This window comes from Somniosus microcephalus, unplaced genomic scaffold (assembly GCF_052327205.1).
Source record: "Somniosus microcephalus isolate GS21.2 unplaced genomic scaffold, FLI_Smic_1.0 unresolved_chr5, whole genome shotgun sequence".
Classification (NCBI taxonomy): Eukaryota; Metazoa; Chordata; class Chondrichthyes; order Squaliformes; family Somniosidae; genus Somniosus; species Somniosus microcephalus.
The window spans coordinates 15,625,797-15,697,885 of NW_028225183.1; the positions used below are offsets into that span (position 1 = coordinate 15,625,797).

General features: G+C 42.8%; 1 pseudogene; it reads left to right on the top strand.

Annotated features, from left to right (window-relative positions):
• The first annotated feature begins 11,825 nt into the window (after positions 1 to 11,825).
• On the top strand, positions 11,826 to 40,530 carry LOC147087625 (uncharacterized; annotated as a pseudogene).
• Positions 40,531 to 72,089: the final 31,559 nt, after the last annotated feature.

Here is a 72,089-nt window from a genome sequence, read left to right on the forward strand (position 1 = left end):
GAGCACTGTATAAAAAGCTTTACTCTGTATCTAACTCGTATTGTACCAAACATGGAGTTTTTGATGGAGCAGTGTATAAAACGTTTCAGCTGTATCAAATCCGTACTGTCCGAAACTGAGGAGTGTTTCATGGAGCAGTGTATAAAGTGCTTTACTCTGCATCTAACCCGTTTTGTACAAAACCGGGGAGTGTTTAATGGAGCAGTGTATAAGGAGCGTTACTCTGCATCCAACCCGTATTGTACCATATCGAGGAGATTTTGATGGAGCAGTGTACAAAGAGCTTTACTCTTGCTCTAACCCGTATTGTATCAAAACGAGGAGTGTTAGATGGAGCTGTGAATAAGGCGCTTTACTCTGTATCAAACCCGTATTGCACCAAACCGAGGAGTATTTTATTGAGAAGTGTATAAAGAGCTTCACACTGTATCAATCCCGTGTTGTACCAAACCGAGGAGTGTTTGATGGAGCAGTGTATAAAGCGCTTCATTCTGCATCTAAGACGTATTTTATCAAACCGAGGAGTGTTTGATGGCGCAGTGTAAAAAGCGCTATACTCTGTATCAAACTCGTATTGTACCAAACTGGGGAGTGTTTGATGGAGAAATGTACGAAGAGCTTTATTCTGTATCTAACCCGTATTTAACCAAACAGAGGAGTGTTTGATGCAGCAGTCTATAAAGAGCTTTATCCTGTAACTAACCCGTATTTTACCAAACCGCGGATATTTTGACGGAGCCATTATAAGGAGCTTTACTCTGTACAACCTACGTATTGTACTAAATCGAGGAGTGTTTGATGGAGCAGTGCATAAAGAGCTATATTATGTAGCTAACCCGTTTTGGATCAAAACGAGGATTGATTGATGGAGCAGTGCATAAAGAGATTTACTCTGTTACACACCCGTATTGTACCAAACCGAGGAGTGCTTGATGGAGCAGTGTATAAGGAGCGTTACTCTTTACCTATCCCGTATGTTACCAAAGCGAGGAGTGCTTGATGGAGCATTGTATAAAGAGCTTTATTCTGTATCTGACCCGTATTTTACCAAACAGTGGAGTGTTTGATGGAGCAGTGTATAAAGTGCTTTACCCTGTATCAAACACGTATTGTACCAAAACGAGGAGTATTTGATGGAGCAGTGTATAAAGCGCTTTACTCTGTATCAATCCCGTATTGTTCCAAACTGAGCAGGTTTTGATGGAGCAGTGTATTAAGAATTTTACTCTGTATCTAACCGGTATTGTACCAAACCAAGGATTGTTTGATGGAGCAGTGAATAAAGCGATTTACTCTGTATTTTACGCTTATTGTACAAAACCGAAGAGTGTTTGATGGAACAATGTATAAAGCGCTTTACTCTGTATCTAACCCGTATTGCACCAAACCGGTGATTGATTGACGGAGCAGTTTACAGAGAGATTTACTCTGCATCAAACCTGTATTGTACCAAATGGAGAAGTGTTTAATGGTGCCATGTATAAAGAGCTTTACTCTGTATCTAACCTGTATTGTACCAACCGAGGAGTGTTTGATGGAGCAGTGTATAAGGGGCTTTACTCTGTATCTAAACTGTATTATACAAAACAGTGTTGTGTTTGATGGAGCAGTGTATAAAGCGCTTTACTCTGTATCAATCCCGTATTGTACCAAGCCGAGGAGGCTTTGATGGAGCAGTGTATAAAGAACTTTACTCTGTAACTAACCGGTATTGTACCAAACCAAGGAGTGTTTGATGTAACAGCCCATAAAGAGCTTTACTCTGTATCAAACCCGTATTACACCAAACCAAGGAATTATTGATTGATAAGTGTATAATGAGCTTTACTCTGTATCAAACCCGTTTTGTACCATACCAAGGAGTGTTTGATGGAGCTGTGTACAAAGAGCATTACTCTTTATCAATCCCGTATTATACCAAACAGAGGTGTGTTTGATGGAGCAGTGTATAAAGCGCTTTACTCTGTATCAACCCCGTACTGTACCAAGCCGAGGTGTTCTTGATGCAGCAGTCTAAAGAGTGATTCATTCTGCGTCTAACACGTATTTTACCAAACCGAGGATTGTTTGATGGAGCAGTGTATAAAGAACTTTACTCTGTATCTAACACGTATTTTCCAAACCGAGGAGTGTTTGCCGTGCATAAAGAGCTTTACTCTGTACAAACCCCGTATTGTTCCAAATCGAGAAGTGTTTGAAGGAGCAGTGCAGAAACAGCTTTACTCTGTATCTAACCTGTTTTGTACTAAACCGAGGAGTGTTTGATGGAGCAGTGTATAATGAGCTTTACTCTGTATCAAACCCATGTTGTACCAAACCGAGGAGTGTTTAATGGTACAGTGTATAAAGAGCTTTACTCTGTATCAAACACGTATTGTACCAAACCGAAGAGTCTTTGATGGAGCAGTGTATAAAGAGCTTTACTCTGTATCTAACCCGAATTTTACCAAACCGAGGAGTGTTTGATGGAGCAGTGTATAAGGTGCTTCACTCTGTATCTAACCGGAATTGAACCAAAACGAGGTTTGTTTGATGTAGCAGTGTATAAAGCGATTTACTCCGTATCTAACCCGTATTTACAAACCAGAGGAGTGTTTGATGGGCAGTGTTTAAAGAGCTTTACTCTGTATCTCACCCGTACTGTACGAATCCGAGGAGCGTTTGATGCGACAGTTTATAAAGTGCTTTACTCTGTATCAAACCCTTATTGTACCAAACCGAGGAGGCTTTGATGGAGCAGTGTATAAAGAGCTTTACTCTGTATCTAACCTGTATTGTACCAAACAGAGGAGTGTTTGATGGAGCAGTCTATAAAGAGCTTTACTCAGTATCTAACCCGTATTGCACCAAACCGAGGAATGTTTGATGGAGCAGTGTATAAGGAGCTTTACTCTGTATCAAACCCGTTTTGTACCTTACCGACGAGTGTTTGATGGAGATGTTTGCAAAGCGTTTTACTCTTTATCAATCCCGTATTATACAAAACAGAGGTGTGTTTGATGGAGCAGTGTATAAAGCGCTTTACTCTGTATTTAACGCTTATTATACAAAACCGCGGAGTGTTTGATGGAACAGTGTATAAAGCGCTTTACTCTGTATCTAACCCGTATTATACCAAACCGGGGAGTGATTGATGGAGCAGTTTATAAAGAGATTTACTCTGCATCAAACCCGCATTGTACCAAATGGTGAAGGTTTTGATGGTGCAGTGTATAAAGAGTTTTGCTCTGTATCTAACCCGTATTGTACCAAACCGAGGAGTGTTTGATGGAGCAGTCTATAAAGAGCTTTACTCTATATCAACCCGTATTATACAAAACAGAGGTGTGTTTGAAGGAGCCGTGTATAAAGCGTTTACTCGGTATCAATTCCGTATTGCACCAAACCGAGGAGGCTGTGATGGAGCAGTGTATAAAGATCTTTACTCTGTATCTAACCCGTATTGCACCAAACCGAGGAATGTTTGATGGAGCAGTGTATAAGGAGCTTCACTCTGCATCAAACCCGTTTAGTACCATACCGAGGAGTGTTGGTGGAGCTGTGTACAAAGAGCTTTACTCTGTATCAATCCCGTATTATACCAAACAGAGGTGTGTTTGATGGAGCAGTGTATGAAGCGCTTTACTCTGTATCAATCCCATATTGTACCAAGCCGAGGTGTGCTTGAGGGGCAAGTATAAAAAGTGCTTCATTCTGCGTCTAAACACGTATTTTACCAAACCGAGGAGTGTTTGGCGTGCATGAAGAGCTTTATTCTGTAGAAACCCCGTATTGTTCCAAATCGAGAAGTGTTTGAATGAGCAGTGCACAAACAGATTTACTCTGTATCTAGCCAGTTATGGACTAAACCGAGGAGTGTTTGATGGAGCAGTGTATAAAGAGCTTTACTCTGTATCAAACCCTTATTGCACCAAACCGAAGAGCCTTTGATGGAGCTGTGTATAAAGAGCTTTACTTTGTATCTAACCGAAATTGTACCAAAGCAAGGAATGTTTGATGGAGCAGTTTATATGGAGCTCTACGCTGCATCAAACCCGTTTTGTACCATAACGAGGAGCGTTTGATGGAGCTGCGTACAAAGAGCTTTACTCTGTATCATTCCCGTATTATACCAAACAGAGGTGTGTTTGATGGAGCAGTGTATAAAGCACTTTACTCTGTATCAAACCCGTATTGTACTAAGCCGAGGTGTGCTTGATGGACCAGTCTAATGAGTGCTTCATTCTGCGTCTAACACGTATTTTACCAAACCGAGGAGTGTTTGATGGAGAAGTGTATAAAGAGCTTTACTCTGTATCTAACACGTTTTATCCAAACCGTGGAGTGTTTGCCGTGTATAAAGAGCTTTACTCTGTACAAGCCCCGTATTTTTCCAAATCGAGAAGTGATCGAAGGAGCAGTGCACATACAGCTTTACTCTGTATCTAACCAGATTTGGGCTAAACCGAGGAGTGTTTGATGGAGCAGTGTATAATGTGCGTTACTCTGTATCAAACCCGTATTGTACCAAACCGAGGAGTGTTTAATGGGTCAGTGTATGAAGAGCTTTACTCTGTATCAAACCCTTATTGTCCCAAACTGAAGAGTCTTTGATGGAGCAGTGTATAAAGAGCTTTACTCTGTATCTAACTCGTATTGTACCAAACCGAGGAGTGTATGATGGAGCAGTGTATCAAGTGCTTCACTCTGTATCTAACAGGTATTGTAACAAACCGAGGATTGTTTGATGTAGCTGCTTATAAAGCGATTTACTCTGTATCTAACACGTATTCTACCAAGCCGAAGAGTGCTGGATGGAACAGTGTATACAGAGATTTACTCTGTATCTAACCAGTATTTACCAACCAGAGGAGAGTTTGATGGAGCAGTGTATAAAGAGATTTATTGTGTATCTAACCCATTTTGGACCAAACAGAGCATTGTTTGATGGAGCAGTGTATAAAGAGCTTTACGCTGTATCAAACCCGTATTGTACCAAACCGAGGATTGTTTGATTGAGCAGTGTATAAAGCGCTTTACTCTGTATCTATCCCGTATTGTACCAAACCTAGAAGTGTTTGATGGAGCAGTATATAAAGAGATTTACTCTGTACCTAACCCGTATTTTACCAAGCATGGAGTGCTTGATGGAGCAGTATGTAAAGAGCTTTACTCTGTATCAAACCCGTATTGTACCAAACCAAGGAGTGTTTGATGGAACAATGAATCCAGAGCATTATTCTGTATCCATCCCGTATTTACGAACCAGAGTAGTGTTTGATTGAGCAATGCATAAAGACCTTCACAATGTATCAAACCCATATTGTACCAAACAGACGAGTGTTTGATGGAGCAGTGTATAAAGTGTTTACTCTGTATTAAAAACATTTTGATAAATACCGAGGAGTGTTTGATGGAACTGTGCATACAGAGCTTTACTCTGTATCAAACCCGTATTGTACCAAACCGAGGACTGTTTGATGGAGCATTTTTTAAAGAGCTTTACTCTGTATCTAACCCGTATTTTACCAACCAGAGGAGTGTTTGTAGGAGAAGTGTATAAAGAGCTTTACTCTGTATCTAACCCGTGTTATACCAAACCGAGGAGTGTTTGATGGAGCCGTGTATAAAGAGCTTTAGTCTGTATCTAACGCATTTTGGACTAAAACGAGGATTGTTTGATGGAGCAGTGTATAAAGAGCTTTGCTCTGTATCAAACCCATATATTAAGAAACCGAGGAGTGGTTGATGGAGCAGTGTATAAAGTGCTTTACTCTGAATCTAACCCGTATTGTAACAAACCGAGGAGTGTTTGATGGAGCAGTGTATAAAGAGCTTTACTCTGTTTCTAATCGGTATTGTACCAAACCGAGGATTGTTTGATGGGGCAGTGTATAAAGAGATTTACTCCATATCTGATGCTTTTCCTACCAAACCGGGGAGTGTTTGTTGGAACAGTGTATACAAAGCTTTACTCTGTATCAACCCGTATTGTACCAAATGGAGGAGTGTTTCCTGCAGCAGTGTATAAAACGCTTTACTTTGTATCAAACCCGTTTTGTTCCAAATGGAAAACTCTTTGATGGTGCCGTGTATACAGAGTGTATGAAGCTTTACTCTGTATCTAACCCTTATTTTACCAACCAGAGAAGTGTTTGATGGAGCAGTGTATAAAGAGCTTTACTCTGTATCTAACCCGTATTGTATCAAACCGGGGAGTGTTTGATTGAGCAGTGTATAAAGTGCTTTACACTGTATCTAACTCGTATTGTACCAAACATGGGTGCTTGATGGCGCAATGTATAAATGATTTGTTCTGTATCTAACACTTATGTTACCAACAAGAGGAGTGTTTGATGGAGTAGTGTGTAAAGAGCTTCACTCTGTATCAAACCCGTATTGTACCAAACCGAGGAGTTTTTGATGGAGCAGTGTATAAAGAGCTTCACTCTGTATCTAACACATATTGTAGAGAACGGAGGAGTGTTTGATGGAGCAGTGTATAAAGCTCTTTACACTGTATCAAACACGTTTTGTACCAAACCGAGGAGTGTTTGATGGAGCAGTGTTTAAATTGCTTTACTCTGTATCCAACCCATATTTTAGAGAACGGAGGAATGTTTGAGGGAGCAGTGTATAAAGCGCTTTACGCTGTATCAAACCCGTTTTTTACCAAACCGAGGAGTGTTTGATGGAGCAGTGTATAAAGAGCTTTACTCTGTATCTGACCCATATTGAACCAAACCGAGGAGTGTTTGATGAAGCAGCGTATAAAATGTAATACTCTGTATCTAACGCGGTATGGACCAATCCGAGGAATGTTGGAAGCAGCAGTGTATAAAATGCTTTTCTTTGTATCTAACCCATATTGTACCAAACTGACGAGTGTTTGATGGAGCAGTGTATAAAGAGCTTTACTCTGTACAAACCACGTATTGTACCAAACCGAGGAGTGTTTGACGGAGCAGTTTATAAATTGCTTTACTCTGTATCGAACCCATAATGTTCCAAATGGAGAAATCTTTTATGGTGCCGTGTATACAGAGTGTATGAAGTTTTGCTCTGTATCTAACCCTTATTTTACCAACCGGAGGTGTGATTGATGGAGCAGTGTATAAAACGCTTTACTCTCTATCGAACCAGTATTGTACCAAACCAAGGATTGTTTGATGGAGCAATGTATAAAGTGCTTTACTCTGTTCTATCCCCTATTGTACCAAACCTAGGAGTGTTTGATGGAGCAGTGTATAAAGTGGTTTATTCTGTATCAAACCCATGTTGTACCAAACCGAGGAGTGTTAGATGGAGCAGTGTATAAAGTGCTTTAATCTGTATCAAAACCGTATTATAGCAAACCGAGGAGTGTTTGATGGAGCAGTGTATAAAGAACTTTACTCTCTAGCATACCCGTATTGTACAAAATCGTGGAGTGTTTGCTGGAGCAGTGTATAAAGAGCTTTACTTTGTATCTAACCTGTATTGTAACAAACCGAGGAGTGTTTGATGAAGCAGTGTATAACGCGCTTTACTCTGTATCTAACGCGGTATGGACCAATCTGATGGGTGTTAGATGGAGCAGTGTATAAAGATCTTTACTCAGTATCTAACGTGGTATGGACCAATCCGAGGAGTGTTTGATGGAGCAGTGTATAAAGATCTTTACTCAGTATCTAACGTGGTATGGACCAATCCGATGGGTGTTAGATGGAGCAGTGTATAAAGAGCTTTACTCAGTATCTAACGCGGTATGGACCAATCCGAGGTGTGTTTGATGGAGCAGTGTTTAAAGAGCTTTACTCTTTACAACCACGTATTGTACCAAACCGAGGAATGTTAGATGGAGCAGTTTATACAGAGCTTTACTGTGTATCAAACCCGTACTGTACCAAACCGAGGAGAGTTTGACGGAGCAGTTTATAAACTGCTTTACTCTGTATCTAACCCGTATCGTAACAAGCAAAGGAGTGTTTGATGGAGCAGTGTATAAAAAGCTTTACTCTGTATCTAACAAGTATTGTACCAAACCAAAGATTGTTTGATGGAGCAGTGTATAAAGAGCTTTACTCTCAATCAAACCCGTATTATACTAAACCAATGAGTGTTTGATAGAGCAGTTTATAATGTGCTTTATTCTGTATCTAACTGGTATTGTACCAAACCGAGGATTGTTTAACGGAGCAGTGTATAAAGCGATTTACTCTGTATCTAAATTGTATTGTACCAAATCAAGGAATGTTTGATGGAACAGTGTATCAAGAGCTTTACTCTGTATCAAACCCGTATTTTAGCAAATGGAGGAATGTTTGATGGAGCAGTGTATAAAGCGCTTTACTCTGTATCTAATCTGTATTGTAACAAACCTGTGCATGTTTGATGGAGCAGTTTATAAAGAGCTTTACTCTGTACCTAAGTCGTGCTACACTTTCCCTTCGAGGTTTAAATTAGACATTTTTGCGAATGCTTCAATTTGGCTCCAACCAGTGCTGTAACTCCCCTGGGAGTGCTTAATTGGCAGTATAGATAGCGCTGTACTCTGCATTTGACGTATGTTTTTTCTAACCACAACTGTACTTTTCCTCATACTATTTGATGTGAGTGTTTGATTGGACATTGTAGAGGACGTTTAACTCTGTATCTGACGCATGTTGCACCTGCACTGGGAATATCTCATGGGACAATGTAGAGGGAGCTTTACTCTGTATGTAACCCATGCTATGTCTGCCCTGGGAGTGTTTGATGGGAAAGTGCAGTGAGAGATTTCCTCTTTAGCTGATGCATGCTTTATCTAACACTTACCGTATCTAAACTGATGGTAGTTGATGTGAGTGTTTGATGGGAGATTGCAGAGTGTGTTCTGCTCTGTTTCTGAGCAGTGCCATTCCTGCCCTGGAAATGTTCAATGAGATATTGTAGAGATAGGTTTATTTGTATCTCACCCGTGCTGTACTTGCCCTATGTGTGTTTGATGGGACAGTGAAGATGGAGGTTAACTTTGTAATTAAATCGTGCTTTACCTGCCCTGGGAGTGTTTGATGGGAGATTGTAGAGGGAGGTTTGCTTTGTATCTAACCCGTGCTGTACCTACCTTATGTCTGTTTGATGGGACAGTGTAGAGTGTGGTTTCCTTTATTTCTAACCCGTGCTGTACCTGCCCTATGTGAGTGTGATGGGACAGTGTAGAGGGACCTTTACTCTGTATCTAACCATTGTGGTATCTGCCCTGTGTGTGTTTGATGCGACAGTGATACTCTGTGTCAAACACATACTTTACCTAAAATAAAAACAAAACATTCTGGAGAAACTCAGCAGGTCAGACAGCATCTGTGAAGAGAGAAACAGAGTTAACGTTTCAGGTCGATGACATTTCTTCATAACTGGAATAAAGCAGGAAATGGAACAGTTGTTTAAGCAAGTGAAGATGCTGGGAAAGGGGGGAGGGGATGAAAGAACAAAAGGGAAGGTCTGTGAAAGATGGAAGGCAGAAGACATAAAGAGACATTAAGAGATATTCAAGGCGAAATGAGATGGTAATGGATCAGGTTAAGAAATAAAGGATTGCTCTAGACGAAGTGTAATTTGTGCTGTCAGTTTGAGAGACAGTTGCCATGTGGGGGAGAAGAAACAAACACACAGTCAAAAAGTGTGGCTAAAATATATATATATATATACAAATGTGTGTGTGTGTTATGGGCCGAGGATATGATCTGAAATTGTTGGACTCTATTTTGCGTCCGGAAGGCTAAACATTCCTAAATCGAAAGATGAGGTGCTGTTCATCGAGATAACGCTGAGCTTCCATGGAGCAGTGCAAGAGGCAGAGGACGGTGTGCTCTGAGTGGGAGTGGAGCGGTGAAATAAAAATGACAGGCGACCAGATGCTCGGGGTCCCATTTATGGACTGAACGGAGGTGTTCCACAAAGCCGTCTTCCAATCTGCGTTTGGTTGCCCCAATGCATCTTGAGCAGCGAATACAGTATACTTAATTGTGAGAAGTACAAGTAAATCGCTGTTGCACCTGGAAAGGGGGTTTGGGGCCATGGACAGTGGGAAGAGGGGAAGTCTAAGGGCATTTGTTGCATCTCCTGTGCTTGCATGCTAAGGTGCCGGGGAAAGGGGAAGTAGTGTTGTGGTGATGCCAGATTGGACAAGGTTTTCGCAGATGGAGCGGTCCCTGCGGAATGCTGAAAGGGCAGTTAAGGTGAAGATGCATTTGGTGGTGGGATCACGCTGGACGGGGTGGAAATGTCGGAGGATGACCCATTGAAAGTGGAGGCTGGTGGGGTTATAGGTGAAGACAAGGGGAACTCTGTCGTGGTTCTGGGAGGGAGGGGATGGGGTGAGGGTAGAAATGCGGGAGATAGAAAGGACACGGTCAAGGGCCATGTCAACCACGGTAGAGGGGAATCCTCAGTTGAGGAAAAAGGAAAACATATCAGACGCTTTCCTCGACTCCTCTTTCTCCATCTCTGGGGATAGGTTATTTACAAATATTCAGAAGCCCACTGACTGCCACAACTACCTGGACTACAGTTCCTATCAGCCCGCATTCTATAAGGGCTATATTCCATTTTCGCAATTTGTCCGTCTTCGCCACATCTGCTCTGACAATGCCACCTTCCATACCACTGGTTGTGGTTGGAGTCATACCTGGCATAAAGGTAGATGGTTGTGGTGGTTGGAGATCAATCATCACAGCCCCAGGACATCCCTGCAGGAGATCCTCAGAACAGTCTCCTAGGCCCCAAAATGTTTAGTTACTTCATCAATGACCTCCCCTCAATCATAAGCTCAGCATTGGGGAAGTTCGTTGATAATTACACAGTGTTCAGCTCCTTTTGCCTCTCCTCAGATAATGATGCATTCCATGCCCACACGCAACAAGTCCTGGACGACATTTAGGCTTGGCCTGATAAGTGGAAGTAACTTTCGCACCACACAAGTGAGAGGCAATGACTATCTCCAACTAGATAAAGCTTAGCAAATGCCCCATGCCATTTAACGGCATTACCATCACTGAATACACCACCATCAATATGCTGGGGTTCAGCATTGACCAGAAACTTGACTAAGCATCAACATAGACATAGAAACACAGAAGATAGGAGCAGGAGTAGGCCATTCGGCCCTTCGAGCCTGCTCCACCATTCAATGTGATCATGGCTAATCATCCAAATTCAGTACCCTGTCCCTGCCTTTTCCCCATATTCCTTGATCCCTTCAGCCTCAAGAAACATATCCAACTCTTTCTTGAATATATTTAATGAACTGGCCTCCACCGCCCTCTGTGGCAGAGAATTCCACAGGTTCACCACTCTCTGGGTGAAGAAATTCCTCCTCATTTCAGTCCTAAATGGCTTACCCCTTATCCTTAGACTATGACCCCTGGTTCTGGACTCCCCGGCCATCAGAAACATCCTTCCTGCATCTAGTCTGTCCAGAACTGACAGAATTTTATAGGTTTCGATGAGATCCCCTCTCAATCTTCTAAACTCCAGTGAGCCCAATCGACTCAATCACTTCTCATACGTCATTCCTGCCATCTCAAAGTGTATAAACTTTGAAGTTAGAAGTAACATTGGGAGTGCGTGAAGATAAGCCATTGCAGGATATTGTGTGGCTCAGTCTGCAGAGGTAAGAGCGGAACCAGGCGTGGGCAGTTCCAGACAGCTGGAAAATGAAGGGGAGGCCTGGGCAGCCGAGTCAGAGACGGGGAGAATGAAGAGGGGTAGTGCACCATGGTCACAGACACAGAGGATATAATTTGTGACTTCGATAACGGCCGCTTCAAGTGTTTTGCAAAGGAAGAAATTTGATTGGACAGATTTAGACAGGGGATTGCGGGAAAATGGACACGAATTTGAGAGGCGACAATATGTTCACGTATTTTGAAAAGAATATGATGATAGAGATGGGACGGTAAATTGCAAAATTCAGAGGGGTCATAAGTGCATTTGTCAGGAGGGCGTGATGGTGGCAGATGTGAAAGGGAGGGGGACAGCAGAGAGAAACTTTCACAATGTCAGATAGCATGGGGCAGTTTAGTGGAATGGGGTTAAGGCAGCAGGAAGTGGTATTCGTGGACAACATGAGCTTACACGATTGGTAATAGTGGAATTAGTGGGAATACAGTAAGTGTTTAATTAAATTACAGGGCAACTAAAGTGAGGGGAATGCAACAAGTCTTTAATTAAAATAGAATAATGGAGATTTTAGGGGAATACAACAATTGCTTATTATTATAAGTAAATAACGGGAACTATAGGGAAACGCAGTAAATGTTTATTTAGATATAGAGAACAGGGTAATTTTGAGGAATGCAGTATTAATTTAATTAGGAATAGACTAAAGGTGAGTTTACAGGAACACAGTAACTGTTAAATTAGAGATAGTGACCAATGTAATTCAGGGGAACAAAGTAACTGCTTCATTAGAAATAGAGTAGATGGGAATTTAGGGGAACACAGTAACTGTATAAGTAGAAACTGCGGCCCGTGGAACACAATAGCAATGTATGTAGAAGTAAGTGACAGGGAAAACAGCAACAGTTTAATAACAAAATGAGGTCAGGGGAATGTCTGGAAAACGCAGTGACTGTACTGAGTAATGGAGAATTAAGGGAACATGGAAACTGTTAAATTAGGAAGAGGGGGCAGGAGAATCACAACCATATGGGAATGAATTTGACACGGCAATGAAATGGTTAACCTATTCAGGCCTTTGCTCTCTATTTTGCCTGTTGATATTAAATGATGAGGTTGATTACACATCACCTTCTCACGATTGTGGCTGGGTGCAGATGAATCGCTGACTGATAGGAATAACATCCCTGCTTGCTGCCTGACTCGTGACTTAAATACTGTTGGCCGCCTGAGTCCAGTTAAATGAAAATGTGCCAATTACACAGAACAGCCCGCAATTCACCACCACTTCATTCAGAAGCTAGATGCCCGCCGGATTGGCAGAACCCTTCTGCCCTTTCTGGCGATCCATCAAAAGATCGGCGGTCTGGAGTGGTTTCTTTAGAAACTCCCCCTGAATGGTCACAATGTTTCGAGTAGTGACCAAGCTAGCAAATACATTCTTCTCATTGTTCAGCACGGGCAACGTCAGAACAATCTCCAAGAGCAAGTTATCTATTAACTATCTTATCTAAACTTTCCTCAATTTAATAACAGATAATTGGATTGTGCATTGACAACAGACTTCTATATTTTGGCGAGTGGTGCCCAGGGGATTTAAGATAAAATGGACAGAAGCAGACGGATTCCATTAGCTGAGAGATCAAGAACTAACGACCATAGATAAAAGAAATGTCAGAGAGAGTTAAGTGGGTTTTGGAAAAAACTCGTTACACAGAGAGTTCTGAGACTGGGGATTTCACGGATGCAGGGATTATATCAATATTCAATATCAAATTCGTTAGTTGGTTGAACAAGAAGTGATAGAAGGTATGTTGAGTCGGGCGGGTAATCAGAGTGGAACAATTTGCTCAGGTGGAGTGTAAAAACCGACAAGGACTGGTTGGGTTCCAAAATTATGATGGCCTGTTGAAATTTGCAGTAAATATCTGTGAACAAAGATGTCTAATGTCACATTGACGAGTGAAATTCCTACTGTCTCCATCATCAGACACTAATCAGGGGACAGGCGCCCCGTGCTATTGGTCCAGGAGACAATGGTGGCAGCGTCTGATGGGGAGACGAGCGCCTGCAACCTTTACACCGAGGTAACAGAATTACAAATAACCACCATTGCAACACATTGTTTCTACCTTAAAGGAAACTTTAACTACTAATTAAAGTGGGGCGTCTCATTCCAGTACCTGGTGTGAGGCAGTTAACGCTGACGCCCACGCGCTCTACTCCACTGCTGAAGGTCAATCTTGACCGTTCACTTTGAATCTTGAGCGGGAAGGGCGCTGATTTACGGGGATCGATTATGTTTAAACGGGAAAGCAGCAGACATCAACCACACGGCACAAAGTGGAGGAAATATTTTGTGATATCAGTTCCTGCTCACAACAACAATCCATCTCTTTATTAACAGAAAGACGGCCATTCTAAAATGGAACAGGGCCTGTAAGTTAAATCTAGTTTGAACAGGAAGCTTTGGTTTATTTTTACATTGATTTAAACAGAACAATCCATTTTCATCGAAGTAGAACTGAGCTCCAGTTTGGTCAGCAAGGTAAGCTTTAATTTTTCATTTTTAAACTAAATTCCGAATGAATGTCCAAGGAGATTTCAACACGTTCTTTAGCTCTTCCCTGAATTTTGTTTGAGTAATTGCATAAATGCATGTGTTTGTGCAGGAACTCAAATAAAGGAGCATATATCCGGTTTCTGTGGCAATGTAGGCAGGGGATGTAAAATCGCCTCGGTAATGCGCGGTGTTTGTCAGTTTGGTAGTTAAATAACTTACGACAGCTGTCAGCCACAACACAATAAAACTGCCCGAGACACTTAACAGTAAAATAATGGATTTCCTTCGGCTCTCCATCTCGGGATCGCTCGGATTCTCACTGCTGTGACCCCGGAGTCCGCTGCGGGCTCTACTGGCCACTAAAATACGCCGCACTGTCAAACCATTAAACACAAATATCAATGCGAAAGGAATCCATGAAATTAAAATACTTTGTAACCAGATGTATGCTTCACCTGCAGGCGATATAAAAAAGGTCACACTGTGGCGGCAACCCCAGGGAACGTTGTTAGTTATTCGCTCAGCTTCATATGCAAACCAAAAGGGGATGTTCTCTAAACAGATCAGGACAGAGACCGTTGTTATAACCGCGGCCGCAGTTCTCACTGTGCAATACTTTGTTTTAAAGCTCTGAAAACATATAGCTACAAATCGGTCAATTGTGAAGGTGACGGTAAACCACACAGACATACACACGGTAGCGGGATTCAAACACATAATTAACTTACAAACGGCAGTGTAGTTCAGGAATGAATATGGAAAGTGATAAGTTAAAGTTTGGTACACTATTACATGTAAGATAATGACAAGTAGATCTGCTGTTGCCATGGCCACCATGTACACAGAGATACATTTGGAAAGGCCGCAGTTTCCTCTGTAGAGTATAACGATTGTCAAAAGGTTCGCTGTGAGAAAAAGGGACAAGAGGTCAGTAAGGGGGGTCAATCAGATAGATCTCACAGGTTATTGTGTGGGAAATGTTCGGATCTGTCCCTGCTTAGATTCATAGACACTGATTATTTCTTTATAAAATACGCGATCTTTGGACAATTTCCTTAAAAGAAATAAAACATTGAACACTGGCGATAGACGGACTGAATGTCGGCTTTTCCAGAATCTTACTGTCAGGCATCGTCAGCTATTAAATATAATTTACAAACAATTACTGGAATGATATGAATTCAAATAATACATTCAGCTGAGGCACAAACATTGGATGTAGGTCAAAACTCTGCACTTTTTCTATTTCTAATCACCTCGAGGGAGCTGCTCGGTAACAGAGCTGGAGCAGCGAAGGTTTATTGCAGCCGAGCGGAGGGCAGCCGCTCCCTGAGCGGCAACTATAGCTCAAAATGTCTTTCACCGTCCTCAGATGGGAGAAGGTGGATGCAGTGCGAGTAATTATCAATCTAAGTAGATAACGAACAACGGTACAGATTAACTGATTACCATGGACCACATGGAACACATTCTGTAGTGAGCTATACACTATTAGAGGGGCCTCGTCCTCCCGCAGTCCAGGCACGAACTTTGAGCTCCCGGTTCCCACGATCTTCCGACCAGAACAACACCTCAGTGGCCGCGCAGACTGATACGATTCCGGCTGATATTCACCAACTGATCCCAGTGGATAAATGACTCTGCAACGAAGACACGCTCGGAATTTGTTACACTGACACTGAGATATTCAACAGCTATTAGGCAACAGGATAGATTGACTCACCTGGAGCCCCAAATGCTGCGAGAATAGGATAGTAAATGTTCTTTATCTGTACCATTGTTGGCCGTTCCATTGTTGTAGTATTTGCGAATTCTGTGCAGCTTCACGGCACCGAATGGAGTTGAATTGAGATCCGTAAATGCTCCTCTCTTTATACAAGAATCGCTGCCCCAGTGAGAAAATCATATTACCCCATAATTGGCGTTAGTTACAGTCACTTAACAAACATGAGGCGATTTTCCGCTTCAGTGCGCCCAGGCTGTCACTGGGGAAATTGAAGAGCTCAGTCCATGAAAATTCGTCCATTAAAATCAATGAACGTAAAGTAATACTAAAGGTAATGTGCTTTGCGCATGCCCCACAGACCGTGAAGGAAACAGCTCTCCCGGACTCTGCATTAGGACCCTTCAGCCTCATATTAATTCGTTGAAACCTACACACATACATTCCATAATTTAAATTTGTTATGTACTGAAATAATAAACACCAAGGACTCGGCTCTAACATTACCGACGAAGATCCTACATTAACGGAAAGAGTAATTACCATATTCTAACATTCATGATGGTGAATCTACTCTTACATTACTGGTGGTGCCTCGACACTAGCATTACTGGTGGTGACTCTACTCTAACATTACTGGTGGTGACCCTACTCTAACATTACTGGTGGTGAATCTATTCTAACATTAATGGTGCTGCCTCTACTCTAACATTACTGGTGGTGAACCTACTCTAACATTACTGGTGGTGAATCTACTCTAACATTAATGGTGCTGCCTCTACACTAACAATACTGGTGGTGAAACTATACTAGCATTACTGGCGGAGATCCTAATCTAACAATATTGGTGGTGATCTTAGCCTAACATTACTGGTGGAGAACCTACGCTAACATTAAAGGTGGTGACTACACTAACATTATTGGTAGTGAAACTACTCTAACCTAACATTAACAAAGTGATGACTGTACATTAACATTAATGGTTTTGAATTTAGACAAACATTAGTGGTGGATACCCGACGCTAACATTAGTGGTGGCGACACTACTCTAAGATTACTGATGTTGACACTACTCTATCGTGACTAGTGGCGACTCTACACTAACATTACTGTTGATGGCCCTACAATAAAATTACTGGTGGTGAACCTACGCTAACATTATTGGTGGTGAACCTATTCCAACACTAATGGTGATGACCCAACTCTAACATTATTCATGTTGCGCCTAATATAACTTTACTGGTGTTGATGTACACTAATAGTCATGGTCGTGACCCTGCTGTAACATTAATGGTGGTGTCTAACATTACTGGTGGTGTTCCTGCTCTGACATTAGTGCTGGTGACTCTGCTCTAACATTAATGACGATAAATCTGATGTAACGTTACTGGTTGTGAACATGCCATAACATTACTCATTGTGACACTATTCAAACATTATTGGGGGCGAACCTAATCTAACATTACTAATGGTGACCCTAATCAAAAATTATTGGTGGTGAATCTACTCTAACATAACTGGTGGTGACCCTACTCTAATATTAATAAAGTGATGATGTTACGCTAACATTACTATTAGAGAAACTATTCTAACATTACTGGTGATGAAACTACTCTAACATTACTGGTGATGAACCTACTCTAACATTACTGGTGATGAACCTACACTAACATTACTGTTGGTGACTCTACTCTATCAATACAGGTGGTGACTCTACTCTTACATAACTGGTGGTGACCCTACTCTAACAATACTGGTGGTGACTCTAATCTATCATTACTGATGGTGACAATATTCTAACATTGTTGGTAATGATTCTGCGCAAGCATTACTGGTGGCATCTCTAATGTACCATTACTGGTGGAGACCCTACTCTAACATTGTTGGTAATTATCCTGCGCAACCATTACTGGTGGTGACATTAATCTAACATTACTGGTGTTAACCCTAACATCAGTAGTGGTGATCCGACAAGAAACCAACTGGTGCTGACTCTACCATAACATTATTAGTGGTGCACCTGATATAATATTACTGGTGCCCACATTATTACAACATCACTCGTGGTGACTCCACAATCATATCATTGATGGTGAATCTCCACTAACTTTACTGGTGGTGGAACTATTCTAAAATTATTGGTGCTGAAATTAATCTAACATTACTGGTAGTCACTCTAATCTAAATTTACTGGTGGTGGAATTACACTTATATTATTGGTGGTGACCCTACTATAACATTACTGTTGTTGATCCTACTCTAACATTACTGGTGGTGACTCTACTATAACATTACTCTTAGTGACCCTAATGTAACAATACTGGTGGTGACCTTATTCTGACATTAATGGTGGTGACCCTACTCTAACATTACTGGTGGTGACACTACTCAAACATTGCAGGTGGCGACGCTACCCTAACATTACTGGTGGTGACGCTAATCTAACGTTACTGGTGGTGACTCTACACTAACATTACTGGTTGTGACTCTAATCTAACAGTATTGGTGGTGATTTTACTCAACCATTATTGGTGTTGACACTATGCTAGCATTAGAGGTGAAGACTCCTCACTTACATTACTGGTGGTGACTCTACACTAACATTAGAGGTGGTGACTCTACTCTAACATTACAAGTTGAGGCTCTACTCTAACATTAATTGTGGTGAATCTGCTCTAACATTACTAGTGGTGACCCTGCTCTAACATTACTGGTGGTGGCCCTACTATAACATTACTGGTGGTGACTCTACTCTAACATTACTGGTGATGAAACTACTCCAACATTACAGGTGGTTAATCTACTCTAACATTGCTGGTGGTGAAACTACACTACTATTAAAAGTGATGACTCTACTCCAAAATTACTAGTGGTGATTCTACTCTAACATTACCGCTGGTGAATCTACTCTAACAAGACTGGTGGTGATTCTACTCTAACATTTCGAGTGCTGAATCTACTCGAACATTACAGATGGAGCCTACTTTTACATTTTGGCGTTGACCCTACACTGTCATAACTGGGGGTGACCCGACTGTAACATTATTGATGGGGACTCTACTCTATCATCACTGTTGGTGACCCTACTCTAGCATTACTCATGGTGATTCTACACTCACATTACTGGTGATGACAGTACTCTTACATTACTAGTGGTGACTCTACTCTTGCATCAATGGTGGTGACCCTGCTCTAACATTAATGGTGGTGACTCTACTCTAACATTACAGCTTGCGACTCTACTCTAACATTACTGTTGGTGAATCTACTCTAACATTACTGTTGGTGACTCTACTCTACTCTAACACCACTGTTGGTGACACTACACCACCATTACTGGTTTTGACCCTACTCTATCTTTACTGGTGGTGACTCTACTGTAACATTACTGGTGGTGAATGTACTCTAACATTACTGGTGGTGACTCTACTCTAACATTACAAGTGGAGGCTCTATTCTAACATTAATGGTGGTGAATCTGCTCTAACCTTACTGCTGGTGACCCTACTCGAACATTACTAGTGGAGACCCTGCTCTAACATTACTGGTGGTGACACTACTCAATCATTACAGCTGTTTACCCTACCATAACATCCCTGGTGGTGACGCTACTCTATCATTACTGCTGGTGAACCGACTCTTAAAGTACTAGTGGTGAGTCTAATCTACCATTACTGGTGGTGACACGACTCTAACATTAATGTTGATGACTCACCTGTATCATCACTGGTGGTGACTCTAATTTAGCAGTACTAGTGGTGACTCTACTCTAACACTACTGGTGGTGCCCCTAGTCTAACATTACTGGTGGTGACCCTACTATAACCTTACTGGTGAGGACCCAACTCTAACATTACTGCTGGTGATTCTACTCTAACATGACTGGTGGTGAATCTACTCTAACATTACTAGTGGAGACTATACAGTAACTTCACAGATGGAGACTCTACTCTAGCGTTACTGGTGGTGCTTCTAATCTAGCAAAACTTGAGGTGACCCTGCACTAATGTTACTGTTGGTGACCCTAATCTAACGTTACTGGTGGTGACTCAACTCTAACATTAATGGTAGTGACCCTACTCTAACATTACTGGTGAGGACTCCACTCTAACATTACTGCTGGTGACTGTACACTATCATCACTGGTGGTGACACTACTCTAACATTACTGGTGGTGACGCTACTACAACATTAAAGATGGAGACTCTACGCTAACATTACTGATTTTGACCCTACTCCATCATTACTGGCCATGACTCTACTATAACAATATTTGTGGCGACTCAGCTCTAACATTACTTGTAGTGACTCTACTCTAACAATACCGGTGGTGACTCTACTATAACATTACTACTGGTGACTTCACTCTAACATTACTGGTGGTGACTCTTCTCTAACATTACAGGCGGAAGCTCTACTCTAACATTACTGCTGATGAAACTACCCTAACATCACCGGTTGTGACTTTACTCTCTTATTATTGATGGTGACTGTACTCAAACATTACTGGTGTTGACTCTACTCCAGCATGACTGGTGCTGACTCTACACTAACATTCCTGGTGGTGACACTACTCTAATATTACTGGTGGTGACTCTAATCTAACTTTACAGGTGGTGACTCGACTATAACATCACTGGTGGTGGCTCTACTCTATAAGTCCTAGTGTTGACTCTACTCTAACATTACTGGTGGTGACTCTACTATAACACAACTGGTGGCGATTCTACTCTAACTTTACTGGTTGTGACACTACTCTAACATTTCTGTTGGTGACCCTGGTATAACATTATTGTTATTGACCATACTCTAACATTACTGGTGGTGCCTCTACTATAAAATTATTGGTGGTGATTCTACGCTAACATTACTGGTGTTGACCCTACTCTAACAATACTAGTGGAGATTCAACTATATCATTAAGAGTGGTGACTCCAGTCTAACATTACTGATGGTGATACTACTCAATCGTTACAGGTGGTGACCCTAACCTAACATGACTGCTGGTGACGCCACTCTATCATTACTGGTGTTGACTCTACTCTAACATCACTGGTGGTGAATCTACTCTAACAGTACTAGTGGTGACTTTACTCTAACATTACTGGTGGTGATTCTACTTTTCGATTACTGGTGGTGATTCTACTCTAACATTACTGGTGGTGAATCTACTTTAACATTACTAGTGGTGACTCCACTCTATCATTACAGGTGGTGACTCTAATCTAACATTACTGGTGGTGACCCTACAATAACATTACAGGTGGTGACTCTATTCTAACACTACTGGTGGTGACTGTACACTAACGTTACAGGTTTTGACTCTACACTCACTTTACTGGAGCTGACTCTACTGTAGGAATACTGGTTTGAATCTAATGTAACATTACAGGTTGTGAATCTATTTTAAAATTACAGTTTGGGAATCTACACTAACATTACTGGTGGTGGCTCTACACTAACATTAATGGCGTTGACCCTATGCTAACACAACTGGTGGTGACTCTAATCTGGCACCACTTGTTGTGAGCCTACTCTAACTTTACTGGTGGTGAATCAACTCTAACATTACGGATGGGGACGCTACTCTAACATTACTGGTGGTGAATCTACTCTAATATTGCTGGTGTTGAACCTACGCTAACACAAATGGTGGTGACTCTACTCTAACATCACTGATTATGATCCTACTCCAACATTACTGCTGGTGAATCTACTCTAACATTAGGATGGGGAGGCGACTCTATCATTACTAGTGGTGACTCTACTCTAATATTACTGGTGTTGACCCGAAGCTATCACAACTGCTGGTGACTCTACTCTAACATCCATGGTTGTGATGCTACTCTAACATTACTGGTGGTGAATCTACTCTAACAATACGGATGGGGACGCTACTCTATCATTACTGGTGGTGATCTACTGTAACATTAGAGGTGGTGACCCTAGTGGAACATTACCGGTGTGGACCCGACTCTATTATTAATTATGGTGAACCTACTCTACCATTACTGGGGGTGACTCTACGCTAACGTTACAGTTGGTGACTCTACATTAACGTTACTGATGCAGAATCTACGCTAACATCACTGCTGGTGATTCTACAACATCATTACAGGTGGAAACTCTACTCTAACATTACTGTTTGGGACTCTACTCTAACATTACTGCTGTTGAATCTACTCTAACATGACTGTTGGATACCCTAATCTAATAGTACAGGTGTTGAATCTACACTAAAATTACTGCTTTTGACCCTGCCCTAACATTACTGGTGGTGACTCTACTCTAACAATACTGGTGGTGACTCAACTCTTACATTACTGGTGGTGACTCTTCTCTATCATTACAGGTGGAGACTCTACTCTAACATTAATGCTGGTGACTCTATTCTAACATTGCTGGTGGTGACTCTACTCTAACATTACTGCTGGTGACTCGACTCTAACATTACTGGTGGTGATTCTACCCTAACATTACAGGTAGAAGCTCTGCTCTAACATTACTGGTGTTGAAGCTAGCGGAGCATCACCGCTGGTGACCTTACTCTAATATTACTGATTTACTCTAATATTACTGATGGTGACTGTACTCAAATATTACAGGTGGTGACTCTATTCTAGCATCACTGTTGTTGCCCCTGCACTAATATTACTGGTGGTGACTCTACAACAACATTACTGGTGGTGACATTACTCTAACATTACTGGTGGTGACCCTACAGTAAAATTAATGGTGGTGACCCTAATGTAACATTACTGGTGATGACTCTACTCTAACATTACTGCTGCTGACTCAACTCTGACATTACTGGTGGTGACTCTACTCTAGCTTTACTTGTGGTGATTCTACTATAACTTTGCATGTGTTGACTATACTGTAACATTAATGGTGGTGACCGTACTCTTGCATTACTAGTAGTGACTGTACACTAACATCACTGGTGGTGATCCTACTCTAACATTTCACATGGTGACCAACTCTACCAATACTGACGGGGACCACATTTCTGGTGGTGACACTACTCTAACGTTAATAGTGATGAATCCCCACTATCATTACAGGTGGTGACTGCACTCTAACATTACAGGTGTTGATTCTACACTAACTTAACTGGACGTGACTCTACTGTAATAATACTGCTTTGAACCTAATCTAACATTATAGGTGGTGACTGTTTTAAAATTACAGTTTGGGACTTTACTCTAACATTACAGTTGGCGATTCTACTCTATCAGTACTGGTGGAGACACGACGCTAACACTGCTGATGGTAACTCTATTCTAACATCACTGGTTGTGATCCTACTCTAACATTACTGGTGGTGACGCTACACTAACATTACTAATGGAGACTCTACTCTAACATCACTGGTGGTGATCCTACTCTAGCATTACTGGTTGTGACCCTAATCTAACATTAGAGGTGGAGAGTCTACTCTAACATTGCTGGTGGTGATTCTACACTAACATTAAAGGTAGCAGCTCTACTCTAACATTACTGGTGAATACACTAGCCGAACATCACCGCTGGTGTCCTTACTCTAAAAATACTGATGATGACTGTACTCAAACATTACAGGTATTGACACTAGCATCACTGGTGTTGCCCCTGCACAATACGACTGGTGGCACACTGCTCTAATATTAATGGTGGTGACTCAACTCTAACTGTAAAAGTGTTGACTCTAATCTAATATTACTGGTGGTGGCCCCACTCCAACATTACAGGTGGTGAATCTACTGTAGCATTACTGGTGATGACCCTAATTTAACATTACTGGTGGTGAATGTACTCTAACATTACAGGTTTGGATTCTACATAGCTTTACTGGAGGTGACTTTACTCTAATATTATTGGTTATGACCCTACTCTAACATTACTGGTGGTGACTCTACTAAATCTTTAAAGGTGGTGAATCTATAGTAACATTACTGGTGGTGAACCTTTTCTAACATTAGAGGTAGGGACTCTAATCTAACATTACAGATGGTGGCCTTACTCTAGCAGTACAGGTGGTGACTGTACATTAACATAACTGGAGCTGCCTCTATTGTAACATTCCTGGTTTTGACCCTACTCTAATATTACTGGTGGGGACTAAACTCTAACATTACTGGTGGTGATTCTACTGTAACATTACTGATGGCGACCCTACTCTAACAGTACTGGTGATGAATCTACTCTATCATTACTGGTTGGGAATCTACTCTAACATTACAGGTGCTGATTCTACTGCAAAATTACTGGTGGTGCCTCTAATCTAACATTACAGGGGGAGACTCTACTTTATCATTACTGGTTGTGACAGTACTCAAACATTACTGGTGGTGACTCAACTCTAGCATGACTGGTGGTGCTTTCTCTCTAACATTACTGGTGGGGAGTCGACACTAACATTACTGGTGGTGACCCTACACTAACAATACAGGTGGTGAATCTACTATAACATTAATGGTGGTGACCCTACTCTAACATTACTGGTGGTGACCTTAACATATCATTACTGGTGGTGACTCTACCCTAACGTTACTGGTGTTGACTCTACTCTTGCTTTACTGGTGGTGATCTACTCTAACAATACTGCTGGTGACTGTACTCTAACTTTACTGGAAGTGACTACACTGTAACATTACTTCTGGTGAACCTACACAACATTTCAAATGGTTTCCCTACTCTAACATTACTGGTGTTGACTCTACCCTAACATATCTGGTGGAGGCTCTACTCTAGCTTTACTGCTGGTGATTCTAATCTAACATTACTGGTGGTGTTTCCACTCTAACTATACTGGTGGTGACTATACTGTTACATTACTGATGGTGACCCTACCCTATCATTAATAGTGGTGACTCTACTCAAACGTCACTGGTGGTGATCCTACTCTAACATGTCAGATGGTGCCGCTACTCTAACATTACTGACGGGGACAATACTATAACATTACTGATGGTGAAACTACTCTAACGTTATTGGTGGTGACTCCACTCTATCATTATAGGCGGTGACTCTAATCTAACATTTCTGGTGGTGACTGTACTCTAACATTACAGGTTTTCATTCTACACTAACTTAACTGGACGTGACTCTAATGTAGGATTACTGGTTTGAACCTAATCTAACATTACAGGTGGTGACTGAATTCTAATATTACAGTTTGGGACTCTACACTAACATTACTGGTGGTGACTGTAATCTAACATGACTGGTGGTGACGCCACTCTAACAATTCAGGTGGAGACTCTACTCTAACATTACTCTTGGTGACTCTACTCTAACAGGACGGGTGGTGACGCTACGCTAACACTACTGGTTGTGAACCTGCCTAAATATTACTGGTGGTGACTGTAATGTAACATTTGTGGTGGTGACTCTATTCTAACATTACTGGTGGTGAAACTACTCTACCATTGTCGGTGGTTAAGCTGCTCAAACATTACAGGTGGTGCCTCTACTCTAGCATTACTGGTGTTGACTCTACTATAATATTACTGGTGGTGACTCTAATCTAACATTACTGGTGGTGACATTACGCTAACTAGTCTGATGGTGACTCGGCATTAACATTAAAGGTGGAGACACGATTCTATCGTTACTTGTGGTGAAATTACTCTAACATTACTGGTGGTGACCCTATGCTAACATTACTGGTGGTGACCTACTCTAAGATTACTGGGGGTAATCCTATTCTTACTTCACTGGTGGTGAATCTACTCTAAACGTACTAGTGGTGTCTCTGCTCTAACATTACTGGTGTTGACCCTAATCTAACATTAGTGGTGGTGATTCTTCTCTAACATTACTGGTGGTGCCAGTATTATATGGTTACTGGTTGTGATTCTACTCTAACATTACTGGTGATAACCCTAATCTAACATTACTGCTGGAGATTCTACCCTAACATTAATAGTGGTGACTCTAGTCCTTACTGATGGTGACGCTAACCAAACATTACTGAAGCTGACCCTGCTCTAACATCACTAGTGGTGAATATTCTCTAACAGTACTAGTGGTGACTCTATTTTAACAGTATTGGCGTTGACTCTACTCTAGCATTACTGGTGGTGACTCTACTATAACATTACTGATGGTGATACTAGTCTAACATTACTGGTGGTGAAGCTACTCTAACATTACTGCTGGGGACGCTACTCTAACATTACTGGTGGTGACTCTACTCTAACATTACTGGTGGTGACCCTACACAAAGATTACTGGTGGTGACCCTTTCCTAACATTACTGGTCCTGACCCTACTCTAAGATTGCAGTTTGTGAACCTACTATAAGATTACTGGTGGTGATACTACTCTAACATTACTGGTGGTGACGCTACTCTAACATTACTGCAGGTGACCCTACACTAACATTACTGAGGATGAACCTACTCTAACATTACTGGTGGTGACTTTGCTCTAATCTTACTGCTGGTGACCCTACTCTTAAATTACTGGTGGTGACCCTGCACAAACATTACTGGTGGTGACACTTTTCTCACATTACTGGTCGTGAGCCTACTCTAAGATTGCAGGTTGTGAACCTACTCTAATATTACTGGTGGCGGCTCTACTCTAACAACACTGGGGGGATAACTCATCTAACATTACATGTTGTGACCTTACTCTAACATTACTGGAGGGGAATGTACTCTAACATGACTGGTGGTGTCCCTACTCTAATATTAATAATGTGGTGATATTACGCTGATATTACTAATAGATAAACTATTCTAACGTTTCTAGTGATGAACCAACTCTAACGTTACAGGTGGTGACTCTACACTTACCTTACTGGTGGTGACGCTACTCTAACAATACTGGGGTGAGTCTAATCTAACTATCTAACATTACTGATGGTGACCCTATTCTAACATTGTTGGTAATGATTCTGCCAAAACTTTAATGGTGGTGGTCCTAACATCACTGATGGTTATCCGACTCAAACACTACTGGTGCTAACACTTCCATAGCATGATTAGGGGTGCAACTGAAATAACATTAATCGTGGCCACACTACTACAACATCACTGGTGGTGACTACACACAAACATCACTGATGGTGAATCTACACTAACTTTACTGGTGGTGGAACTACTCAAATATTATTGGTGCTGCTACTACTCTAACATTACTGGTAGTGACTCTACTCTAACATTACTGGTGGTGATTCTACTTTAAACTTTCTGGTGGTGAATCTACTAAAACTTTACTGATGGTGACTCTACACTAACAATACTGGTGGTGACTCTATACTAACATTACTGTTTGGGACTCTACCCTAACATTACAGGTGGTGACCATATTCTAACATTACAGGTGGTGACTCTACACTAACATAACTGGAGCTGCTTCTATTGTAACATTACTGGTTTTGACCCTACTCTAACATTACTGGTGTTGACTCTTCTCTATCATTAATTGTGGTGACACAACTTTAACATTGGGGTGGTGTCTCTACACTAACATTACTGGTGGGGACCCTACTCTAACATTACTGGTGGTGATTCTACTCTAACATTACTGGTGGTGAATCTATTCTAACATTACCCGTGTTGAATCTACTCTAACATTACTGGTGGTGACTGTACTCTATCATTATTGGTGGTGACAGGTCTCAAACATTACTGCTGGTGACTCTACTCTTGCATCACTGGTGGTGACCCTACTATAATTATCCTGGTGGTGACACTGCTCTAACGCAACTGGTGCTGACTCTAGTCTAACATTACTGGTGGTGATTCTAAGCTAACAACACCGGTGGTGACCCTAAACTAACTTTATTGGTGGTGATCCTACTCCAACAGTACAGGTGGGGACTCTACCCATCATTACTGGTGATGAATCTACGCTATCATTACTGGTTGGGACTCTACTCTAACATTACAGGTGACTACTCTATTCTAATATTACTGGTGGTGATTCTACTCTAACATTACTGGTCGTGACTCTACTCGAACATTACTGATGGTGACTCAACTCTAACATTACTGGTGGAGACTCTACTCTAGCTTTACTGGTGGTGACTCTATTCTAACATTACTGATGGTGACCCTACGCTAACACTACTGGTGGTGACTCTACTCTAACAAAACTGGTGGTATTCCTACTCCAACATTACTGGTGATGACTCTACTCTAACAACACTGGTGGTGATCCTACTCTAACATTATTGGTGATGACTCAATTCTAACATTACAATAGGTGACTCGACCTTACCATTACTGGTGGTGACCCTACACTAACATCACTGGTGTTGACCCAGATATATTATTAGTGAAGTTGTCCCTACTCAAACATTACTGGTGCTGACTCTACTCTAGCATTACTGATGATGACCCTACTCTAATATTAATGGGGATGACTCTAATCTAGAAACATAACATAAAAGATAGGAGCAGGAGTAGGCCATTCGGCCCCTCGAGCCTTCTCCACCATTCGATGAGATCATGGCTGATCATCCAAACTAAGTACCCCGTACCTGCCTTCTCCCCATATCCCTGGATACCTTTAGCTCTAAGAAATATACCTAACTCCTTCTTGAATATATTTAAAGAATTTCCCTCAACCGCCTTCTGTGGTAGAGAATTCAACAGGTTCACCACTCTCTAGGTGAAGAAATTCTACCTCATCTCTGTCCTAAATGGCTTACCCCTTATACTTAGACTAAGACCCCTGGTTCTGTACTCTCCAACCATCGGGAACATTCTACATGCATCTAGTTTGTCCAGACCTGCCAGAATTTTATAAGTTTCGATGAGATCCCCTCTCATTCTTCTAAACTCCAGCGAGTATAAGCCCAATCGACCCAACCTGTCCTCATACGTCATTCGTGCCATCCCAGGTATCAGCCTGGTGAATCTTCGCTGCACTCCTTCCATGGCAAGAACATTCTTCCTCAGATAAGGCGACCAAAACTGCAATCAGTACTCAAGGTATGGTCTCACCAAGGCCCTGTACAACTGCAGCAGGGCATCCTTGCTCCTGTACTCAAAGCCTTTCGCTATGAAGGCCAACATACCATTTCACCACCTGCTGCACCTGCATAGAGTCGTAGAGTCATAGAGTTATACAGCACAGAAAGAGGCCCTTCGGCCCATCGTGTCTGCGCCGTCCATCAATCCCTGTCCAGTCTAATCCCATTTTCCAGCATTTGGTCCATAGCCTTGTATGCAGTGGCATTTCAAGTGCTCATCCAAATGCTTCTTGAATGTTGTGAGGATTCCTGCTTCTACCACCCTTTCAGGCAGTGAGTTCCACATTCCAACCACCCTCTGGGTGAAAAAGTTCCTCCTCAAATCCCCTGCAAATCTCCTGCCCCTTACCCTGAATCTATGCCCCCTTGTTATTGACCCCCCTACTAAGGGGAAAAGTTCCTCTTTATCTACCCTATCTATGCCCCTCATCATTTTGTACACCTCAAACAGGACCCCCTCAGCCTTCTTTGCTCCAAGGAAAACAACCCCAGCCTGTTTAGTCTTTCTTCATAGCTGAGGCGCTCCATCCCAGGTAACATCCTGGTGAATCTTCTCTGCACCCTCTCCAAAGCAATCACATCCTTCCTATAGTGAGGCGACCAGAACTGCACACAGTACTCCAGCTGTGGCCTCACCAGCGTTTTGTACAGCTCCATCATATCCTGCCTGCTCTTATATTCTATGCCTCGGCTAATGAAGGCAAGTATCCCATATGCCTTTTTAACCACCTTATCTACCTGTTCCGCTGACTTCAGGGATCTATGTACATGTACACCAAGGTCCCTCTGACCCTCTGTACTTCCTAGGGTCCTACCACTCATTGTGTATTCCCTTGCCTTATTTGTCCGTCCAAAATGCATCACCTCGCACTTTTCAGGGTTAAATTCCATTTGCCACTTTTCCGCCCATCTGACCAACCCGTTTATATCGTCCTGCAGCCTGAGGCTTTCCTCCTCGCAATTTACCACCCCACCAATTTTCGTGTCATCCGCGAACTTACTGATCATACCTTTTACATTCTCATCCAAATTATTTATGTAGATCACAAACAGCAAGGGACCCAGCACCGATCCCTGAGGTACCCCACTGGACACAGGCTTCCAGTCACAAAAGCAACTTTCGACCATCACCCTCTGCCTCCTGCCACTCAGCCAGTTTTGGATCCAACGCGCCAAGATACCCTGGATCCCATGGGCTCTTACCTTCTTGACCAGTCTCCTATGCTAGACTTTGTCAAAAGCTTTGCTGAAGTCCATGTAAACCACATCCACAGCATTTCCCTCATCCACTCACCTAGTCATCCCCTCGAAATATTCAATCAGATTTGTCAGACATGATTTACCCTTGACAAAGCCATGCTGACTATCCCCGATTAATCCTTGCCTCTCCAAGTGGAGACTAATTTTGACCCTCAGAAGTTTTTCCAATAATTTCTCTACCACAGATGTTCGGCTCACTGGCCTGTAATTCCCTGGTTTATCCCTGCTACCCTTCTTGTATAATGGTACTACGTTAGCTGTTCTCCAGTCCTCTGGTACATCCCCTGTGGCCAGAGAGGTTCTGAAAATTTGTGTCAGAGCCCCTGCAATCTCCTCCTTTGCCTCATATAACAGCCTGGGATACATCTCGTCCGGGCCTGGGGATTTATCCACTTTTTGGCCTGCTAAAACCGCTAGTACCTCCTCCCTCTCGATGCTAATATGTTCAAGTATGTCACAGTCCCCTTGCCCGATTTCTATGTCTACATCGTCTTTCTCCATAGTCAACACAGATGCAAAAAATTCATTTAATACCCCGCCTGCATCATCTGGCTCTACACACAGATTGCCACTTTGGTCCCTAATGGGCCCTACCCTTTCCCTGGTTATCCTCTTGCCCTTAATATACTTATAAAACATCTTAGGATTTTCCTTTGTTTTGCTCGCCAGTGTTATTTCATGGCCCCTCCTCGCCCTCCTAATTTCTTTTTTAAGTATGCCCCTGCACTTTTTATACTCCTCTAGTGCTTCCTCCGTCTTTAGTCTTTTGTAACTGCCAAAAGCCCCCCTTTTTTTCCTAATGCATTTTTGTATATCCCTTGTCATCCAAGGTTCCCTTTGCTTGTTGGTCCCACCCTTGACCTTTACAGGAACATGTTGGCGTTGTACTCTCTCTATTTCCCTTCTGAAAGTCTCCCACTGTTTTGATGTGGATTTTCCTATAAGTAGCTGCTCCCAGTACACTTTGGCCAGATCCTGCCTTATCATATTAAAATCGGCCTTCCTTCAATTTAGAACCCTTATTTCCGGGCCGTCTTTGTCTTTTTCCATGACCACCTTAAATCTCACCGAATTATGGTTACTGTCGCCAAAATGCTCTCCTACTGACACTTCCACAACTTGCCCGGCTACATTCCCCAGAATTAGGTCCAGTACCGCCCGCTCTCTTGTAGGACTTTCTACATGTTGGCTCAAAAACTCTCCTGGGTGCACTTTAAGAATTCTGCACCCTCTAAGCCTTTCACACTCTGACTATCCCAATTAATATTGGGGAAGTTGAAATCCCCCACTATTATTACCCTATTATTTTCGCACTTCTCTGAGATTTGCCTGCATATCTTTTCCTCTATCTCCCCCTGACTGTTTGGGGGCCGAAAGTACACTCCCAGCAAAGTGCTTGCCCCCTTTTTGTTTTTAAGTTCTATCCATAATGCCTCATTAGAGGAACCCGCTATTATATCATCCCTCCTTACAGCAGTAATTGACTCCTTAATTAATATTGCAACACCCCCTCCCCTTTTACACCCCCCTGTGTCTCGCCTGAAGATTCTATACCCCGGAATATTGAGCTGCCAGCCCTGACCCTCCCTCAACCATGTCTCCGTGATAGCAACAATATCGCACTCCCATGTGTTCAACAACAACTTCAGTTCATCCACCTTGTTTGCAAGACTCCTTGCATTAAAATAAATGCCTTCCAGCCATGCCATATTCCCTTTTGCCTTCACATATTTGCTCTGCCTTCCCAGCTGACTTGTTTTTTCCTCGGTATTTGGCTGTAAATCACCCCCTACTATAGCTCCACTCTGTATCCCATCCCCCTGCCAAGTTAGTTCAAACCCCCCCCCAGCAGTGCTAGCAAACCTCCCCGCAAGGATATTGGTCCCCCTCTGGTTCAGGTGTAAACCATCCGACTTGTACAAGTCCCACCTTTCCCAGAAGCAGACCCAGTGATCCAGGAAACTAAAGCCCTCCCTCCTGCACCATCGCTTTAGCCACGCATTCATCTGTTCTATCTTCCTATTCCTATACTCACTAGCACGTGGCACCGGGAGTCACCCAGTGATTACAACCTTTGAGGTCCTGCTCTTTAATCTTCCACCAAGCTCCCTAAATTCTTGCTGCAGGACCTCTTCCCTCTTTTTACCTATGTCGTTGGTACCAATGTGGACCACGACCTCTGGCTTTTCACCCTCCCCCTCCAGAATGCCCTGCAGCCGCTCAGTGACATCCTTGACCCTGGCACCAGGGAGGCAACAAACCATCCTGGATTCACGTCTACGGCCACAGAAACGCCTATCTGTTCCCCTTACTATAGAATCCCCTACCACTATTGCTCTCCCACTCTTTTTCCTCCCTTCCTGGGCAGCAGGAGCACCCCCAGTGCCAGGAAGTTGGCTGCTGCTGTCTTCCCCTGGTGAGTCATCCCTCTCAACAGTATCCAAATCGGTATACCTGTTTGAGAGGGGAATGGTCAGAGGGGTCTCCTGCACTACCTGCCTACTTCTATTGCTCCGCCTGGTGGTCACCCATTTCCTTTCTTCCTGTGCAGCCCTTACCTGCGGTGTGACCAACTCACTAAACGTGTTATCCACGTCCCTCTCAGCATCGTGAATGCTCCACAATCCATCCACCCGCAGCTCCAGCACCTCAATGCGGTCTGCTAGTAGCTGCAGCTGGATGCATTTCCGGCACACGTGGTCATCAGGGGCACCGGCAGTGTCCCTGAATTCCTACATAGAGCAAAAGGAGCATAACACGGGGCTGGGCTCTCCTGGCATGACTTACCCTTTAATTAATTTAAATTATTTCACTATCACCAATTAAAGATATCTCGAAGGCGCTTGTATAGTCTACCAACAGTCCCTGCTACACCAGAAAAGACCCTAGTAACTATAAACTACAGAGTTAAAGTTTAAAAAAGAGAAGTACTCACCAACCAATCACTTACCTGCTCCCTGGTGACGTCACACTCTGATTACTTTTTACCTCTCTCCCCGCTGCTGAGTTGGTGTGCCTCACTGCTTGCGTCGGTTTTTATGCCGGGCTCCGCCTCACCTCGCTCCCTGGTCCGAACTGGTCGGGCCTCGTTGCTTGCGCCGGTTTTTATGCCGGGCTCTGCCTCACCTCGCTCCCTGGTCCGAACTGGTCGGGCCTCGCTGATTGCACCGGTTTTATGCCGGGCTCCGCCTCACCTCGCTCCCTGGTCCGAACTGGTCGGGCCTCGCTGCTTGCGCCGGTATTTATGCCGGGCTCCGCCTCACCTCGCTCCCTGGTCCGAACTGGTCATGCCTCGCTGCTTGCGCCGGTTTTCATGCTGGGCTCCGCCTCACCTCGCTCCCTGGTCCGAACTGGTCGTGCCTCGCTGGTTGCGCTGGTTTTTATGCCGGGCTCCGCCTCACCTCGCTCCCTGGTCTGAACTGCTTGCATGCTGACCTTCAGCGACTGTTGCACAAGAACACCCAGGTCTCGTTGCACTTCCCCTTCTCCCAATCTATTGCCATTCAGATAATAGTCTGCCTTTTTGTTTTCGACACCAAAGTGGATAACCTCGCATTTATCCATGTTATATTGCATCTGCCACGCTTCAGCCCAATCACCCAACTGGTCGAAATCATCCTTCAGTTTCTCGGTATCCTCCTCGCAGCACACACGCCCACCCAGCTTTGTGTCGTCTGCAAACTTGGAGATATTACATCTAGTTCCTTTATCTACATCATTAATGGATATTGTGAATAGCTGGGGTCCAAGGACCGATCCCTGCGGTACCCCACTAGTCACTGCCTGCCACCCGGAAAAAGACCCGTTAATTCCTACTCTCTGCTTTCTGTCCGCCAACAAGTTCTCTATCCAAGTCAATACCTTGCCCCCAATTCCATGTGCCTTAACTTTACAAGCTAATTTCTTATGCGGGGTATTATCAAAAGCCTTTTGAAAGTCAAGATACACCACATCTACTGCTTCTCCTTTATCTATTTTCCCTGTTACACTCTCATAAAATTCCAGTAGATTGCTCAAGCATGATTTATCTTTTGTAATTCCATGTTGACTTTGTCCGATCCTGTCACTGTTTTCCAAGTGCTCAGCTATTACATCCTTTATCATGGATTCTAGCATTTTCCCCACTACCATTGTCGGGCTTACCGGTCTGTAATTCCCCGCTTTCTCTCTACCACCCTTTTTGAATAGCGGGGTAACATTAGCTACCCTCAAATCCATGGGTACAGTTCCAGATTCCAGCGAATTTTGGAAAATGTTCAGTAATGCTTCTACTATTTCTATGGCCACCTCCTTAAGTACATTAGGATGTAAATGATCAGGCCCTGGGGATTTATCGGCCTACAATCCCGTCAATTTCCCTAACACCATTTCACTACAAATACCGATTTCTTTCAGTTCCTCCCTCTCATCAGACCGTATGTTCTCCAACATCTCTGGGAGGTTATCTGTGTCCTCCTTTTTGAAGGGAGAACCAAAATATGGATTTACTTGGTCTGCCATTTCTTTGTTCCCCATTATAACTTCCCCTGCTTCTGACTGCAAGGGACCTACACTTGATTTCCCTAATCATTTTCTCTTCACATATCTATAAATGCTCTTACAGTCAGTTTTTATGTTCCCTGAAAGCTTACTTTCATATTCTATCTTCCCCTTCTTAATTAATCCTAACATTACTGGTGGTGACATTAATCTAACTCGTCTGATGGTGACCCTGCATTAACATTACTAGTGGAGACACTATACTAACATTACTGGAGGTGACATTACTCTAACATTACAGGTGGAGATACTGTTCCAGCATTATTGGTGGTGACATTACTCTCACATTACTGGTGGTGACCCTACATTTAACATTACTGGTGGTGGCCCTATGCCAGCATTACTGGTGGTGACCCTTGTCTAACATTACTGGTGGTGACCGTACTCTAACATTACTAGCTGGTGACCCTACTCTAACATTAATGGTGGTCTCCTTACTCTAACATTACTGGTGTTGACCCTCATCCAACATTACTGGTGGTGACCTTACTCTAACAGTACTGGAGTTGACCCTACACTAACATTTCTGGTGATGACACTACTATAATATTACTGGTGGCGACTCGACTCTACTATTACTGGTGGTGACACTACTCTAACATTAATGGTGGTGACCCTACAATAAATTTGCAGGTGATGGCCCTATTCTAATATTACTGGTGGGGAACCTGCTGTAACAATACTGGTGGTGTCCCTAAATTAACTTTACAGGTGATGGCAATACTCTAATATAACTGGTGGTGACTCTGCTCTAACATTATTGGTGATGACCCTACTCTAACATTACTGCTGGTGACTCTACTCTAATATTGCTCATTGTGACCCCAGTCTTACGTTACTGGTGGTGACCCTACTCTATCATTATTGGTGATGACCCTTCTCGAACATTCTTGTGGATGATCGTACTCTAATATTACTGGTGGTGACTCTACTCTAATAGTACTGCTGGTGACCCTACTGTAACATTAAAAGTGATGCATCTACTCTAATGTTCCTGGTGGTGACCCTACTCTATCGTTACTGGTGGTGACCCTACTCTAATATAACCTGTGGTGACCCTCCTCTAACATTAATGGTGGTGACTCTACTCTAACATTGCTGGTGATGATCCTACTCTATCATTATTGGTGGTGACCCTATTCTAACAGTAGAGGTGATGACTCTACTCTAACATAACCTGTGGTGACCCTACTCCAGCATTAATGGTGGTGAACCTACTCTACCATTGCTGGTGATGACTCTACTCTACCAACACTGGTGTTGACTCTACTCTAACATTACTGGTGGTGAGTCTCCTCTAACATTACTGGTGTTCATTCTACACTAACAATAATGGTGATGACTCTACTCTAATATTACAGCTGATGAATCTATTCTAATATTACTGGTGGTGACACTACACTAACATTACTGGTGGTGACCCTGCTCTAACATTACTGGTGATGACTCAACTTTAATGTTACTTGTAGTGACCCTCACAGAAATCACAGAAACCACACATTGCAGATAGAGCCCATTTCAGCCCATCGAGCCTGCACCGACACATATCCCACCCGATCCTCGTAACTCCTACACCAACACATATCCCACCCTATCCCCCATAACCCCACGTACTTAATCCCCCTAACACTAAGGATCAATTTATCACAGCCAATCTTTCTAACCCGCACATCTTTGGACTGTGAGAGGAAGCCAGAGCACCCAGAGGAAACCCACGCAAACACGGGGAGTATGTGCAAACTCCACACAGATAGTCATACCAAGGCCGGATTCGAACCCGGTTCTACTGGCGCTGTGAGGCAACAGTGCTAACCAGTATGCCACCGTGCATTACAGCTGATGACTCTACTCTAATATTACTGGTGGTGACCCTATTCTACAATTACTGGTGGTGATTCTACTCTAATATTACTTGTGGTGACCCTACACTAACATTACTGGTGGTGACTCTGCTCTAACATTACTGGCGGTGAGTCTACTCTAACATTACCGGTGATGATTCTACTCTTACAATACTGGTGATGACACTTCTCTATTATTACTTGTGGTGAATCTACTCTAATATTACTGGTTGTGACTCTGCTCTAACATTACTGGTGGTGACCCAACTCTGATATTACTGTTGGTGACCCTACACTAACAGTACTGGGTTTGACACTACTTTAACATTACTAGTGATGACCCTACTCTAACAGTACTGGTGATGAAGCTACTCTGATATTACTGGTGGTGAATCTACTCTGATATTAATTGTGGTGATGGAACTTTAACATTACTGGTGATGGCTCTACTCTAACATTACTGATGGTGACCCAACTCTGATATTACTGTTGGTGACCCTACTCTAACAGTACTGGTGTTGACACTACTTTAACATTACTGGTATTGATCCTACTCTAACATTAATGGTGGTGACCCTACTCTAACATTATTGGTGTTGACTCTACTCTGATGTTACTGGTGGTGAATCTATTCTAACATTACTGGTAATGATCCTAATCTAACACTTGCTGAGGTGACTCTACTCGTACATAACTGGTGGTGACCCTACTCTGATATTAACGTTGGTAATCCTACTGTAACTGTACTGGTGTTGACACTACATTAACATAACTGGTGATGAACCTGCTCTAACATTATTGGTGATGACTCTACTCTGATATTACTGGTGGCGAATCTACTCTAATATTATTGGGGGTGACGCTACTCTATCATTACTGGTGGTGTCCCGACTCTAACATTACTGGTGATGACTCTAAACTGATATTATTGGTGGTGACTCTACTCTAACATTACTGGTGGTGACGCTACTCTAACATTACTGGTGGTGATTCTACTCTAACATTACTGGTGGTATCCGACTGTAACATTACTGGTGATGACTGTACTCCAATATTACTGGTGGTGACCCTAGTCTAACATTACAGGTGATGACTCTACTCTCATATTACTGGTGGTGATCCTACATTAACATTACTGGTGGTGACTCCACTTTAACATTACTGGTGGTGTCTCTACTGTAACATTACTGGTGATGACTCTACTCAAACATTACCGGTGATGATTCTACTCTTTCATTATTGCTGATGACACGACTCTATCATTAATGGTGGTGAATCTACTCGAATATTACTGGTGGTGACTCTACTCTAACATTACTGGTGATGTCTCTAACCTAATATTACCTGTGGTGACCCTACTCTAACATTACTGCTGCTGATTCTACTCTGACATTACTGGTGGTGACTCTATTCTAATTTTACTGGTGGTGATCCTACTCTAACATTACTTGTGGTGACTCTACATTCACATAACTGGTGGTGACCCAACTATGATACTACTGTTCGTGACCCTACTCTAGCAGTACTGGTGTTGACACTATTTTAACATTACTGGCGATGACCCTACTCTAACATTACTGGTGATGACTCTGCTCTGATATTACTGGTGGTGACTCTACTCTAATATTAATTGTGTGATGGAAATCTAACATTACTGGTGTTGGCTCTACTCTGATATTACTGGTGTTGATCCTACTCTACCATTATTGGTAATGGCCCTACTCTAACAATACTGGTGATGACCCTACTCTAACATTATTTGTGGAGACTCCACTCTAACATAACTGGTGGTGACCCTACTCTGCTTTAAATGTTGGTGACCCTACTCTAGCAGTACTGGTGTTGACTCTACTCTAGCTTTATTGGTGGTGAATCTACTCAAATACTACTGGTTGTGACTCTACTCTAACATTATTGGTGCTGACTCTACTCTGATATTACTGGTCGTGACTCTATTCTAATATTACTGGTAGTGATCCTACTGTAACATTTGCTGTGGTGACTCTACTCTTACCTAACTGGTGATGACTCTACTCTAATATTACTGTTGATGACCCTAATCTAACATTACTGGTGGTGACCCTACACTAACATTACAGGTGATGACTCTACTCTCATATTACTGGTGGTGACCCTACGCTAACATTACTGCTGATGACCCTACTCTAACATTACTGGTGATGACTCTACTCTGATATTACTGGTGGCGAATCTACTCAATATTATTGTGGTGATGTCACTCTAACGTTACGGGTGATGACCCTCCACTAATATTACTGTAAGAAGTTACACAACACCAGGTTATAGTCCAAAAGCTTTATTTGAAGTCACAAGCTTTCGGAGCGCTGCTCCTTCGTCAGGTGAAGGGGAGAGATGCATAAAGACACAGCATATATAGTCAGAGAATAATGTCAGATGTTTACAGGTAATCTTTCTAACTGCCCTTTATCACACCTCGGCAGAGAGATAATCACAGCAATCAAAGGTGTGAATGGTGTCCAAACATGTCCGTCAGGAAAATATTACATCAAAGAACAATGAGGTGGGGTCACACGGGGTCAAATGTTGCAGATGCTGGGGTCTGTGTGAAAACGAAAAAAAAAACAAAAAACATTTTTTTTGCTGGAAATCACAGCAGGTCCGGCCTCATCTGTCTAGAAGTCTCCCACGTACTCCCCTTGTTGGAGACTTCTACTGCCTCCGAAAGTTACACAAAGCCAACACACCCGGACGTCCTATCATATCAGGCAACGGAACCCTGTGTGAAAACCTCTCTGGAGACGTTGAGGGCATCCTGAAACCCATTGTACAGGGAAACCTCAACTTCTGTTGTGACACTACAGACTTCTTACAGAGACTCAGCACCCATGAACACTCCTCGCCACGATGGACGTCTCAGCACTCTACACCAGTATCCCCCACGAAGACGGCATCATTGTGACAGCCTCATTACTCAACACCAACAACAGCCAATCACCAGACGCCATCCTACAACTCATCTGCTTCATCCTTGACCTCAATGTCTTCACCTTCGACAACCAGTTGTTTACCCAAACACACGGAACAGCCATGGGGACCAAATTCGCACCCCAATACGCCAAAATCTTCATGCACAAGTTCGAGCAAGACATCTGCGCTGCACAGGACCTCCAACCAATGCTATACAGCAGATACATCGACGACATTTTCTTCCTATGGACCCATGGCGAAGAATCACTGAAAAGACTACACGATAACATCAACAAGTTCCATCCCACCATCAAACTCACCATGGACTACTCCTCAGAATCGGTTTCTTTCTTGGACACACGAATCTCCATCAAAGACGGATAGCTCAGCACTTCACTCTACCGCAAGCCCACGGACATCCTCATGATGCTCCACTTCTCCAGCTTCCACCCTACCCATGTTAAGATGCCATCCCCTGTGAATACACAGGATCTGCTCAGATGAGGAGGAACGCGATGGACACCTACAGACGCTGAAAGACGCCCTCGTAAGAACGGGATGTGATGCTCGACTCGTCGATCGACAGTTCCGACGGGCCACAGTGAAAAATCGAATAGACCTCCTCTGCAGACAAAAATGGGACACAACCAACAGAGTAACCTTCATCGTCCAGTAATTCCCCGGATCGGAGAAACTACGTCATGTTCTTCGCAACCTTCAACATGTCATCGATGACGACGAACACCTCGCTAAGGCCATCCCCACGCCTCCAATACTTGCCTTCAAATAGCCACCTAACCTCAAACAGACCATCGTTTGCAGCAAATTACCCAGCTTTCAGGAGAACAGCGACCACGACACAACACAACCCTGCCACGGCAACCTCTGCAAGACATGCCAGATCATCAACACAGATACCATCATCACACGTGAGGACACCACCCACCAGGTACATGGTACATACTCATGTGACTCGGCCAACGTTGTCTACCTCATACGTTGCAGGAAAGGATGCCCGGAGCATGGTACATCGGCGAGACCATGCAGACACTGCGACAATGGATGAACGGACACAGCACAACAATCGCCAGGCCGGAGTGTTCCCTCCCAGTCGGGCAACACTTCAGCAGTCAAGGACATTCAGCCTCCGATCTTTGGGTAAGCATTCTCCAAGGCGGCCTTCGAGACACACGACAACGCAAAATCGTTCAGCAGAAATTGATAGCCAAGTTCCGCACCCATGAGGAAGACCTGAACCGGAATCTTGGGTTAATGTCACGCTACATGTAACCCCACGTGACGTTGGCTTGTCCTCTCTACACAGATGCGGACGGACCTGCTGTGATTTCCAGCAAAAAAATGGTACTTGTCTGTTTTTTTGTTTTTCACACAGACCCCAGCATCTGCAACATTTCACCCCGTGTGACCCAACCTCATTTTTCTTTGATGTAATGGTTTCCTGACTGACCTGTTTGGACACCATTCACACCTTTGATTGCTGTGATTATCTCTCTGCCGAGGTGTGATAAATGGCAGTTCGAAAGTAAACATCTGACATTATTCTCTGACTATGTAAGCTGTGTCTTTATGCAACTCTGCACTTCACCTGACGAAGGAGCAGCGCTCCGAAAGCTTGTGACTTCAAATAAAGCTGCTGGACAATAACCTGGTGTTGTGTGACTTCTTACATTTGTCCACCCCAGTCCAATTCCGGCATCTCCACACCATGGCTAATATTACTGGTGTTGCTCCGACTCTGACATTATTGGTGATGACCCTACTCTAACAATACTGGTAATGACAGTACTCTAACATTACAGGTGGGGACACTACTCTAACATTACTGGTGGTGACCCTACTCTAACATTATTGTGGTGATTCTACACTAACGTTAATTGTGATGACTCTACTCTAATATTACTGGTGGTGCCTCTACTGTAAAATTACTGGTTGTGACTCTACTCTAACATTACAGGTGATGACTCTACTCTAGTATTACTGGTGGTAACCCTACACTAACATAACTGGTATTGACCCTACTCTAACATTACTGGTGATGACTCTACTCTAATATTACTGGTGGTGCCCCTACTCTACCATTACTGGTGATTAATCTACTCTAACATTACTGGTGGTGACTCCACTCTAACATTACTGGTGATGCATCTACCCTAAAAATACCGGTGATGGCCCTACTCTAACATTACAGTTGGGGACACTACTGTAACATTACTGGTGGTAACCATACTCTAACATTACTGGTGATGACTCTAATCTGATATTACTGGTGTTGAGATCTATTCTAACATTACTGGTGGTGACCCTATTCTAACTTTACTGGTGGTGAGTCTACTCTAACATTACTGGTGATGGCTCTACTCTGATATTACTGGTGTAGATCCTACTCTAACATTATTGGAGATGACCCTACTCTAACAATACTGGTGATGACCCTACTCTAACATTATTTGTGGAGACTCAGCTCTAACATAACTGGTGGTGACCCTACTCTGCTTTTAATGTTGGTGACCCTACTCTAACAGTACTGTTGTTCACTTTACCCTATCGTTACTGGTGGTGAAACTAATCTAATACTACTGATTGTGACTCTACTCTAACATTACTGGTGATGATTCTAACCTAACATTACTTGTGGTGACCCTAATCTAACATTACTGGTGATGGCTCTACTCTAATATTACTTGTGGTGACTCTACTGTAACATTACTGGTGGTGACAGTACTCTAAAATTATTGTTGTGGATTCTACTCTAACATTACTGGTGGTAACCCTACTCCAACATTATTCGTGGTGACCCTACTCTTACATTATTGGTGATGACCCTAATCTAGCATTACTGGTGGTGACCCTACTCTGACATCATTCGACGTGACCCTACTCTAACATTACTGGTTGTGACGGCACTCTAATATTACTGGTGGTGACGGTACTCTAACGTTACTGGTGGTGACGCTACTCTATCATTACTAGTGATGACCCTCATCTAACTTTTCTGTTGATGATCCTACTCTAATATTAATGGTGGTGACTCTACTCTAATATTACTGCTGGTGAACCTACACTAACATTACTAGGGATGAATCTACACTAATATTACGGTGGTGATCCTACTCTAACATTACTGCTGGTGAACCTACTCTAACACTACTGGTGATTACTCTACTCTAATATTATTGGTGGTGACCCTACTCTATAATTCCTGGTGGTGACCCTACTCTAACATTAGAGGTGATGACTCTACCCTAATATTCATGGTGGTGACTCTACTCCGATATTAATGTTGGTGACGCTACTGTAACAGTACTGGTGTTGACACTACATTAACATTACTGGTGATGAGCCTACTCTAACATGACTGATGATGACTCTACTCTGATATTGTTGGTGGCGACTCTGCTCTAATATTACTTGTGGTAACCCTACTCTAACATTACTGGTGGTGATTCTACGCTAACATTACTGGTGTTGACCCTACTCTAACATTACTAGTGATGACTCTACTCTGATATTACTGGTGATGACCCTACTCTAACATTACTGCTGGTGATTCTACTCTAACATTACTGGTGGTATCCCTACTCTAACATTACTGGTGATGACTCTACTCTAATGTTACTGGTGGTGACACTACAATAACATTACTGGTGGTGACTCTACTGTATAATTACCGGTGGTGAGTCTACTCTCATATTACTGGTGGTGCCCCTACTCTACCAGTTCTGGTGGTGATTCTACTCTACCAGTTCTGTTGGTGACTCTACTCTAACATTATTACTGATGTAACTACTCTAAAATTGCTGGTGGTGACTCTACTCTAATATTACTGGTGGTGATTCTACTCTAACATTACTGGTGATGACTCTACTCTAACATTACCTGTGGTGACCCTACTCTAACATTATTGGTGATGCCTCTACTCTAACATTATTACTGATGAAATTACTCTAACATTGCTTGTGGTGATTCTACTCTAACATAACTGGTGGTGACCCAACTCTGATATTACTGATGGTGACCCTACTCTAACAGCACTGGTGTTGACACTACTTTAACATTGCTACTGATGATCCTACTCTAGCATTACTGGTGATGACTCTACTCTGATATAATTTTGGTGACTCTACTCTAATATTAATTGTGGTGATGGAACTCTAACATTACTGGTGGTGAATCTACTCTAACATTACTGATGATGACTCTACTGTAAGATTAGTGGTGGTGACGTTACTCTAACATTACTGTTGGTGATTCTACTCTAACATCACTGGTGGTAGCATTGCTCAAGCCTTATTCGTGGTGACCCTACACTAACCTTACTGCTGGTAACAATACTCCAGCATTACTGGTGGTGACACTACTCTAACATTATTCGTGGTGACCCTACTCTAACATTACTGGTTGTGACTGCACTCTAATATTACTGGTGGTTTCCGTACTCTAACGTTACTGATGAGGAAGCTACTCTAGCATAACTTGTGACGACCCTACTCTAATATTACTGTTGATGATCCTACACTAATATTACTGGTGGTGCATCTACTCTATTATTACTGCTGGTGACCCTACACTAACATTACAAGTGATGAATCTACTCTAATATTACTGGTGGTGACCCTGCTCTAACATTACTGCTGGTGACCCTACTCTAACATTACTGGTGATTACTCTACTCTAATATTACTGGTGGTGACCCTACTGTATCATTACTGGTTGTAACCCTAGGCTAACATTAGACGTGATGACTCTACTCTAATATTACTGGTGGTGACATTACTCTAACATTAATGGTGGTGACTCTACACTACCATTACTGTTGTTGACTCTACACTAACATTACAGGTGGTAAACCTACTCTAACATTACTGGTGGTGACTCTACTCTAACATTATTGGTGGGGACACCACTCTATCATTACTGGTGGTGACTCTACTCAAACATTACTGTTGTTGACTCTACTCTAACATTACTGGTGCTGACTCTACTCTGATATTACTGTTGGTGATTCTACTCTAATATTATTGGTGGTGACACAACACTACCATTACTAGTGATGACCCTACTGTAACATTACTGGTGATGACTGTACTCCAACATTAATGGTGATAATTCTACACTTACATTACTGGTGTTGACTCTACACTAACATTACTGGTGGTGACCATACTCTACCATTACTGGTGGTGCCTCTACTCTAACATTAATGTTGGAAACTCTGCGCTAACATTACTGTTGGTGACACTACTCTAACATTACTGGTGATGACTCTACACTGATATTACTGCTGGTGCCCCTACTCTAACATTACTGGTGATTACTCTACTCTAATATTACTGGTGGTGACCCTACTCTATCATTACTGGTGGTGACTCTACTCTAACATTACTGTTGGTGGCTCTACTCTAACATTACTGGTGGTGACTCTACTCTAACATTAATGGTGGGGACACTATTCTATCATTACTGGTGGTGACTCTACTCAACCATTACTGGTGATTACACTAATCTAACATTACTGGTGGTGACTCTACTTTAACATTACTGGTGATGACTCCACTCTGATATTAGTGGTGGTGAGTCTACTCTAATATTATTGGTGTTGACACAACACGACCATTACTAGGGATGACCCTACTCTAACATCACTGGTGGTGACTCTACTCCATCATTACTGGTGATGATACTACTATAACATTACTGGTGTTGACTCCACTCTAACATTACTGGTGGTTACCATACTCTAACATTACTGGTGGTGACTCTACTCTAACATTACTGTTGGAGAATCTACTCTAACATTACTGTTGGTGACTCTACTCTAACACTACTGGTGGTGACGCTACTCTATCATTACTGGTGGTGACTCTACACTAACCTTACTGGTGATGACTCTACTCTAATATTACAGGTGGTGACCCTACTCTAACATTACTGATGGTGACTCTACTCTAACATTACTGGTGGTGACTCTAATCTAGCATTACTGGTGGTGACCCTACTCCAACATTACTGGTGGTGACTCTAATCTAACATTACTAGTTGTGACCCCACTCTAACATTACTGGTGGTGACTCTACTCTAACACTACTGGTGATGACTCTACTCTAATATTACTGGTGTTGACCCTACTCTAACATTACTGCTGGTGACACTACTGTAACATTATTGTGGTGACTCTACTCTAACTGTAATAGTGTGGACACTACTTTAACATGACTGGTGATGACCCTACTTCAGCATTACTGGTGATGACACTGCTCTGATATTACTGGTGGTGACTCTACCCTAACTTTACTGATGATGACTCTACTCTAATTTTGATGGTGGTGACCCTATTCTAACATTACTGGTGGTGACTCTACTCTAACATTACATGGGGTGACCCTACTCTAACATTATTCGTGGTGAACCTACACTAACATTACTGGTGGTGTCTGCACTCTATTATTACTGGTGATGTCCCTACTCTATCGTCAATGGTGTTGACTCTATTCTAATGTTACAGGTGGTGACCCTACTCTAAATTTACTGGTTGTGTCGCTACACTATCATTGTTGCTGATGACTGTACTCTAATATTACTGTTGATGATCCTACTCTAATATTACTGCTGTTGACGCTTCTCTAACTTTACTGCTGGTGACCCTACTCTAACATTACTGGTGATGCCTCTACTCTAATATTACTGGTGGTGACACTACAATATCATTACTAGGGATGAGCCTACTCCAACGTAACTGGTGGTTACTCTCCTCTAACATTACTGGTGATGACTCTACTCTAACATTATTGGTGGTGAATCTACTCTAACATTACTGGTGTGACCCTACTCTAACAATACTGTGTTGACACTACGCTAACCTTAATGGTGATGAATCTGCTCTAATATTACTGGTGGCGACTCTACTCTAACATTACTGTTGGTGAATCTGCTCAAACATTACTGGTGGTGACCCTGCTCTAACATTACTGGTGGTGACTCTACTCTAACATTACTGGTGTTGACCCTACTCTAACATTACTGGTGGTGACCCTAATCTAACATTACTGCTGGTGACACTACTCTATCATTACTGGTGGTGACACTACTCTAATATTACTGATGGTGACCCTACTCTAACGTCACTGGTGGTGATCCTAATCTATCATTACTGGTGATGACCCTACTCTAACATTATTGTTGATGAAACTACTCTAATATTGCTGGTGGTGACTCTACTCTAATATTACTGCTGGAGACCCTACTCTAACATTACATGTGGTGACCCTACTGCAACATTATTCGTGGTTTGCCTACTCTAACATTACTGGTGGCCTCTGCACTCTATTTTTACTGGTGATGTCCCTACTCTATCATTATTGGTGGTGACTCTACTCTAATATTACTGGTGGTGACTCTACTGTAACGTTACTGGTGTTGAATCTGCTCTAATATTATTGGTGGTGACCCTTATCTACCATTACAGGCGTTGAATCTACACTAATATTACTGGTGTTGAACCGACTCTACCGTTACTGGTGGTGAATCGACTCTAACATTACTGGTGGTGACCCTACTCTAACATTACAGGTGATGACTTTACTCCAATATTACTGGTGGTGACTTTTCTCTAACATTACTGGTGGTGACTCCTCTCTAATATTACTGATGATGACCCTACTCTAATATATCTGGTGGTGACCCTACTCTAATAATACAGGTGTTGACTATGCTCTACTATTACTGGTGGTGACCGTACTTTACCATTACTGGTGGTGACCCTACGGTAACATTACAGGTGATGACTCTACTCTAATATTACAGGCGATGACACTACTCTAATACTACTGGTGGGAACACTACTCAACATTACTGGTGTTGACCCTACTCTAACATTATTGGTGACGTCTCTACTCCAACATTACTGGTGGTGACCCGACTCTAATATTAATGGTGATGACTCTACTATAATGTTACTGGTGGTGTCCCTACTCTAACATTACTGGTGGTGACGCTACTCTAGCATTAGAGGTGATGACTCTACTCAAATATTACTGCTGTTGACCTTACACTAGCCTTACTGCTGGTGACCCTACTCTAAATTTACTTGTGATGACTATACTCTAATATTACTCATGGTGACCCCATTCTACATTGCTGGTGGTGACACTACTCTACCATTACAGGTGTTGACTCTACTCTAATATTACTTGTGTTGACACTACAATAACATTACTGGTGGTGGCTCTACCCAAACATTACTGGTGGTGACTCTACTCTAATATTACAGGTGATGAATCCACTCTAATATTACTGGTGGTGACTCTACTCAAGCATTACTGGTGGCGAATCTACTCTAATATTACTGGTGGTGACTCTACTCTAACATTACTGGTCTTGACCCTACTCTAACATTACATGTGATGACTATATTCTACTATAACTGGTGGTGACCTTCTCTAACATTACAGGTGGTGACCTATTCTAACATTACAGGTGATGACTCTACTCTAATATTAATGGTGGTGACCATACAGTAACATTACTGGTGGTGAGTCTACTTTATCATTACTGGTGTTGAGTCTATTCTAACATTACTGGTGGTGACTCTACTCTAACATTACCGGTGGTGACTCTAATCTAACATTACTGGTGGTGACCCTACTCTAACGTTATTGGTCCTGACTCTAATCTGATATTACTGGTGATGACTCTATTGTAATATTACTGTTGGTGATCCTACTCTAACATTATTGTGGTGACTCTGCTCTGATATTATTGTTGGTGAACATACTCTAACTGTACTGGTATTGACTCAACTCTAACATTAATGGTGATGGCCCTACTCTAACATTACTGGTGACGACTCTACGCTGATATTACTGGTGGTGACTCTACTCTAATATTACTGGTGATGACCGAACTCTAACATTACTGCTGGTGATCCTATTCTGATATTACTTTTGGTGACAATACTCTAACAGTACTGGTGATGACTCTACTCTGAAATTAATGGTGGTGACTCTACTCTAATATTACTGGTGGTGATCAATCTCTAACATTACTGGTGATGACTCTACTTTAATATTACTGGTGTTGATCCTATTCTAACTTTATTGGTGATGACCCTACTCTAACAAAACTGGTGATGACCCTGCTCTAATATTACAGGTGGTGACACTACTGTAACATTACTGGTGATGATTCTACTGTAACATTACTGGTGGTGACCCTACTGTAACTTTACTGGTGATGATTCTACACTGATATTACTGGTGGTGAATCTACTCTACCATTACTGGTGGTGACACTAGTCTAACATTATTGGTGGTGATTCCACTCTAACATTACTGGTGTTAACACTACTCTAACATTACTGGTGGTGAACCTACACTAACATTACTGGTGATTACCCTACTCTGACATTGCTGGTGGTGACTCTACTTTAACATTACATATGGTGACCCTACTCTAACATTACTGGTGGTGACCCAACGCTTACATTACTGGTGGTGACCCTACTCTAACAATACTGGTGGTGACTCGACTCTAATATTCATGTTGGTGACCCTACTCTAACTTTAATGGTGGTGACCATACACTAACATTACAGTTGAAGGCCCTACTGTAATAATACTGGTGGGGAACCTACCATAACAATACGATTGGTGACCCTACTCTGACATTGCTGGTGGTGACTCTACTCTAACATTACATGTGGTGAACCTACTCTAACATTACTGGTGTTCATCCTACTCTAACATTACTGGTGGTGACTGTCCTCTAACATTAATGGTGGTGACTCTCCTATAATATTACTGGTGGTGACCCTACTCTAACATTCCAGGTGAAGACGCTACTCTAATATTACTGTTGGTGACTCTACTCTAACATTACTGGCGGTGACTCTTCTCTAATATTACTGGTGTTGACCCTACTCTAATATTACTGGTGGTGACTCTACTGTAATATTACGGGTGGTGACTCTACTCTAATATTACTGGTGGTGGCTCTACTCTAATATTACTGGTGGTGACACTACACTAACATTACTGGTGGTGAGTCAACTTTAACATTACTGGTGGTGACTCTATTCCAACATTACTGGTGATGACTCTACTTCAACATCACTGGTGATTGCACTACTTTATCAATTCTGGTGGTGACTCGACTCTAACATTACTGGTGATGATTCTCCTCTAACATTACTGATGATGACCCTAATCCAACATTACTGGTGGTGACTCTACTGTAACATTAATGGTGATGACTCTACCCTAATATTAATAGTGGTGACTCTACTCTAACATTACTGGTGGTGACCCTACTCCAACTTTATTGGTGCTGACTCTACTCTGATATTACTGGTGGTGACTCTATTCGAATATTACTGGTGGTGATCCTAATCTTACGTTATTTGTTGACTCTGCTCTGATATTATTGTTGGTGACCCTACCCTAACAGTACTGGTGTTGACACAACTCTAACATTAATGTTGATGACCCTACTCTAACATTACTGCTGATGACTCTACCCTGATATTACTGGTGTTGACTCTACTCTAATATTACTGGTGGTGATCGAACTCTAACATTACTGCTGGTGACCCTATTCTGATGTTACTGTTGGTGACCCTACTCTAACAGTACTGGTGTTGACTCTACTCTAACATTACTTGTGGTGAACCTGCTTTAACATTACTGGTGGTGATTCCACCATAACATTACTGGTGATAACACTACTCTAACACTACTGGTGGTGACTCTACTATAACATTACATGTGGTGACCATACACTAACATTATTCGTGGTGACCCTACTCTAACAATACTGGTGGTGACTCGACTCTAATATTACTGGTGGTGACCCTACTCTAACATTGATGGAGCAGACCCTACACTAACGTTGCAGGTGAAGGCCCTACTCTAATATTACTGGTGGGGAACCTACTATAACAATACTGGTGGTGACCCTTATCCCTCTAACATTACTACTGGTGATTCCACTCTAACATTACTGGTGGTAGCACTACTCTAACTTTACTGGTGGTGAACCTACTCTAACAAAACAGGTGATGGCCCTACTCTATTATTACTGGTGGTGACTCAACTCCAACATTATTGGTGGTGACTCAGCAGTAACATTATTGTTGATGATCCTACTCTAATATTAAGGGTGGTGACCATACTTTAACATTACAAGTGATGAATCTACTCTAATATTACTGGTGGTGAACCTACTGTAACATTACTGGTGCAGAACATACTCTAACATTGCTGGAGATGACTCTACTCTAATATTATTGGTTGTGACCCTACTCTATAAATACTTGTGGTGACCCTACTCTAACATTACTGGTGATGACGCTATACTAATATTACTGGTGGTGACTCTATTCTAACATTACTGGTAGTGACTCTACACTAACATTACTGCTGGTAATCCTACTCTAACATTACTGGTGTTGACTCTACACTAACATTACTGGTGGTGACTCTACTCTGTCGTTACTGGTGTTGAATCTACTTTAAAATTACTGGTGATGACTCTCCTCTAGCATTACTGGTGGTGACTCTACTCTAACATTACTGTTGATGATACTACTCTAACATAACTGGTGGTGACCATACTCTAACATTACTGGTGGTCACACTACTCTAACATTACTGTTGGTGACACTACTCTAAAATTACTGGTGGTGAATCTACTTTATCATTACAGCTGGTGACTCTACTCTAACACTACTGGTGGTGACTCTACTCCAACGTTACTGGTGATGACTCTACTCTAATATTACTGGTGCTGACCCTACTTTAATATTACTGGTGGTGACACTACTCTGATATTACTGGTGGTGACTCTACTCAAATATTATTGGTGGTGACACTGCACTACCAGTATTGGTGATGACCCTACTCTAACATTAATCGTGGTGACTTTACTCTAATATTACGGGTGTTGATCCTACGCAACATTACTGGTGCTGGCTCTACTCTAACATTACTGGTGTTGACACTACACTAACATTACTGGTGAGGACTCTACTCTGATATTACTGGTGCTGAATCTACTCTAATATTATTGGTGGTGAAACTACACTACCGGAACTGGTGATGACGCTACTCTACCATTACTGTTGGTTACTCTACTCTAACATTACTGGTGATGATCCGACTCTAACGTTGCTGGTGGTGACTCTACTCTAACATTGCTGGTGTTGACCGTACTCTAACATTACTGGTGTTGAGTCTACTCTAACATTACTGTTGGTGACTCTGCCATAACATTACTGGTGGTGTCTCTACTCTAACCTTACTGGTGGTGAACCTACTCCAACATTACTGGTGGTGACTCTAATCTAACATTACTGGTGTTGACTCTATCCTAATAATACTGATGGTGTCCCTACACTAACATTACAGGTGGTGACTCTACTGTAACATTAATGGTGGTGACGCTACACTAACATTGCAGGAGATGGCCCTACTCTAATATTACTGGTGGGGATCCTACTCTAACATTACTAGTGGTGACTCTACTCTAACATTACTGGTGATGTCCCTACTCTAACTTACGTGGAGGTGGCTTCACTCTAATATTACTAGCGGAGACCCTACTCTAACGCTGCTGGAGGTGAACAGACTCTATCATTACTGGTGGTGAACCAACTCTAAAAATGCTGGTGATGACTCTACTCTAATATTACAAGTGGTGACTCTAGTCTAATCTTAATGGTGTTGATCCTACTCTAACGTTACTGGTGATGACCCTACTCTAACATTACTGGTGGTGACTCAAATCTAACATTATATTTGGTGGTTCTACTCTAATATTACTGGTGGTGACTCTACTCTAACATTACTTGTGGTGAACCTACTCTAATATTATTGGTGTTGCCACTACACTACCATTACTGGTGATGACCCTACACTAACATTACTGATGGTGACTCTACACTAAAATACTGTTGGTGACTCTACCCTAAAATTACTGGTGGTGAATGTACACTATCATTACAGCTGGTGACCCTACTCTAACATGACTGGTGTTGACTCTACTCTAACATTACTGGTGAGGACTCTACTCTAACATTACTGTTGATGACTCTACTCCATCTTTAATGGTGGTGACCTTACTCTAACAATACAGATGCTGATTCGACCTTAATATTACTGGTGGTGACCCTACTCTAACATTAATGTTAGTGACCCTCCACTAACATTGCAGGTGAAGGCCCTACTCTAATATTACTGGTGGTGAACCTACTATAACAATACTGGTGGTGACAATAAACCCTTTATCATTACTGGTGGTGATTCCACTCTAACATTACTGGTGGTAACACTTCTCTAACTTTACTGGTGGTGACCCTACTCTAACAATACAGGTGATGGCCCTACTCAATTATTGCTGGTGGTGACTCTACACGGACATTATTGGTGGTGACTCAACAGTAAAATTATTGTTGATGATCCTACTCTAATATTAAGGGTGGTGACCATACTCTAACATTACAAGTGATGAATCTACTCTAATATTACTGGTGGTGACCCTACTCTATATATACTTGTGGTGACCCTACTCTAACATTACTGGTGATGACTCTACTCTAATATTATTGGTGGTGAACCTACTCTATATATACTTGTGGTGACGCTACTCTAACATTACTGGTGATGAATCTACTCTAATATTACTGGTGGTGATTAATTCTAACATTGCTGGTGGTGACTCTACACTAACATTACTGCTGGTAATCCTACTCTAACATTACTGGTGTTGACTCTACACTAACATTACTGGTGGTGACTCTACTCTGTCGTTACTGGTGTTGACTCTACTTTATAATTACTGGTGATGACTCTCCTCTAACATTACTGGTGGTGACACTACTCTAACATTACTGGTGGTGACCATACTCTAACATTACTGGTGGTGACACTACTCTAACATTACTGTTGGTGACACTACTCTAAAATTACTGGCGGTGTATCTACTCTATCATTACAGCTGGTGACTCTACTCTAACATTACTGGTGGTGACTCTACTCCAACGTTACTGGTGATGACTCTTCACTAATATTACTGGTGTTGACACTACTCTAATATTACTGGTGGTGACACTACTCTGATATTACTGGTGGTGACTTTACTCAAATATTATTGGTGGTGACACTGCACTAACATACTGGTGATGACCCTACTTTAACATTTATAGTGGTGACCCTAATCTAACATTATTTGTGCTGGCTCTACTCTAACATTAATGGTGTTGACTCTACTCTAACATTACTGGTGAGGACTCTACTCTAACATTACTGTTGGAGACTCTACTCCATCTTTAATGGTGGTGACCCTACTCTAACAATACAGATGGTGACTCGACCCTAATATTACTGGTGGTGACCCTACTCTAACATTAATGGTAGTGACCCTACACTAACATTGCAGGTGAAGGCCCTACTCTAATATTACTGGTGGTGAACCTACTATAACAAAATGGTGGTGACCATAAACACTTTATCATTACTGGTAGTGATTCCACTCTAACATTACTGGTGGTAACACTTCTCTAACTTTACTGGTGGTGATCCTACACTAACAATACAGGTGATGGCCCTACTCAATTATTACTGGTGGTGACTCTACTCTAACATTATTGGTGGTGACTCAACAGTAACATTATTGTTGATGATCCTACTCTAATATTAAGGGTGGTGACCATACTCTAACATTACAAGTGATGAATCTACTCTAATATTACTGGTGGTGAACCTATTGTAACATTACTGGTGCTGAACATACTCTAACATTGCTGGAGATGACTCTACTCTAATATTACTGGCGGTAACACTACTCTATATACACTTGTGGTGACCCGACTCTAACATTACTGGTGATGGCTCTACTCTAATATTACTGGTGGTGACTCTATTCTAACATTACTGGTGGTGAATCTACACTAACATTACTGCTGGTATTCCTACTCTAACATTACTGGTGTTGAATCTACACTAACAGTACTGGTGATGACTCTACTCTAACATTACTGGTGGTAAACCTACTCTAATATTACTGGTGGTGACTCAAATCTAACAATATTTTTGGTGGTTCTACTCTAACAATACTGGTGGTGACTCTACTCTAACATTACTGGTGGTGACTCAAATCTAACATTATTTTTGTTGGTTCTATTCTCACATTACTGGTGGTGACTCTACTCTAACTATACTTGTGGTGACCATACACTAATATTATTGGTGTTGCCACTACACTACCATTACTGGTGATGACCCTACTCTAACATTACTGATGGTGACTCTACTCTAACATACTGTTGGTGACACTACCCTAAAATTACTGATGGTGAATGTACACTATCATTACAGCTGGTGACCCTACTCTAACATTACTGGTGTTGAACCTACTCTAACATTACTGGTGCTGGGTCTACTCTAACAATACTGATGTTGACTCTACTCGAACATTTCTGGTGAGGACTCTACTCTAACATTACTGTTGGTGACTCTACTCCATCTTTACTGGTGGTGATCCTACTCTAACAATACAGATGGTGAATCGACCCTAATATTACTGATGGTGACCCTACTCTAACATTAATGGTATTAACCCTACACTAACATTGCAGGTGAAGGCCCTACTCTAATATTACTGGTGGTGAACCTACTATAACAATACTGGTGGTGACCATAAACCCTTTATCATTACTGGTGGTGATTCTACTCTAACATTACTGGTGGTAGCACTTCTTTAACTTTACTGGTGGTGACCCTACTCTAACAATACAGGTGATGGCCCTACTCTATTATTACTGGTGTTGAATCTACTCTAACATTATTGGTGGTGACTCTACAGTAACTTTATTGTTGAAGATCCTACTCTAATATTAAGGGTGGTGAACATACTCTAACATTACAAGTGATGAATCGACTCTAATATTACTGGTGGTGAACGTATTGTAACATTACTGGTGCTGAACATACTCTAACATTGCTGGAGATGACTCTACTCTAATATTACTGGTGGTGACCCTACTTTATATATACTTGTGGTGACCCTACTCTAACATTGCTGGTGATGACTCTACTCTAATATTACTGCTGGTGACTCTATTCTAACATTACTGGTGTTGACTCTACACTAACATTACTGGTGGTGACTCTACTCTGTCGTTACTGGTGTTGACTCTACTTTAAAATTACTAGTGATGACTCTCCTCTAACATTACTGGCGGTGACTCTACTCTAACATTACTGGTGGTGACCATACTCTAACATTACTGGAGGTGGCACTACTCTAACATTACTGTTGTTGACACTACTCTAAAATTACTGGTGGTGTATCTACTCTATCATTACAGCTGGTGACTCTACTCTAACATTACTGGTGGTGACTCTACTCCAACGTTACTGGTGATGACTCTTCTCTAATACTACTGGTGTTGGCCCTACTCTAATATTACTGGTGGTGACACTACTCTGATATTACTGGTGGTGACTCTACTCAAATATTATTGGTGGTGACACTGCACTACCAGTACGGGGGATGACCCTATTCTAACATTAATGGTGGTGACCCTACTCTAACATTACTGGCGCTGGCTCTACTCTAACATTACTGGTGAGGACTCTACTCTAACATTACTGTTGGTGACTCTGCTCCATCTTTAGTGGTGGTGACCCTACTCTAACAATACAGATGGTGACTCGACCCTAATATTACTGATGGTGACCATACTCTAACATTAATGGTAGTGACGCTACACTAACATTGCAGGCGAAGGCCCTACTCTAATATTACTGGTGGTGAATCTACTATAACAAAACTGGTGGTGACCATAAACCCTTTATCGTTACTGGTGGTGATTCCACTCTAACATTACTGGTGGTAAAATTTCACTAACTTTACTGGTGGTGATCCTACACTAACAATACAGGTGATGGCCCTACTCAATTATTACTGGTGGTGACTCTACTCTAACATTATTGGTGGTGACTCAACAGTAACATTATTGTTGATGATCCTACTCTAATATTAAGGGTGGTGACCATACTCTAACATTACAAGTGATGAATCTACTCTAATATTACTGGTGGTGAACCTACTGCAACATTACTGGTGCTGAACATACTCTAACATTGCTGGAGATGACTCGACTCTAACATTACTGGTGGTGACCCTACTCTATGTATACTTGTGGTGACCCTACGCTAACATTACTGGTGATGACTCTACTCTAATATTACTGGTGGTGACTCTATTCTAACATTACTGGTGGTGACTCTACACTAACATTACTGCTGGTTATCCTACTCTAACATTACTGGTGTTGAATCTACACTAACAGTAATGGTGATGACTCTACTCTAACATTACTGGTGGTAATCCTACTCTAATATTACTGGTGGTGACCCAAATCTAACAATATTTTTGGTGGTTCTACTCTAACAATACTGGTGGTGACTCTACTCTAACATTATTTGTGGTGACCATACTCTAATATTATTGGTGTTGCCACTACACTACCATTACTGGTGATGACCCTACTCTAACATTACTGATGGTGACTCTACTCTAACATACTGTTGGTGACACTACCCTTTAATTACTGATAGTGAATGTACACTATCATTACAGCTGGTGACCCAACTCTAACATTACTGGTGGTGACCCTACTCTAAAATTACTGGTGCTGGCTCTACTCTAACAATACTTGTGTTGACTCTACTCGAACATTACTGATGAGGACTCTACTCTAACATTACTGTTGGTGACTCTACTCCATCTTTACTGGTGGTGACCCTACTCTAACAATAGAGATGGTGACTCGACCCTAATATTACTGGTGGTGACCCTACTCTAACATTAATGGTAGTGACCCTACACTAACATTGCAGGTGAAGGCCCTACTCTAATATTACTGGTGGTGAACCTACTATAACAATACTGGTGGTGACCAAAAACCCTTTATCATTGCTGGTGGTGATTCTACTCTAACGTTACTGGTGGTAGCACTTCTCTAACATTATTGGTGGTGACCCTACTCTAACAATACAGGTGATGGCCAGACTCTATTATTACTGGTGGTGACTCTACTCTAACATTATTGGTGGTGACTCTACAGTAACTTTATTGTAGAAGATCCTACTCTAATGTTAAGGCTGGTGACCGTAATCTAACATTACAAGTGATGAATCTACTCTAATATTCGTGGTGGTGACCCTACTGTAACATTACTGCTGCTGAACGTTCTCTAACATTACTGGTGATGACTCTACACTAATATTACTGGTGGTGACCCTACTCTATAAATACTTGTGATGACTCTACTCTAACATTACTGGTGATGTCCCTACTCTAAATTACGTGGAGGTGGCTCCACTCTAATATTACTGGCGGAGACCCTACTCTAACGCCACTGGAGGTGAACAGACTCTATCATTACTGGTGGTGAACCAACTCTAAAAATGCTGGTGATGACTCTACTCTAATATTACAAGTGGTGACTCTAGTCTAATCTTAATGGTGTTGATCCTGCTCTAACGTTACTGGTGATGACACTACTCTAACATTACTGGTGGTGACTCAAATCTAACATTATATTTGGTGGTTCTACTCTAATATTACTGGTGGTGACTCCACTCTAACATTACTTGTGGTGAACCTACTCTAATATTATTGGTGTTGCCACTACACTACCATTACTGGTGATGACCCTACTCTAACATTACTGATGGTGACTCTACACTAACATACTGTTGGTGACACTACCCTAAAATTACTGCTGGTGAATGTACACTATCATTACAGCTGGTGACCCTACTCTAACATGACTGGTGGTGACCCTACTCTAACATTACTGGTGCTGGCTCTACTCTAACATTACTGGTGATGACTCTACTCTAACATTACTGGTGAGCACTCTACTCTAACATTACTGTTGATGACTCTACTCCATCTTTAATGGTGGTGATCCTACTCTAAAAATACAGATGGTGATTCGACCCTAATATTACTGGTGGTGACCCTACTCTAACATTAATGGTAGTGACCCTACACTAACATTGCAGGTGAAGGCCCTACACTAATATTACTGGTGGTGAACCTACTATAACAATACTGGTGGTGACAATAAACCCTTTATCATTACTGGTGGTGATTCCACTCTAACATTACTGGTGGTAACACTTCTCTAACTTTACTGGTGGTGACCCTACTCTAACAATACAGGTGATGGCCCTACTCAATTATTACTGGTGGTGACTCTACTCGAACATTATTGGTTGTGACTCAACAGTAACATTATTGTTGATGATCCTACTCTAATATTAAGGCTGGTGACCATACTCTAACATTACAAGTGATGAATCTACACTAATATTACTGGTGGTGAACCTACTGTAACATTACTGGTGTTGAACATACTCTAACATTGCTGGAGTTGACTCTACTCTAATATTACTGGTGCTGACCCTACTCTATATATATTGTGGTGACCCTACTCTAACATTACTGGTGTTGACTATACTCTAATATTACTGGTGATGACTCTAGTCTAACATTACTGGTGGTGGCTCTACACTAACATTAATGCTGCTAATCCAACTCTAACATTACTGGTGGTGACTCTGCACTAACATTAATTTTGGTGACTCTATTCTAACATTACTGGTGGTGAACCTACTCTATCATTACTGCTGGTGACTCTACTCTTTCGTTACTGGTGTTGACTCTACTTTAACATTACTGGTGATGACTCTACTCTGATATTACTGGAGGTGACTTTACTGTTATACTATTGGCTTTGACACTACACTACCATTACTGGTGATGACCCTACTCTAACATAACTGGTGGTGACTCAACTCTAAGATTATTGATGATGATACTATCTAACATTACTGGTAGTGACTTTACTCTAACATTTCTGGTGGTGACCATATTCTAACATTACTGTTGGTGACACTACTCTAAAATTACTGGTCGTGACTCTACTCTGTCATTACAGCTGGTGACTCCACTCTAACATAACTGGTGGTGGCTCTACTCCAACATTACTGGTGATGACTCAACTCTAATATTACTGGTGGTGACCCTACTCTAACATAACTGGTGGTGACTCTACTCTAAGATTACTGGTGATGATACTATCTAACATTACTGGTGGTGACTTTACTCTAACATTTCTGGTGGTGACCATATTCTAACATTACTGTTGGTGACACTACTCTAAAATTACTGGTCGTGATTCTACTCTGTCATTACAGCTGGTGACTCCACTCTAACATAACTGGTGGTGGCTCTACTCCAACATTACTGGTGATGACTCAACTCTAATATTACTGGTGGTGACCCTACTCTAACATTACTGGTGGTGACTCTACTCTAACATTACTGATGGTGAATCTACTCTAACATTAATGGTGTTGACCCTACTCTAATATTACTGGTGGTGACTCTACTGTAACATTACTGGTGGTGACCCTACTCTAACATTATTGGCGCTGACTCTACTCCGATATTACTGCTGGTGACTCTATTGTAATATTACGGGTGTTGATCCTACCCTAACAGTAATGGTGCTGGCTCTACTCTAACATTAATGATGTTGACTCTACTGTAACAGTACTGGTGATGACTCTACTTTGATATTGTTGGTGGTGAATCTACTCTAATATTATTGGTGGTGACCCTGCACTAACATTACTGGTAGTGACTCTACTCTAACATTACTGGTGGTGAATCTACTCAAACTTACTGGTGTTGACCCTACACTAACATGACTGGTGGTGAGTCTACTCTAACATTACTGATGGTGACCCTACTCTAACATTACTGGTGATGACACTACTCTAATATTACTGGTGGTGACTCTACTCTAACATTACTGGTGGTGACCCTACTCTAACATTACTGGTGGTGAACCAACTCTAAAAGTGCTGGTGATGTCTTTGCTCTGTTACTACAAGTGGTGACTCTACACTAATATTACTGGTGGTGATCCTACTCCATCATTACTGGTGGTGACTCTACACTATCATTGCTGGTGATGACTCTACTCTAACATTACTGGTGGTAAACCTACTCTAACATTACTGGTGATGACTCTAATATAACATTATTTTTGATGGCTCTATACTAACATTACTGGTGGTAACTCTACTCTAACATTACTTGTGGTGATTGTACTCTATTATTATTGGTGATGTCCCTAATTTAACATTAACGGAGATGCCTCTACTCTAATATTACTGGTGGTGATCCTACTCTAACGTTACAAGTGATGAATCTACTCTATTATTATTGTTGGTGATTCTACTGTAACATCACTGTTGGTGACCCTACTCTAACATAACTGGTAATGATTCTACTCTAATATTACTGGTGGTGACACTATTCTATAAATACTTGCGGTGACCCTACTCTAACATTACTGGTGATGACTCTGCTCTAATATTATTGGTGGTGAGTCAACTCTAACATTACTGGTGTTGATTCTACACTAGCATTACAGGTGGTAATCCTACTCTAAAATTACTGGTGGTGACTCCAGTCTAACATTACTGTTGGTGGCTGCAAACTAACATTAATTTTGGTGACTCGACTCTAACATTACAGGTGATGACTCTACTCTGATATTACTGGTGGTGACTCTACTCTAATATTATTGGTGTTGCCACTACACTACCGTTGCTGGTGATGACCCTAATCTAACTTTACTGGTGGTGACTCTACTCTAACATTCCTGGTGGAGACCATATTCTAACATTACTGGTGGTGACACTACTCTAACATACTGTTGGTGATACTACTCTAAAATTACTGGTGGTGAATCTACACTATCATTACAGCTGGTGACCCTACTACAACATTACTGGTGTTGACCCCACTCTAACTTTACTGGTGGTGACTTTACTCTAACATTACTGGTAGTGACCCTACACTAACATTATTGGTGATGACACTACTCTAATATTACTGGTGGTGGCACTACTCTAACATTACTGGTGGTGACCCTGCTCTAACATTACTGCCGCTGAATCTACTCCGATATTACTGCTGGTGACTCTATTCTAATATTACGAGTGTTGATCCAATCTAACATTACTGGTGCTGGCTCTACTCTAACATTACTGGTGTTGACTCTACTCTAACATTACTGGTGAGGACTCTACTCTGATATTACTGGTGGTGGCACTATTCGAATATTACTGGTGGTGATCCTACTCTAACATTATTTGTGGTGACTCTACTCTGATATTATTGTTGGTGACCCTACTCTAACAGTACTGGTGTTGACTCAACACTAACATTAATGGTGATGACCCAACTCTAACATTACTGGTGATGACTCTACCCTGATATTACTGGTGTTGACTCTACTCTAATATTACTGGTGGTGATCGAACGCTAACATTACTGCTGGTGACCCTAGTCTGATATTATTGTTGGTGACCCTACTCCAACAGTACTGGTATCGACTCTACTCTAACATTACTGGTGATGACACTACTCTATTATTACTGGTGTTGATACTATTGTAACATTATTGGTGATGAACCTACTCTACAAAGCTGCTGATGACCCTACTGTAACATTACAGGTGGTGACAATACTGTAACATTACTGGTGATGATTCTACTCTGATATTACTGGTGGTGACTCTACTCTAACATTAATGGTGATGACCCTACTCTAACATTACTGGTGAAGATTCTACCCTGATATTACTGGTGTTGACTCTACTCTAACATTACTGGTGGTGATCGAACTCTAACATTACTGCTGGTGAACCTAATCTGATATTACTGCTGGCGAGCCTACTCCAACAATACAGGTGTTGACTCTACTCTAACATTACTGTTTATGAAACTACTCTAATATTACTGGTGTTGATACTATTCTAATATTATTGGTGGTGACCCCACTCTAACAATGCTGGTGATGACCCTACTCTAACATTACTGGTGGTGAACCAACTCTAAAAATGCTGGTGATGACTCTGCTCTATTATTACAAGTGGTGACTCTACTCTAATATTACTGGTGGTGACCCTACTCCATCATTACTGGTGGTGACTCTACTCTATCATTGCTGATGATGACTCTAATATAACATTACAGGTGGTGACCCTACTCTAACATTACTGGTGATGATCCTACTCTGATATTACTGGTGGCGACTCTACTCTAACATTACTGGTGGTGACCCTACTCTAACATTACTGGTGGTGATTCCACTCTAACATTACTGGTGGAGACACTACTCTAACATTACTGGTGATGACTCAACTCTAACATTACTGGTGGTAAACCTACTCTAACATTACTGGTGGTGACTTTAATCTAACATTACTGTTCGTGACTCTACTCTAAAAATGCTGGTGATGACTCTGCTCTAACATTACAAGTGGTGACTCTACTCTAATATTACTGGTGATGATTCTACTCTAACATTATTGGTGGTAAACCTACTCTAACATTACTGGTGGTGACTTTACTCTAACATTACTGTTGGTGACACTACTCTAACATTACTGGTGGTGAATCTACTATAACATTACTGATGGTAAACCTACTCTAACATTACTGGTGATGACTTTACTCTAACACTAATGTTGGTGACACTACTCTAACATTACTGGTGGTGACTCTAATTTAACATTACTGGTGATGATTCCGCTCTAATATTACTGATGGTGTCCCTGCTCTAACATTACTGGTGATGACCCTACTCTAACATTACTGGTGGTGACCTAATCTGTCTTTGCTGGTGGAGATTCCATTCTAATATTAGAGGTGATGACACTACTTTAACATTACTGGTGGTGACTCTACTCTAACAATACTGGTGATGACCCCACTCAAACCTTATTGGAGGTGACCATACACTAATATTACTGGTGATGACACTTCACTAACATTACTTGTTGTGACTCGAATCTAATATTACTGGTGGTGACACTACTCTAACATTTATGGTGGTGACCCTACACTAACATAGCAGGTGATGGCCCTACTCTAATATTACTGGTGGAGACTCTACTCTAACATTATTGGTGATGACCATACTTTAACATTACTGGTGGTGACTCTACTCTAATATTCTGGTGATGATCCTATAAGGTTACTTGTGGTGACCCTACTCTAACATTACTGGTGATGACCCTACTCTAACATTACAGGTGAAGAATCTACTCTAATATTACTGGTGGTGACCCTACTCTAACATTAATGGTGGTGACTCTACTCTAACGTTGCTGGTGATGACTCTGCTCTATTATTACTGGTGGTGACCCTACTCTACCATTACTGGTGGTGACTCTACTCTAACATTAATGGTGGATACCCTACTTTATCTTTACAGGTGATGACCCTACTCTAACATTACGGGATTGATACAGAGTAAGGCTCTTTATGCACTGCTCCATTTAACACTCCTCTGTTTGGTAAAATACAATTTAGATACAGAGTAAAGCTCTTTATACACTGCTCCATCAAACACTCCTCGAATTGGTCCAACACTGGTTAGATACAGAGTAAAACTCTTTATACACTGCTCCATCAAAATTCCATTTTTTGGTACAATACGAGTTAGATACAGAGTAAAGCTCTGTATACACTGCTCCATCAAATACTCCTCCATTTGTTACAATACGAATTAGTTACAGAGTAAATCCCTACATATCCTGCTCCATCTAAAATTACTCGGTTTGGTGCAATACGTGATTGTTGCAGGGCAAAGCTCTTCATACACTGCTCCATCAGACATTCCATTTTTTGGTACAATATGAGTTAGATACAGGGTAAATCTCTTTATACTCTGCTCCATCAAACACTCCACGATTTGGTACAATATTGGTTAGATACAGAGTGAAGCACTTTATACACTTCTCAATCAAACGCTCCTCGGTTTGGTACATACCGGTTTAGATACAGAGTAATGCTCTTTATATACTGCTCCATCAAACACTCCTCGATTTGGTACAATACGGGTTTCATACAGAGTAAAACTCTTTATACACGACTCCATCAAACACTCCTCGGTTTGATACAATACGGGTTAGATACAGAGAAGATCTCTTTATACACTGCTCCATCAAACACTCCTCGGTTTGTGAAATATGCGTTAGATGCAGAGTAAAGATCTTTATACACTGCTCCATCAAACACTCCTCCGTTCTCTGCAATGAGGGTTAGATATAGAGTAAAGTTCTTTATAGACTGCTCCATCAAACACTCCTCGATTTGGTATTATACGTGTTAGATACAGAGTAAAGCTCTTTATGCACTGCTCCAGCAAACATTTCTCGGTTTGGTAAAATAAAGGTTACATACAGAATAAAGCTCTTTGTAAACTGCTCCATCAAACAATTCTCATTTTGGAAAAATACGGGATAGATACAGAGTAAAGCTCTTTATAAACTGCTTCATCAAACAATCCTCGGATTGGTACAATACGGGTTAGATACAGAGTAAAGCTATTTGTACACTGCTCCATCAAAACTCCACGGTTTGGTGCAATACCGGTTAGATACAGAGTAAAGCGCTTTACACATTGCTCCATCAAACACTCCCTGGTTTGGTAAAATATGAGTTAGATACAGAGTAAAGCACTTTATACACTGCTCCATCAAAAACGCCTCGGTTTGGTAAAATATGAGTAAGATACCAATTAAAGCGCTTTATACACTGCTCCATCAAACACTCCTCGGTTCTCTACGAAGTGGAATAGATAAAGGCCTAGAAATTCAGTTTGCACAGTTTTGGGGAGCTAAAGTCGGGCGTTCGGTAAATTTAGCGCCCGCCGGAAACTGCAGGCAACCGCGCCGAAATTCAGTGGATTTGGCCAAGAGTTTTGGCGAGCGCTGAAACCGGCATTGCAATTCTCGGTTCTGGCGCTGCGGCCTGATAACGCCGATGCCGGGGCGCAGCGCAGGTGCCGTCATGTGTTGCTTGACAGCAGACACCCTGACGCCAGCCTGCTCTTAAAGGGGGAAGGGTCAACTTTGACTGCTGCCACGCCCTGCACACTGGAGCCCTGCTGCTAGGCCTCAACAGTGCTGGTGGGACAAAATAGCGCCAGAACAGATGGAGATGGCCCGTGAAAGAGCCCAGCGCTTCTCAGACCATGCACTGAGGGTGCTGATTGATGCTGTCCAGGAGAGAAGACCCATCTTGTGCCCGGACAATGGCAGAAAGGCTACCAGGAGAGAGTTCAGGAAACCTGGAGGAGCATCGCACGCAGGGTCTCCTCAAACTCAGATGTGCCCAGGACTGCGGACCAGTGCCGCAAAAAGTTCAATGACCTCTGTCAGCTGGTGGAGGTGAGTACCCTTTCCACTGTCCTCCTCATCCTTGCATGTGAGCCTCACACTATGGGCAAAGGGACATCAAAGGCATAATGGGCAGCCGTCCTCACGCAGCAATGCCACTGGCATGATCATCAGCAGCACTTTCTGCACTGACCACAGTGGCCAGGCTATTCCACCATGGGAGGCAGTTCACACAGCAACAGGGCACCCCACTGTACTTAGAGTCCGTCCTTTCTCTTGCAGGCCAAGCTGGCAAGAAATGCGCGCAGCCGGCTGGAGACCGGTGGTGGACGGCCCCACTACCAGGCTCTAAGTGCTCTGGAGGAGAGCGTCGCTGGACTCCTGCGTCCCCGGGTGACTGGCCCTGCAGCCATCGGGGATTCCGACCCTGTGCTGGAAGCCACTGGTAAGGAGATGACCGCTTGCAGCTCTCTTGTTGCCCTAGTGCTTCCAATCTGTATCCTTTCCCACTGACGGACAAATGCGCATAATGCCACTGCTCAGGCGTCCCCCGCTGACGCCCTGTCCTCACTTTAAAGCTACTCTTGTGCCTTCCTGCTTTCAGCTGCTGAGGAGGAGGTGGTCTCTGAGGTGCCGGGTGCCAGGCCCTTGGAGGAGGAGGACGTCCAGGACGAGGAGGAAGCCGGGCCATCTGGCGAGCCCTCAGCCGTGCCAGGGGATGGCAATGAAGGGGGGGACGTCTGGCATGCAGGAGAGCCAGGGGGAGGTGTTGCAGGGGAGGGCAGATCCTGCTTGCAGTGGGGTCCAGGCAGGCGGCAGGGGTCGGCCAGCTCGGCCTGCTTCTCCCCAGCTGCAGAGTCCTCTCTCCAGTCCGGAGAGTGGCCTCGGCCAGGAGGTGCGCCTCCTGCAATAGATCTCGGTGGCGTCTGACCGGCGCCACCATGAGTTCATGGGGGTTGTGCAGCAGATGCCGCACGCCATCGAGTCCCTGGCTCAGAGTGTGGCAGCATTCGGCCAATCACAGGCCAGAGGGGTGGAGCAACTGGCCGCAGCGCACGCCAGGGGGGTCGAACTACTCGCGGCACTGCAGGAGGAGAGTCGCCAGAGAGGTGGTTCCCTCAAAACACTGTCACAGCAGCTGGAGGCACATACCCGGGCAGTGCGGTCACTGACTTCTGCCACACTCGCTTTGACGCAGAGGCGTCGCACCCGCACCCGCCGCCCTGCTGCAACACAGCGGCCTGGCCTCCAGCACATAGCAGCGCCAGCTGAACTGCCAGCCGGACGACTGCCACTGTGTCTGCTGAGCCTCGCGCGCCTGGCAGCAGCCAGCTTGCCCCCCTTGGAGCATCCGACACTGCCACTCCCCCAGCCAGGGTGCGAGGAGCTGCTGCTGCCACTGATGCTGGCCAGCCACAGCCGAACCAGTCAGCAGCCGGCCCCTCCCGCGATGTGCGTCGTGTTGGCCGACCCCCAAGGCCATCTGTCGTGATGCATGGGGGCCCTCATGAGCCTTCCCCCAGCCTTGAGGCCGCCACAGGGCCCACGTTGAGGCAGAGCAGCAGGCCGGGCAGGGGCCGGGGAAGGCTCTCTAAGGACTCGCCCTCTCGGCACAGCCGCTAGAGTGTGGTCTCTGCGGCATTGTATATATGGGGGGGTATTGTGTTTTGGGGGCTGACTTTTGTGGATGGCCGAAATTGAAGGCATTTTGTGTTTTTATGGGGGTCTTTCTGTTGGCCAATGTTGAAGGCCATGTGGATGGCCAACTTTTGTTAGTCCTCCCCAGGTTGGGGGAGTGACATATGTTTGTGACTGTTTTTTGGGTGTGTTCTGTGTTTTTGAGTTTCATGTGGGAAGGGGCCTTAGTTTGTTAAATAAAGGTTTTTATTTATTCAGCTTGTCCGGTTGTCATGTTTCAAGTGTTTGCTGCGTTAACCAGCTGACGGCTTCCGGAGCGGCTGCCTTCAGGTGCGCTCATTCCCACAGGCCATTCCCTCACAGCGGGCCTAGAAGTGTCGAGCAATAAGCCCCCGGCATACGGCCCTTGGGCCTTCTGGCCTCCTCCTGGCCTGCTCCTCCTCCTCCTCCCCCTCATCCTCCTGATGGTCCTCCTGCTCGTCCTCCTCAGGTGGTGGTGCAATGTCAGGTGGCAGTGCCTGCCTCCGGCGGATAGCCAGGTTGTGCAGCATGCAGCACACGATGACGAACTGGGACAATCTATCCGGCGAATACTGTAGAGAGCCGCCGGAGCAATCCAGGCAGCGGAAGCATTGCTTGAGGACGCCTATGGTTTGCTCTATGACGTTCCTTGTTGCTTGATGGCTTTCGTTGTATGAGTCCTCCGCTGGGGTCCTGGGCGCGCGGAGCGGGGTCATGAGCCATGTGCACAAATGGTAGCCCTTGTCCCCGATAAGCCATCCCCTTGGTGGAGGCTGTGCCTGGAACATGTCAGCCACAGTAGTCTGGCGCAGTATAAAAGCATCGTGGCTGCTTCCTGGGAAGCGGGCATTGACAGCTAGGATGCGCTGCCTGTGGTCACACACCAGCTGCACATTGAGGGAATGGTAGCCCTTGCAGTTGCGGTAAACCTCGGGATTGTCTTTAGGTGCCCGCATAGCCACATGTGTGCAGTCAATGTCGCCCTGCACCATGGGGAAGCCCGCGATCCTGCCAAATCCCACTGCACGCTGCTGCTGCCTCTGTTGGGTCATGGGGAAGGAGATGAACTGGTGTCTCCTCACGAACAGTGCATCGGTGACCTACCGGATGCAGCGATGTACGGCGAACTGGGAGATGTTCGCGATGTCCCCAGCAGCGGCTTGGAACGAGCTGCTTGCATAAAAGCTGAGAGCCACCATGACCTTCACTTCCACCGAGAGAGACGTCCTGGACATGAGCTGTGGCTGCAAATCTGCGTGATGCATCTGGCAGATCTCTCCAACCACCTCCCTTCTGAAGCGCAGCCTCTTTACACAAAGTGCCGCAGACATGGTGACATAGGACACCTGCTGCCGGTATTGCCTGGGTGCGTAAGGCCTATGTTGGCGACGCCTGATGGCCCTTCTGTGTCTACGCATGGCTGCCCGTCTCTCACAGCATCTGCGAGCCCTCCGCACATAAAGCTGCAACTCAATGTTGGCCCCCCATGCAGCCCCCATAATCAAGGTCGCAACAGTGAAATCAGCAAGAGCCAAATGTCAAAGCACTGGCCAGAAGCCAGAAAGACCTCTCCTATCTTGTCCCAAATCTGGAATCTCTGTCCCTTGGTCTCTGTGTAGAAATCCAAAGCAGTGAAGTCATTGCACCAAAATGGCTGGGCTTTATAGGTCAGTGGAGGTGCCCTTTAATTTGCACTCCCCGAGGCCCACAGGGCCTCTGCAACGTTCCATTTTACAATTCCTAATAGTGCCACGCCCACTTGGGCGGGCGCCACTCAATTTCCGGGTTGGGGCGCTAAAACAGCGTTGCGCGAGGATATGACGTCATAAGCTGCGCGCGGACCCGAGCGGGCGCTAACACTTTGCGTCGGCGCTAAATCTCAAATGAATTTGGGCGTCGGCGCAGATCGGTCTGCATTCCGGCGCTAAGGCTTTATCGACGGAAATATAGCCCTTTTTTGGCGTTGGCGCCTGGCGCAGCCAACTGAATTTCTAGGCCAAAGAGTAAAGCTCTTTATATACTGCTCCATTAAACAATCCTCGGTTTGGTGCAATACGAGTTAGATAAATGGTAAAGTTCTTTATAAACTGCTCCATCAAATAATCCTCGGCTTGGTAGAATACGGGTTAGTTGCAGAGAAAAACACTTAATACACTGCACCATCAAACACTCCTCGGTTTGGTACAATGTGGTTTAGATACGGAGTAAAGCTCCTTATACACTGCTCCATCAAACACTCCTCGGTTCTCTACGATGTGGATTAGTTACAGAGTAAAGCTCTTTATACACTGCTCCATTAAACAAACCTCGGTTTGGTACAATACGTGTTTGATACCGAGTAAACCGCTTTATACACTGCTCCATCAAACACTGCTCGGTTCTCTATAATGTGTGTTAGATACTGAGTAAAGCTCTTTATACACTGCTCCATCAAGCACAACTCGGTTTGGGACAAAACGGGTTTGAACCAGAGAAAAGCTCTTTATACACTATTCCATCAAACACTCCTCGCTTTGGTACAATACGGGTTAGATATAGAGTAAAGCTCTTAATAAACTGCTCCATCAATCAATCCGCAGTTTGGTAAAATACGGGTTAGATACAGAGTAACGCTCTTTATACACTGCTCCAACAAACAATCCTCAGTTTGGTACAATACAGGTTAGATACAGAGTAAAGCCCTTTATTAACTGCTCCATCAAACACACCTTGGTTTGTTAGAATCCTTGTTAAATAGAGAGAAAAGCGCTTTATGCACTGCTCCATCAAACACTCCTCGGGTTGGTAGAATACTTGTTAGATACTGAGTAAAGCTCTTTATAAACAGCTCCATCAAACAATCCTCGGTTTGGTACAATACGGGTTAGAAACAGAGTAAAGCACATAAAACACTGCACCATCAAACACTGCTCGGATTGGTACAAAACGGTTTCATTTCGGAGTAAAGCTCTATATACACTGCTCCATCAAAAACCCTCGGTTTGGTGGAGTACAGGTTAGATATTACGTAAAGATCCTTACACACTGCTCGATGAAACACTCCTCGGTTTGGTACAATACGGGTTTGATACAGAGTAAAGCTCTTTATACACTGCTCCATCAAACACTCCTCGGTTTGTTACAATACGTGATTGATACAGAGTAAAGCTCTTTATACACTGCTCCATCAAACACTCCTCACTTTGGTACAATACGGGTTAGATATAGAGTAAAGCTCTTAATAAACTGCTCCATCAACCAGTCCGCAGTTTGGTAAAATACGGGTTAGATACAGAGTAAAGCTCTTTATACACTGCTCCATCAAACAATCCTCGGTTTGGTACAATACAGGTTAGATACAGAGTAAAGCGCTTTATAAACTGTTCCATCAAACACTCCTCGTTTTGGTAGAATCCTTGTTAAATAGAGAGTAAAGCTCTTTATGCACTGCTCCATCAAACACTCCTCGGGTTGGTAGAATACTTGTTAGATACTGAGTAAAGCCTTTATAAACTGCTCCATCAAACAACCCTCGGTTTGGTACAATACGGGTTAGAAACAGAGTAAAGCATATAATACACTGCACCATCAAACACTGCTCGGATTGTAACAATACGGTATAAATTCGGAGTAAAGCTCTTTATACACTGCTCCATCAAACACCCTCGGTTTGGTGGAGTACGGGTTAGATATAGAGTAAAGCTCCTTACTCACTGCTCGATGAAACACTCCTCGGTTCGGTACAATACGTGTTTGATACAGAGTAAAGCTCTTTATACACTGCTCCATCAAACACTCCTCGGTTTGGTACAATACGTGATTGATACAGAGTAAAGCTCTTTATAACTGCTCCAACTAACACTCCTCAGTTTGGTACAATACGGGTTAGATAAAGAGTAAAGCTCTTTATACACTGCTCCATCAAACACTCCTCGCTTTGGTACAATACGGGTTAGATAAAGAGTAAAGCTCTTTATACACTGCTCCATCAAACACTCCTCGCTTTGGTACAATACGGGTTAGATAAAGAGTAAAGCTCTTTATACACTGCTCCATCAAGCACTCCTCGGTTTGGTACAATACGGGTTAGATACAGACTAAAGCGCTTTATACACTGCTCATTCAAACATTCCTTGGTTTGGTACAATACAGGTTCGATACAGAGTAAAGCGCTTTATACACTGCTCCATCAAACACTCCTCGGTTTGGTACAATACGGGTTAGATACAGAGTAAAGTGCTTTATACACTGTTCCATCAAACACCCCTTGGTTTGGTACAATACAGGTTCGTTACAGAGTAAAGCGCTTTATACACAGCTCCATCTAACATTCTCGGTTTGTTACAACACGGATTTGATATAGAGTAAAGCTCTTTAACACTGCTCCATCAAACACTCCTCCGTTTGGTACAATACTGTTTAGATACAGAGTAAAGCTCTTTAAACTCTGTTCCATCAAACACTCCTCCATTTGGTACAATACGGATTTCATACAGAGTAAAGCTATTTATACACTGCTCTATCAAACACTCCTCGGTTTGGTGCAATATGAGTTAAATATAGAGTAAAGTTCTTATATACGGCTCCATCAAACAATCCATGGTATGGTGCAATACGGGTTAGATAAATAGAAATGCGCTATATACACTGCGCCATCAAACACTCCCCGATTTGGTACAATACATGTTAGATAT